This window comes from Astatotilapia calliptera, chromosome 15, assembly GCF_900246225.1.
Source record: "Astatotilapia calliptera chromosome 15, fAstCal1.2, whole genome shotgun sequence".
In the NCBI taxonomy this organism is placed as follows: Eukaryota; Metazoa; Chordata; class Actinopteri; order Cichliformes; family Cichlidae; genus Astatotilapia; species Astatotilapia calliptera.
Window position 1 is genome coordinate 3471174 of NC_039316.1, and position 70414 is coordinate 3541587.

The following is a 70414-nucleotide window of genomic DNA, read 5'->3' on the forward strand; positions in this document are numbered from 1 at the left end:
GGAGTCTCCACCATATGGCCAGTGTTACACATGTGAGCCAGAAACATTCATAACGCTGCGACATGTCATTCCATGAAACACAGCACCATAAAAACACACATAAAACACAAAGCTGATTACAGGTTTAAAGAAAATCCAGCATATGTAAAGGAATGAATTGCCATTAGAGATTTAGTGCTATACATTAAAGTAATGCCGAGCTAATGTTTCGTTCTTTCTTTCTTTTTTTTGTTTGTTTGTTTTCAAAGCATCCATGTGGCTTTAGCACACACCACCATGGATTATGTCCACCGTGGACATCCAGCCAACAAAGCACTTCTGCGCTCATGGACACAGACCATTAGCTGGAAAAAAACCTAAATCTCCTTATAAGAGGAAAAAAGAGATGTTTTAATGACAGATTATATGCATTTAATGGACAAATTTACATCCATGAGCTGCAGCTAAAAGCGTTTGATGCAAACAGATGAATGAATGAAGCTCCGTCAAGGAAGTTACTGTAGAGCACACGGAAATGCCAGTGAAGAGGAGGCCAGGTGAGTGCATACGCAAAAAGTTCGATGGAAACTGGCATCCATCCATCCATCCATCCATCCATCCATCCATCCATCCATCCATCCATCCATCCATCCATCCATCCATCCATCCATCCATCTTCCTAACTGCATTCCCAATTTGGGGTTGTGGGGAGGCTGTCATATACTGGTATACCATGATATGTTTACCAGTCCTTTGCAGTATTCTATTTATGAATGCACATCATTTTGATTATATCAGTTAACTCGAATAAATTAGTTTAAAGCAAACTTGTGACTGAAATACACCTCAAAGAGATTTCATGTTACCAGTTAAAAATACAACAGTTAAACATGAGGTGATGAATGAACCAACTTATTTAAACAAACCGTTTAAGACAAACTTCATTTGACAAATAAAAAAAAAAAGGTCCTGCTGATATCAGTAAAAGTCATCTCAACAAAGTGGCACACTATGACAGTAAAGGAGGAAGGATGCACAGTTTGCTGACAGATGCCTCACTCCCTGCCCCGCCCTGACTCGGCTCACCTGTTCAGGGCGTCAAGAGAGCTCCTGGAGATGAGCGTGTCTGTTCTCCCTACACAAGCAGGAGGTGGCCAGGGAGGGCTCGACAGGAAATGCTGGCACGTGCTTTCCCACAGAGGTCTCTCACCCCTTAAAAAACATCCAATGGGGTGTGTGTGTGTGTGTGGATGTATTTGTGGGCACTAGGTATAAGGTGACCGATGCAGGTGTGTTTCTATAGGTTTCCTCTACCCTGAGGTGATATAAAAAGCACACAGTACAGAGCGACTGTATATGTGTTACGTTTGTGGATCGTTCGTGTGTGTGTTTGTGTGTGTGAGAGAGAGCAGGAGGAGCGTGCCCCCTGCGTGCCCCCACGGCCGCCAAACGCCTGGCCACCTGCTCTGGATTTGAGAGCATTCGGATTACACGCGTCACAATGGAGATACGCAAACACAAATATGCCTCCAGCTGACAAAGGACACACACACACACACACCAGACAGTATCACTGCTAATTGCTTTCAGCAACTTCAATATTTTCATCGTTTGTGGTATGGTAATGCTGAACGTGATATGGAAGATAACATTTACAGCATGAATACGTTGACTGATGCCTACTGATTCATTTATTCTATGTGTCTGTTGGAGGCTTATGGCGCCAACTGCTGAACTTTGGTGGCTTTTAACAATGTTTTACCACATCTGTTATGACCCACAGTATATCGACTGTCCTGCTTTTCTTTGCAGGGTCAACAAGGAGAAACCATCAGACAATCCCAGCCAAGAAAAGTGCCCAAACACAACATCACTGTGAATAACAACACATAAGCACCATAAGCAGTTTATCCGTGTTGTCTGAGGACCGCATACATCAAAAAAGCCACTGAAAGTTTACTCAGAAGGCCTTTTCCCATATGAACAATGCCTTTTTAGTTGTAGCCTGATGCGTTCACTACCAGCTCTTTCACATCTTCAGTGCTTAACGAGACCAAAGGAATCTGTTGGCAGTGTGTCTCGGGTCTCTCTAAAGTTTTGTCAGCAACCTTAGAATAGCTAAACCTCTGCTGTATCAAATTTAAACGTTCTGTCAAATCTGAGTCCTGGAATACCATGCAAGTGCAACATAAAATAACCAACAACTTGCCCAGTAACGAAGACAGAATCTCAAAAAAGTTTGAGCTTTATTGCATCATGACAGACATATTATGATGGCTTATTAAAGGTGGTTGGTGTTAAGGTACTTTCAGCGTTATGATTTAGAAAAACGTGCACATGAATGAAAAACTGTCACTAGTGACGTAATAAAGAGAAACCAAACTGCAAAAATCAGCCAGAAGCCCAGAAGTGGCCATCAGTTGCTTGCATGTAAATTCAACTGCCATCACTTGCTTTTGTATGCATGATGTAATTCACTGCTTTAGTGGCATTTAAGTATATTTTAATGACATGTGTGGACTAAACCTATCACACAAATTACTGGAAGGTGATGTAAATGGATGCCAAGATCCTGACATGCAGCCAAAAAGATGAACTGCGCAAAAAATTATCGGTACCCCGAGCGCTCAAGGACATTTAACAAAATTGACCTTGTCGCTCTTTTTTTTATGGCGGTAAAAAAGAAGAGGCGGGCTATTAAAGCGCCACTGGGCTCGTGCTTGTGTGCAAATTCAATCACGGTGGGATTGAAGGGGGGGTGCTCTTCCACTGTCTTCCCTCTCTGCCTTGCCTCTTGTTTCCCCCATGGGGGTGGCTGGTTTGTTTTGCTAATGACCCCATCCTGTTATGACCTCATTCAGTTTGTGCTCAGTAATTGGTGGCACACTGACATACTGGGGTGCCGGAGGAGGGGATCTCATTGTAAACATTTCTCCCCGACAAATAAGGTATTGTTATTAATGATTAACGGCAATGAAGGGGAAGTGTGTGTGTGTGTCCGTGACAGAGAGAAAGAGAAGAAGAAAGAAGATGATGTAGATGATGAATGATTATGACTCGAGGTTTTACTACAGATTAGGGAGGTGGCAGTGATGAAGCATTTTACTTCAAACAGCGGTTTGAAAGCAGACTGCTGTTCATACAGCATAAATATGGTTTAGTCTACTTCAGCACAAGAAACCACACTCCTGGGAGAAGACTGCTGGCTTGACTGTTGTCCAAATGACGATCATCGTCAACCTTCACAAGGAGGCTAAGGCACAGAACATCATGCGCAAACAGCAGGAAGGGCCGCAGCCTTAAGTAGAAAACTAGATTCAACGAGTGGACCGAGTGCATTTAATGCACTGACAACCGAGTGCATTGTGCCACCATGCACAGGAAAGGGGTTACTAACTATCACAGTCCTAATGTGAAGCCACTCCTGAACCGAAGTGTCTTACTTAGGCTAATGAGAAAAAGAAGTGAGCTGTTGCTCAGTGGTCCGAGGTTTTTTAGATTTAAGTAAATTTGTTTATTTCTTTCAGAAATCAACATCCTGGAGTCTGGAGGGTGTGAAGTGTGACGTTTCTGCAGTCTGTGATGATTTGTGATGCTATGTTATCTGCTTGCGTACATAGTGGTTGGCCCACCATTCTTTTTTATGTTATTGTTAAGAGGAGGATGAGAAACACCCAACCCCAAAATACAGCAACCCTAACGCCTTTATCGCAGCATCCAGGGCTTCAGTAACACCTCAGCAGAGCCACAACCTGACTGGCTTCATGCCACACTGCACTGATGCAGTAATTCATTCTAAAGGATCACCAGCCAAATACTGAGCACATAAATGGCCATACTTTGAGAAGTGAAATGTTTCTGTAATGTAAATCCTTTTAAAAATTGTTCTAAAGAAATATCCTAATAATAAGAGATACTGGATTTATGATTTTCACCTATTATCATCAAAAATAAAGCAAAATTTCATTTTATGTGTAACGAACATACAACCAATGAAATTTAACTAATTTTCAACCACATTATGAAACAATTAATATTTTCAAGATATGCAATATTTTTTTGAAGGGGTCTTGTTGGCATAACTGATTCACTACTGTTTTTCTTTGGAAATGGTAAGAAGATAGGCAAAACACATGTGTTAATGTGGGGTCCTGCTGATGTTTGACAGTGACTAGTAGCTCTAGTATGCGTCTACGTTATTTTCAAGAATGGGAAAATGCACTTTGATGACACTGCAGATTGTTCTATAAAATAAAATAAAAAAATGGTTAAAAAAAAGGCCATAGCTATGCTGAAATTCAATTCAAGTTCATATTTTGCCGAGAAAAAAATCCCCCAAACTCACGAGACCTATTCTGGTGATTTCCCGAGGACCGACACTATGAACAGCAATATTCACTAGGGGTGTAACCTGATCTATTTTTACCTAAATGTTATAAAATGCTGTCATTCTCTGGAATTTCATTTATTTCAGCCAAAGCCCACAAAGAATGGAGCCAATTAATGTGAAAATTAACGATGTCTGACTAATTAAAACTATCATAAAAGCTCCATTTTTAAGAACCAACTGCAATAAAAGTTGGTTCCCCTTCACTGGTTAGATTCCATTATAATAATGTATTTTTCTACTTATAATTTTGCTTGACCGTGCTTGCAAGCATACCAGTATTTGCAAACAGGTTGTCCCATTCTTCTCAGATGATCGTTTGCATTACAGATTTTTGTTTCTCTGACTTCCTCTTTAGAAAACTGGTAAGGTGTTCCAGCAGATTAAAGACAGGAGACATAAGGCCGCTCCTAGTTTTCTTTTGTTTTTTTCTAGCCTTATTGAGCCAGGTAATATCTTTCCTCATTTACCATTCCCGGATACAAACTCAATTAATCAGGGGTATCAAACATAAAGTGCGGGGACCATAATAAGCCAAGCAAAGACTCCAATCCAGCTCACAGGGTCGTTTTGGAAACATGAAAGAGGGCGTAGTGAAAAGGTGAGGATGTTCACGTGTTTCTTTCATAACATCGTTCATGTAATTGATCTGGAAATTACAAGAAGACTTTTTTTCTACATTGAGCTACATTTTTAATTTGATCAGTTCTATTACAATCATGTCTTCATGTGCTGACTATTTGGTTAAATTGTATACAATAAGCAGACAATTGTGAATATTCCTTTACTTCTGCTACAATGATTCTGACTGGTTACTTGTGGATATTTACAGTGAGGAATCGCAGCTTCTGCCCAAATACATCACAATGCTGTTTCACCACTTCATAAAGTGAGCATCTGAATTTGCTGCAATAAAGTGGTGGATATAGTTGTTATCTGCATAAGAGGTGAAAAAGTTCCCGTCTCATCCTCCAACTCTTTCCCCAAATTCTTCATTTGACTAAGGGATGGAGGCTCGGTCGTGCACAGATGGGTGGTATACTATTCAAGTCATAATCCATCATAAAATTGTACCCTCAAGGATTATGTGTGTGCGTGTGTGTGTGTGTGTGTGTGTTACATGGTTGCATGTGTCCTGGGCCATTTGTGCATTTCTCTAATGTGGCTGTCTACATGCCATTATTGAAATGAGTTAAATGAGACGTATATCATTATAATGTGCTTGTGTATGTGTGTGTGTGTCTGTGCATGTATGAAACATCAAATGCACATCAAAAAAGTCGCATGTCTGCTTATCAGTATTACACTAATTATCATTGATGTTTAGCGTGCAATTACACCATATTATTCCCAATAATTATAGAGCACGTATTAATCAATTAACATGTACTGAGAGCGTGCCCTTGCATGCTCTGCTGGCATTACATTGTGCTTGCGAGTTCCACAGGACAACCACACACACACACACACACACACACACACACACACACACACACACACACACAAAACCCCAACAATCAAAAAGAACAACAAAAAAAAAAAAAAAAACGTAATCTCCGGCTTGAGTGTGGTTTGTATTTGGAAGAACAAAAACGCTCCACGTGTGCACGTGTCCCTGCAAATACATCCGTAAAGGCAAGAACACACTTACACAGTATTGCTTTTTACTTTCAGTGGGTGGCAGAAAAAGTAATTTCTCCAGCCCTCCCTTCCTCCTCCTCACCTCTCCTCTCCATCCTCACCCCACTATCACATCAGGCAGGGTCTACTTATAGTACCAGCCAGAGAGAAGAGAATAGGGAGAGAAAGGGTATTATGACAGTGAGGAGAGAAAAGAGAGGGAGCGAGAGAAAAGAAGGGCAGACAGGGTATTATGAGAGAGAGGGATGAGAGCAGTGAAGGCATTTGGAGTCTTTATTCGCCTTCCTAAGCCTCGGGCTCTTCTCCCAATCCGATTGGTCGATACGGCCAGCCATGTAAATGAAATGCAAAGCAGAGAGAGACCCTGACTTCCCTTTGCCAATTTGTGGGGCCCTTTCTCTCTTCCTCTGCCGATGGCTCCGTTCTTTTATCAGTCTGTCTTCCTCTCAACGTGACGCCTTTCTTCCTCAGTATCACAGTTTGCCGCCTTCAACCTCTGATTCTCCCTCTCTCGCTCTGGCAGATAATGATTTGCCTTTTTTCTCTGAGAGCTGAACTTTGCACTTCTCTAATGTTCGGCTCGAAAAGGATTTAATCCGCCAAGGCTTCTTCTTTTTTTTTTTTTATTTCCTGGGAAACGCTAGTGGTGATTAAGCATATGCTCTTTTGCATGCGTGCAACAATGCTTGTGTATGTGCAGAAGCATATATGTCCTGTTGTGCTCTTTGTGCGACTCTCTACTGGAGTCCATTAGACATTTTTAGCTTTGCAGTCGCATGAGGAAAAACTGCAAAGGTCTGAAAAGTGTTTGGCTCAAAATAATCTAAATATGCACTGGACATTTCATAGAACTGAAACGGTCTTCCATCACTGGAGAAGGAGAGTCTGCTGGCACTAAACTCTTAGGCCAGAGTTTCAGTAATGGGGGCCCTCGCTGTGTAAAGCTCTGGCTGTGAGATTTAGGTTGCTGCTTATTTATTTTACAGAGTCTAATCAGCTCCAGCAGTGTGTGTGTGAGAGTGTGTTTTTAAACTGCATGGGACTGGGTGACAGGCCAATAGATGAAGACTGGACTGATGGCAGTTTTAAGTGCAGACAAATGCTACAGTCTGTCCCAGATTAAAGATGCCCTCCACCGCTGTAATCCCTGAAATGCTGTCAAATTGGTATTTCCTTTCCTTCCCTCCCCTTCACTGAACATACCAACACTGAGAGTGAGCATCACAGCATGACGTGCATGGCCTGGACCGAATGAACTCTAACTTAATCTAATTAATTTCTTTGCCTTAATTTCAGGCCTCGCTTCAGTTGGCGCACTTCATCAGAAAAGTGAGTAATGTAACTCCAACAGAGCAGAGACGAGGGAAGAGAGCAGCACATCCGAACATCAGAAAACAAATATTTTGAAACTGGAAGCCAAAATGAACATGAGAGAGATGTTTTAGTAAATGATATGGTGAGGCAGAAAAGTGAGAAGCATCACCCGAATTGCAGCCAGAGATGAGAACTGGTCAGTGTGCACTGGACAGTTCATCAGGCAAACGCTGCCATCTGCAGGCTGTTGTTTGAAGCACATCGAGATTTCGATAATTCTTGGACATCTGTGGTATCAATCAAAATATCCATTGCTGGTGTCACGGCTAACAGATGGATCCAAGTGCAGACTGCGTGCTGGTAAGCAAAAGGTTGACAATTATTTAACACAGAAGGAAAACCACAGTGATGTGTATATTCAGTGAATGAGGCAGGGGTTCAGGGCTCCAGGGGAGGGAATCCACACTCGCTCTCCACTCAGCCCAAACTCCTCACGCTCGCTCGCTTCTCCAAGGCCACTCTCGCTCAAATTTCCACTTATGTTAACACACACACACACGGGGATCACAGGTCTGGGTCCGCCACAAGTTCCAGAGAGACCGATTAGATCAAAACACCACACAGCACCGAGAGAGTTTCTTTCAGAAAGAGAGCTGAGAGCACGAACACGGGAGGTTCAACGTTCCAGCGCCGACTACTCTGTGCCGCAGCGTTAAATAGGCCAGAGGGACGCTGCCTGATCAGCAACAGGTGTTGTAATCACTGCTGGCGCGTGGGCCAAGGGTGAGAGCCCACAATGAGCTCCACCCAGGCAAGCAGGAGAAAAAACAGAACAAACTTGTGGCCAACATGAGCAAGCCAGAGAGGCACAGGGACCATGACAGCTGGGAAATTTGTGGTCAAGAATAAAACTAATAATGAATAATTCTGTGTCATTTTTTTTCTTTTTTATAAATAAATAAATGAACAAATAATTTAAAAAAAAATCTTACTATAGATTTTTTCCCCAGGTACTATTTTTTAAAACCATGCTGCTCGTAAACATTGCCATTTTTTTTCTTATTTTCAAAGTGTGTATAATGAAGCCAACCCACACTCAGTAGCCAGTTCAAACGTATTTTCTCGCTCATCTCTCACAGTGTTTAACCATTCAGAGAGATCAGGTTTCAGTTTGGGCTGCATTTATCTGAAATTTCTGCTTCCTGCAGTGCAATGAGTGGAATTTCTTTTGAAGTGAATTTTGATCTGTATGAAAGGGGCAAGAGCTTTGGCTACAGAAGCTTTTTCATTCCTAAGAGAGGTAGAGTGGGTTGTATACTAATGGAGAGGTCACAGGTTTGATTCCATTTATCCTAGTCAAAGTGTCCTTGGGCAACATATGGAGTACAAGGGCAGAGTTTGAGTGTGTGTGTCATTGAACATTATAGTGTTTGAAGGTACCGTTTACTTCTTGATGTATTCTCAATCATCCAGGAAAGTAAATCTCCAAAAGTTGATTCTGTTCATCTGGACGTCACCAGGGAGGATATGAAAAGTGGCAGGTTAGCCTTCTTAGACTGTGAGATTTCCATCAGTATGGGGGACATCTAAAAGCTGACGTGTGCCATAAACCTACACATACGGATCAGTATTTAAGGTTTGACTCTCATCATCCACTGGAGCACAAACTGGGTGTCATCAGGACGCTACAACACAGAGCGAACACCATCCCCACTGACACAGCGGCCAGGGAGGCAGAAGAACAGCACATCAAGAAGGCCCTGAGTAAATGTGGTTATCCCAGCTGGACGTTTGTCAAAGCTGGAAAGGCACCTAAAGAAAGCTCCAGCCAATCCAGGAGAGAAGGACAACCGCTGCCCAAGCGAAAACCTCTAGTGATCCCATATGTGTCAGGAGTATCGGAGCAGTTGAGACGCATTTTTTCTAAACACCGGGTCTCTGTGGCTTTTAAACCCCAAAACACGCTGCGCCAAAAATTGGTCCACCCCAAGGATCGGGTCCCCCGACACAAACAGAGCAACATAGTGTACGCTGTGCCAGGAGGATTGCCAGGATTTATACATCGGGGAAACCAAACAACCTCTGGCGAAGCGGATGGCACAACACAGAAGAGCTACCTCGTCAGGCCAGGACTCGGCAGTCTATTTACACCTACAGGCCAGTGGACACTCTTTCAAGGATGAGGATGTATACATCCTGGACAGGGAGGAACGCTGGTTTGAGCACGGAGTCAAGGAGGCCATTTACGTGAAAAGGGAAAGACCATCTCTGAATCGAGGAGGGGGCCTAAGGGTACATCTTTCGCCATCTTACAATGCTGTGATTGCAGCCATTCCCCAACTCTCTGTGAATGGGACTCATGGCCATTGATCAGTGGTCTTTGATCAGTGGGTTTTGGTCAGCGGTTGTTGATCAGTGGTCATGAGAATTTGCATAATTACGATTAAGGAACTGACCTCCCAGCCCATTGTTCCTTCAGTGGGCTCGTTTCAGTCATTATGCAAATGTAGTGTTTATAAGATTTGGGGAAACCTGCAGTCAGCTGAGACTGAAGACGTCGCTTGGATGAGTGACAAAACGTTTCTCCCACAAAACGCTACGTCCAGATGAACAGAATCAACTTTTGGAGGTACAGTTTACTTATTACTTATTGTCTGCAGATTAGACATGCAACCGTCCTGTCTCCAGACAGCTGGCAAGAACCAACTACAACAGCGGGTTATAAGCCAACATTATGCTAGCTAATGTTGGCTTGAGTGTCTCTGATACATAGTTAGATTACATTCTCACATCATATGAGAGCTTATTCACTAAGTGTGTGTCCAACACTGTCAGATCCATTTCAAAGACACTCTTACTAATACTGGTTAACATCAGCTAATCGAGGCTAGGAGTGGCTAACGGAAGCTAACAGCAGCAAAAACGGCAAAGCTTACTGAGAGAAAAATTCAGGATATCCTCAGCAACCCACCTCACTATCAAGTCAGACTCTTTTCACAAATCTCCTCCAGAGTCAATAGATGGGGACACGTAATAACAGTGGACTGGCAGCTAGTAGTGAGATGTTATACGCTATAACTTTAAAAGGCATAGAACAAACCACTGCATGGACATGTGACTGAATTTATTTAACATGTGTATGAATTGCTGAATATGGGGGTTGTTTGTAGTCTAAAAGCACTTTGAGTGCTAAGTAAGATTAGCGTGCAAGTAACTGGTTCACATGGAAAGCAACAGAAGTGGAAAGTAATTAAGTATAAATACTTTGTTACTGTACTTAGGTAGAATTTTCAGTTTTTTCTTCTGATAACTTTTTACTTAAACAAATATCTGTACTTTCTATTCCTTACATTTTCAGACTTGCTTCTTTAAGCTGTAGGAAGGCAGACGAGACAGGAGAGAAAGAAGACAGGTTATAATTAAATTTAAGGACTGCTCAGCGACACCTGATAAACTGCAGATTTAAAGGTTACATGAAATGTCATCATATGACATATTGGATTTGTACACGATGTGTTTTGATAAATTATGTATTTCCATTTTGTGAAACATCCTGCAAAACAAACTAAGTATATCAACTTTGTGTTATTAAAGTGTTGCATGAAAGTACTGGGTAGTTTTGTCCAGGATAAACAGGTTAGTTTGCAGTACATAATCTAGTGTAATACTCTCCAAAGACGTCTCTGTGAATACTTTTCATGGGAAATACTTACAGCAAAGTAATGTCTCTAAAATTTCTCCACTTTCCCGGGATCCCATTTTTGGTGTTCCATAATGCTAGAAAAGCATTAAGTGAACACCCATTTTAGCAACTTGCAATTTAACCAAAAAACACCTAAATCACAAGACGTTAATCTGGAAATGTGTGTCTTTGTGTGTATAGGCATGCACCATAATGAGTAGCGTGGGGGAAGCTAGACAACAGCTTTTTGACAAGAAGGAAGAGGCCTACCAAAACACATGTCAGCCACACACACACACACACACACTCTCCTCATCATCCTCTCCTTCCTCATCCTCCCATCAGCCCTCTCACTTCCTTGGTTCTCCCTTCCTCCTTCCCAACATCCCCTCCTCTTCACTGTCCTGCCAAGCTGACAGCTCCAAGCTCCGTGGAAAATGAGTCTCACTCGCATTACAATCGCGCGGGACAGATTCCATTAGCACTATCTGAAATTGAGCACGGGGAGCAGGGAGCGGGCGGCAGCGGCGCACGCCCCTTATCAGAGGGAGAGGGTGAGCTCCTCTGACGTCACTAATCCACTGGGTGGGATTGAGCAGACACACACACACGCACATACACAGCATGGGGAAGACAGGATTCTCACACACACATTTTTTTATATACTAAAAGACACCAGGCACAAACAGGTAGAGGAACAAATCCACACACATGCATGCACAAACACTAAAAAACCCACACACGTGCAGGCGTGTGGCAAACAAAAGGAAAAACAGACATTAAAACATTTGTGCTGCAAATGCAACACCAGAGGAGCTTCAGTGAGTCTCTGCACTCACTTTACACGTCCCTGGAACTTATATTTAACGGGGTAATGAAAAGCTGACGTACATGATGAAACTGGAAGAAAACAAGCAACACATCAGTTCTCCGCCTCTGCGTGTGTTTGTGTGTGTGTGTGTGTGTGTGTGTGTGTGTGTGTGTGTGTGTGTGTCAGTGGTTTCCTGAGGAGTGCTGGCAGGTCTGTTTGGTGGTGCTACTGGTGGGATTTGTAGCACGTCAGTCTCTTGGTCTAAGATGAAACTGAGCCTCTCTCGCACTCACTGTGCGATCCCCACCTCTGCTGCCCGCTTCTTGTCCCGTCTCCCCTGCTCCAATAATTCATACAAATGCAGATTCCACATATAAGTGAACACACACGTGCATCTGCAGGAACGCCCCACACATACCCCCCAGTGTCCTCATCCCCGTAGTTATTAACCCTTGACACATAAATCCAAGGGTATGTGGGTGTGAGATATTAGCCCAGTGTGTGTGTGTGTGGGAGGGAGGATGGGGTTAATCTTTATGTAGTGGGGATCTTTCACACAAGATCACTCAATTTAAATAGAGTGGGAACACTTTGATGTCTCCAGCCCTCCCTTCTTCCTTCGTTCTCCAACTCTCATTCACCCCTCTAATTTGCTTCATGTTGCCCCCCTCTGTGCCCCTGCGATAAGGTGTAATGAGAAATGTTTTCGAAATGGCTCTCACCTACCATGCGACGCTAATTGAGCATGTGCTTGATACAGCCAAAAAGGAGAGCGCTCGTCTCTGACCGCTGACGTCGCTGAGGAGAAGAAAATGAGAAAAGGAGCATTTAGTTTTCCCCAGTTTCCCCAGCCATGAGGCGACTGAATAAAACAAAACTGATGCATATGTTTGCATTAACTGAACCGAACAACCCTTCCCCCTCAAAGACACAAAGCAATGAGAGTACGTACCATCTTCATTAGTTGTCATTTACAGGGAATTACGGAGATGCCTCCTCAGGGCTGTTATTGGTCACGCAGCCTGTATCAGGGAGGAAGAGAAGGAACTTTGGGAATATTTGAAAACAGAAATGTTTGGCCTATATTCATTTAGCATCAGAGGGAAGGCGCTACACATAAAAAAAAACAACATAACATAAAATACAAAAAAGATTCAACAGCAAACTGAGCAGAACAGAAACTAAAAGATGAAAAAAGCTAGTGTCACGACACATTTCGTTTAGGTTCCTTTCTCTGTCATATGTCAACACGTTCATCCACCCACATCCAGTCTGGGCCTCCCTCTCTCAAACTGGGATGTGTGAGGATTGCGTCCGTGGTGGTAGAGCGGGAGACCGCTTGGTGAGACTAAAACTGTGTGGATTACCAATCCACTGCCACAGCGTCACCTCCCTAACAGGATAACACCGCATAATAAACTCCATAAAATAATCAAACTTATTACAACTCTTAACCCCTGTTTAATACAGTCAGCTCAGCTTACGTGTGTTGGTATTCACCACTAGTCGAGCCACAAAAGAGAATAGTCTTATAAGACCAGAGAACACAGGACAGCATATTGTGATGCCTTAATATTGGCTTTAATTGGATTTGTAAATTATGTGGCTAAATTAGCACTTTTTGCTGCTTGGGGATTTAGTGAAATGTGTAGCAGGAAAGGAAAAAAAAGGGGAAAGTCTTAAAGTTAATTAATCATCTGTGGCTCCAGATTAATTAAAGTTTCCCAGTGTTTGTAGTTAATGGGGAGATTGATGGAACAATGGCTTGAACGCCCCCTGCCTCCTCGAGAGCAGAGAGCTGAGTCCACAGAGACGTACTTCAGAGCCTTTGATTATCACACATCCTCCACACACACATATGTACACATGCATGAAAACACACACACACACACACACACACACACACACACACACACACACATATATATATATAAATACACAGAGACCGGAGAGTCCCCTTCAAACTTCCTAGTCACAGATATCATTACTCCCATTGAGGGATTCACATTAATTAGCTGGGATCAAAACCTACAAATCCCCCCACTGAGAATTCCTCTGTTCGCCTAAACTATACCTCCATCATTTATGCCACATCCCCTGACACACAACCACATACAGAATACAGCCAGATATCCCTGTTAGTGGGCCAGGGGTAAAAACAAGCTGTTGGGCACCCTTTCGCTGTCCCTATCCTTCCTTGTTCAGCTGTTTTAAACTTATTCAAATCCATTACAAGTTTAACCTGTACCATACACATTACCAGCAAACAGCTTTCTCCACCTAATAGCCAGCTCAGTACGCATTTAATGTATTCAAAGGTTGTAGTTGAGCAAAAATAAGGGACAGTAGACTTAACTATGGAGAGAAAGGCATTATGGGAATTCTGCAGAGGCTTAGGAGGATGCATGTGAGTGCATTCTAGGAAGCCATCAGTGCACTGCCCAGTGATAACGATGCTATGTTTAGGATACTTGCTGGTTGAAAAGTTAGCTACATGAAAGGATCTGCAAGCTATATGTATGCATACTGACAGACTGTATGTTTGTGTATCTTTTATATAAAATCTGTAGCTGTTTCACATATTTTTGATAGTGCCCCCAAAGTGGTACTAGACAGCTAGATAACATATTAGCACCTACATGCAGAACATACATACTACCATGCAGTAGTATGCTGGGACCTTCACAGTGATCAGGTCACAAATTCAGGTCCCAACTTTCCAATATGAAATATTTTGCTTACTATTTGTTAAGCACTAAGTTATGGTTAATCAAAAAAAATTAAAAAAATGAAAGGATAAATAAATCTTGGCTACATTCATAGGATCATGTTTGGTTTAAAAGGCGCCGTTTGACAACTTGAAGCACATGTTATGTAGCTCCTTTTTACAGCTTACCACATTTACCAGTCATAGTGCAAAAGATAGATGCAGCTCCTGTGATGTCACCCATTGGTTTGTGAAGTTCTGGTCTCAGACGAGAGTTGAGCATTTTCACCATCACCATCTTGATGTTTTTGAAGCCATATATGATAGTGGCGGGTCAGAGGGCAGTTTCTATATGCGTTACAGTCTTTTTGCAACCACGTGTATCGCCCCCTGGTGGTTGCAAAAAAGAATCCAGGTTACAGGTTCTTATGCACAGATCACTTTTCAGACCCAAAGGTAACGTCCATCGTTTAATGATTTTATATGCTTTTTGTCACATGACCACCAGAGGTCTTACACATAGTTTGGCTTGTTTTCTTTTCATCGGTGGTTACTGTTTGGATAAAAACTTCCAAATGAGGCTGTAGAGTGGATTACTTACTGGTTATACAGTAATAGCAGCAACCAGCCTGCTGAATGGGTCATCTGATGTGTCTTAGGCTGGGATATCATCTAGATGCCAGATCCCTCAAGCACATCTCTTACTTTGACTATTTTTTATGTCATTACAGTGCATCTGGTGCAAGCATCGAACATTAAATGCATCACATTGATGTTCTAAAGTGAACTGCACTCAAACCAATGGACAAAGAGAACTGGTAGTGAATTTTCTCTTTCTGCAAAGTTGGCGTTTTTGAGTGTACGGAAATTTTCTTCTAAAAAATGTGCCTATGATTAAAATTAAGAACATATTGCCGCTCATGAGATGAAAATTGTAGTGCATGCACCCAAATTAAAACTGTGCATACCGTCTCTCGAGTTTTAGCAGTCTTTGGGTTTTCTCTTTTCCTGCTTTGAAAGACTTTAAATGTAGCGTGTCGGCACGACACCCGTGAAAAACGCTTATTCAAAAGCAGAAAGCCTCCTCCTCATGGTTGAAGTGACATAATTTCTGTACAAACTCCTGAATAACACCACTCCACGCAGGGCTTCGGGAGCCTTTCACCAGGCACCCTGAATTCTTTGCAAAGTCTTTTATATTTCTGCTTGAAATCAAGCCGCCTGTAATTTTGCCGGCATTTGCAGCTCGTTATCACATTTGCGCGGTGATGTACCGTACTCGACTGCCAAAAGTGCTCATAAAACAGATGATTATTTAAAACAGGTGATGCAACTCAAAGCAACCCTGCTCATGGTGTGGAAACCTCGGAGCTGGTAGAGGGCGCCCTCTGCTGGAGCCTTCTTGTTTCCCTTGTTAAACAGAAAGGACAGCACGGCAAACTTTGAACTGGTTTATTGACATGTGTATAGCGATTGTCTGTGCACCGGACGATTACAGAAGAATATGTTATAAAATAATACAAAATAGCTGTACACAACACAGATTATAGTTAAAGGAATGCATTGTTAACTGTGAGGTTTTATGCTGTATTATACATATCAGCTACTCACTCGCCTACGATGAGACGAGCTCATAAGTTGAGGAAGTTGAGGTTTGGCCATCTGGTTATGAAGGTCAATTAATAGATATGATAACAAACGAAGTTAGGGAAGAGCTGATGATGTTACTGGTGGTATCAAACAACCTGATGCTGAGCTAAAATACTTAGTCTCTAATTTTTTAACTAATACTAAAATCTAAAACTCAAAAAAAGTTACATATGGATGTCCATAACCCAAAGTGAGTCATAGAATAAAACAAAAAGAAAACTCAAACAAATATTGTACGTTAGCTCATAAACTAGAACCCAGTGGGGGTGCTGCAACTGTTCTCCATCCACATGCCAATGGTGTTACATGTTGTACTGTATATATGCATATCTCTCTCTCTATATATATTTTGTCAAAAGCAAGATTCACTGGATTTGGTGTGATTTGCGAAGGCCAGCTAATACACATGATTTCATTGCCTGTTTCATGAGACCCGTAAGTGGTTGACCTGTGGTGATCTACCCGACTGTTTGCCCTCTAGAATTTGGACATAAGATGTGGCTGCTCTCACATCGAACGCCTTAATCTGGAACTTTTTTTCACTCAAAGTGCCTTTTATCAGGCATCTTTCAGCTGTGACTCTAAAATCCTTAATCCTGAGCAACAGTAACACAACCCTCATCCACCACACTACAAATCTTATATTTAGACTTTAAAGGAGACCTATTATGCCTTTCCTCTTGTTCTGTCATACACATGCTTATACAAAAGTGGATGTTGATATTAAAAATGGTCGACCTTTCAAATAACGAGGTAAAGCTTCAAACGACCCAAAAGGCTCTGTTTTCTTCTACATCTGCGCCCATATGATTACGGTCATCTCAGGAATTCAGCTCTAACAATGAGACCAGGAGCCCCACCCACCCTCTGTTTAAACAGTCTTTGAGTGAGGGGCAGCCAATCAGAATAAAGTTAAAAGCGTGGGCGGGGAGCCAAAATGGCTTTTATTCACACAATAAATGAACTGAGTGGGCTGTCAAGGAAAATAAGGATTATTCTGAACTGTGAACCATGCAAAGCTACTGAAGAAGCATAAGAGGTCCCCTTCAAATGGAAAACATGCTGTCTTTCATTAGCTTTAAATGCTCCATGACGGGCCCAAATACAAAATGTAAACAAGTATCGATGTGAATGTCTTTCTGTGATGAATTGGTTTGGTGGAAAATATTAGCATAGTAGTACAAAGTGGGATTCAAGAGGTCTCATTCACAAAGATCGTGGATCTATCAAGTATGAGGATCTATTTAGGCGCTCGTTCTTTTTTCCTCTTGCTTTAAAGCCCACCTCCCCCAAAAAACAACAAAAACAAAACAGAAATGCTGCAGTTTTTAACCAACGAAGGACTCGGAAGACAGCTCAAACGTTCTCAGCATGAATTGCAAGTTGGCGCTCCACCGTGCAAAGTTTTCGAGTACGTGTACGTGTAGTGTACATACTGTATGTGTACGTTCAGCACATGCAAGCTAGACACAATTTTTTCACGTGAGTGTATTTCTTTCTTTTTTTTCTGTTTTTTAAATCAGTTATGTCTTTCATACTTGAGGCTATTATTGAATTTACTTGTTGAGCTAGTTCACCAAGCTACACCTAATATTCAGTTACAAAAATAGTATCACAATATAGACCATTCAATATGAGCACCAGGGAAGGCTAAATATAGCCCAAAGTATTTTGGCTACATTCATTGTCTGGGCAATGTTTTACGGTAGCAGAGTGTGTGTGAAAGTGTGTGTGTTCGTTAGACACAGTGTTGGCAATGTTTTCTCACTCACAAGCTCCCCTACATCTACCGCACGATTATATCTCGTAACATACACAACTTGCGTACGTACACTGAGTAACAACAGTTAACTAAAACCAATTGTCAGATAGAAAAATAGTTGCTGTATAATTTTTTTAAACACTGAACATCTAAAAGAATTCCTCCCACTTCCCCAAATAAAACCCTCCCCGTTTCCTAACAAAATAGTTTTCTTTGAAACAATAACCCAAAAAAAATGTTTTGAGGTTACACAAGGTCAAGCCTACTGACACTCCATCACACTACCATACACCCTGTTTAACATAATTCAGAAACCAGAAGTGTGTTCAAATTAACAAAGAACAAGCTGGATAGTTTTGCAGCATTACCAGCACAGTAAAGAAATGATAGAATTAGTAATTAAATATGGATCAGGCATTAAGTCTTTCAAATCTGCAGCTTGTGGTATCACTCATATTCTCTGGTCTATGACCCCCAATTTGGAAATAAGTCACGGGATTGAACACGCCTCTGGTTGAGCCCTTTACCTGGAAACCATTTCAGCCACATTTGAATTGGACTGCTGACCTAACACTTGGCTAAACATAGCATAACATCTAGCTTATCTATGGGAGTGCTATTATTGCTTCAGAGTTGGGAAGTGGAGTTCATACCCGGTTTTCATTCCAAGCCTTTGTTTATCCTTACCCTGCTTCATAATTAGGAAAAGATCTGCTGTAAAAGTACTGCAGTGTTCCCTCTGGCCCTTCGGAGCTAATCAAACAATCTGCAGGTTACTGTCCAAAGAATTACAACACATAGGGGTCTGTCATTAATGGGCAGTCTGTGCATAGATCTTACTCTACAGTGATATGTAAAGGACTCCAACAACATATGCTTCTAATTCCTTAACTTCAGAAACAGTTGTGAAGTTTTCCTTCATGGATCAGGAAGAGTGTTAAATGCTGTATGGAAGCACGAGCCACTGATCCCACATTATAATCATCAACCATCCGCAGTTAACAAAGCCCACTGAGAACACAGCTAGAAATATAAAACGGTTGCTAGTTCAGAAAGGAAAACCATTAATTATAATGCTGATGTCAGATAAGATATTTTTTTATGGAAGTTGATGCCAGAAGCATTAAGTTTTTTTGTGATGAAAGTCCTGCCGCAGCCAATGAACTAATAAAAAAAAAAAGTATATATATATATATATATATATATATATATATATATATATATATATATATATATATATATATATATATATATATATTCCACAGCAGCAGAAGTGATTACGCTTCATGTGAAAGGGTAGAAGATGAATAAGTGCAAAAGTTACTTGCATTTTATACAATGCATGGTGTTGAAGACTGACGAAAGTCATGTGGCTATCATTTGATAATATAGTTAAAATGCAGCATCATAGTTTAAGCTGTGAACGTGCAGCATCACTTCTGAGAGCTGTGTCTCGCTGAAAGACGAGTAATGACTGAAATCAACTGCCACTGTGTTCAGCTGGAATTAAAACCCTCTGACTCCTGCACGAGGGGGGCGGGAAATGGTTTAAAATTTAGAAAACACTTTGAATTGACAGCACTGATAATTCTGTCCTATTTTCTTGATCTTACACTAATCAGCAAGCCCTAAAGGATAAACAAAGGGAAGGATTTGTCAGCACTGAGCTACATTCAGTAACAGAGAGTGTTATTGTACAGAACACACACGCTTATCATACTGATCAACATTTGAACGCATGAACGCAGCTCAGGTAGCTTCCTGCTATTGTGGTTGTTGCTGAGAAGTGGTGATTAGTCGATGGGGCCCTGGAAGATGAGCCGTGTCCAGCCGGGGGAGCTCAGGGCAGTGGAGCAGAAGGGGCAGACAGGTCTGAAGGCATGCGTCCCATGGGGCAGAGGAGTCTCAGCCCAATACTTGGCTGTCCTCTCTGAGCAGACATGGCCACATGGCACAAAACCGTGAGTGGGGGCTCCGGCATCCACATACACCGCAGGCTCACAGCCCAGCCACAGCGGCACGTAGGGACCCACGCTCCTGCACAGGGGACATTCTCGCCGGGTGGTGGAGCCTTCACCCTCTCCTGGATCTTCCTCTCTCTCCGATCTCTGGCCCCAATCGTGGCGTCCGTGGACGTGGCCACAGGCGAGGTAGACCCAGGGTTGACGCTCTTCAAGGCTGAAGTTAAATAAAGTGTACCGATATTTTAAAGAAAATTTTTTAATGCATGCGTGTGTAACAAAATAGAAAAACCTGTGAAGAATTTTCTCCTAAAATTAGTAATTGGAAATAATCCGTTTTTAAATAAATAACAAGACCTTAATTTAACCATCAGTGTGGCCCTGACCTATGACTGCGTGGAAGGCTGGGGAACGCCAGTGTGCTGAGGCCGACGGGACACTGGGGCCGGGATGCGTTAAGCTCCTGACGAAGCGCCTCCAAGTGACGCAGAGTGGGAGAGCGCATGAGCCCCTCACCGGTGCGCCACAGCAGAGTAGCACCACAGAGATCGACGAGCGACCCGTCACGTAGTGCGCTGCTCTCCCCCTCCGCCTGAAGTGACGCACAAACAGATATTTGTGTACAATAAAAGGCAAACACAGACCCCGAAAGTTCACTGAAGAAATGTAGATATGGTAACCAAACCTGCGGCAACTCACCAGCGTCCCCCTGCTGGGTCCAGACCGTGTCTCCCGCAGCGCATAAACATCTCCACAGACGGAGATCTCCCTCCACAGGCCTTGCTTGGGATCCTCTGGGAAGCCCTGTGGGTGCATCACTAGCACCCCATTAGTGGTGAGGCCATCCATATGCCCATCAGGATTTTTCCATTTGGTTGCTTTCTCCTGTGGCAGCAAAGACATTAAAACATAATATTGATATGTTTCAGAAAGTATTTTTATTGTGTCAATCATACTGTTATTCCCAGCATGAAGAGTGCTGCTCTCGTCTTACTTTCAAATACAGGCAGTCCAAAAACACAGGGAAAAAAGACTTTGCAGTTAGATCTTCAGTGCATCACTTTCTACAACAGAAGTCCCACAGCACTGTGCAAAAGTCTTTGGCCACCGCACCATTTTGCAAGGAAAATGGGTACAGCAATTTATTGAGATGTGCAAATACACATGGAAACACATGGACAACGCACCCATCCCTTGCAGGCAGGTGCTTTTCTATGCTTGAATGATTCATAGGTCAGTGTTAAGTGGCGTAACATACAAAGCAACACTCTCAAAATGGTCAGGTACAAGGAATGGACTGAAAATGAGTGAAAGCTAGTCAAACACTGCAATTTTTATCAGATCGTTTCATGGAAAGTTAAGCTCTCTTAAATCATCAGGATGTGTACAGTAGACAAGAAACTGGGACTCAGTTAGATTTTTCAATAACTTAAAATCTAAAATATTCTGTTATTAGAAACCTGTTGCTGGAGTATGAGTCTACTCACCCCTAAGAAAATATTTTTGGAGGAGTCAAAGCCTGCAGCATAGATGCGTGCAGTGTAAGGCGGGTTGCGCTCGCACACTATTCTGCAGGCAAAACGGGAAATGGTGCTGGGAGCAATGGAAGGATCTTCGCCTTCCTTTCCTCCAGAGGTGTCTGTTACCACAAAGTCAATAGGACTCTCTGTGGAGCGTCCAATCTGCAGGGGACAGCACAGAAAAATACTATTTATTAACTGAAACAAATGTCTCATTAAAATGTTACTGGTAAGCAGAGCTATTTCTTTTAAAGCATCAGTGCTCATAATTTTATGGCTTTGAGCTATCTGGGCAAGATGGTTCATTTTTATGTTTAAAAAGATCTGTAAGAGCAATAGAAAAGCACAAGCGTGTGCATAAAAATAGACTTTCTTGGAGCTATGACGTAAATCTCTTTATTTTTAACACTTAATGGTCCCAGTTCTGAACCAAAATAATCTACCCTCCTGTAGAAATGACTTTGATGGGATTACATAACAGTTGGAAACTTGCACATGATCGCACTTCTTGGAGTACATTTTGCTGTGAATCCTCTCATCACTCAAAAGAAAATAAAAGTTGACTTTGTTTGCTTGCTGTGTTACCTGGAACATGTCTGTGTTGTTGTCATGGCAGTACTCCACCACCACGGTCTGGTTTCGGGACAGGGTGAAAGAGATGCTGTGCTGCCCCCTGCTGTGCACCGCCTGCAACAACAACAACAGCAACAACTTGTGGTACAGCAGTCATTTTCTGGAAGCTTCTTTCTTTTCATTTAACCACCCATATTCTTAAGTAAAACACACAGTTATAAGCAAATAAAGTATATCTACATTTTTGTTTTTAAAGGCGCCTTTAAATTCAAACAGTTTGTGCAAAGGGACTGGCATTTATACAACACTTTTCCAGTCTTACCACTCCAAGCATTTTAAACCAACAGTCCCCAACCCCCGGGCCACGGACCGGTACTGGCCGTGAGTCATTGGAACCGGGCCGTGAGAGTTGTGAAATTGATCGGTTTTAGGGTTTTTATCGTCAACTCGGTTTTCCTGGGTCTTTTCCCCATGTGTTATGAATAAATCTTCTTTTTTTGCTACCGGTACTGGTTTTATTTTGTTGCGGCACCTTAAAGGCCGGTCAGTGAAAATATTGTTGGACATAAACCGGTCGTGGCACAAAAAAGGTTGGGGACTGCATTTTAGACTACAAGCCACATTTACCCATATAATCATACAACCTAACTTATGTCTTTGGATTGTGGGTAAAAGTCAGAGAACTCTCGCAGACCCAGGAAGAACACGCAAACTCCACCTCACCATGATTCGGGAACCTTGTTGTGAAGCCAAAGTGCTAACCACGGTACCATCATCCAACATTAAGAGCAGCATTTAGCAATGACGTGCTGGTCTTCTACTAAGCGCCAGACAAACAGATCAGCCGGTGGATGTTGATCTAATATAGATACTGGATGACGTGTCTGCTGATATAAAAGCCTTTCTTTGTTGTGTTGGAAATTGCTGAATAAGATGCTTGGAAGAGTCTAGACATGGTGTCATCACACAGATTCTCTTACAGAGTCAGTTCTCAGCACAGCACATGTAACAACACAGCAGAACAGATGGTGGTGTGGTGTGGGTTTCATGGTAAGTTGTTAACCAGTTTGTGTAATACAATCCCACAAATCTGATCACTCTCATGTTCAGCTTCATTAAGTACACCACTGAAATCAAATATAATACGACAGCTCTGACACAAATTTGACACTGTCAAAAATTCCCAGGTTTTGAGATAGTTCTATGTTTTTTCAGATCACATTAGGTGGTGGTGATGAACATGACAGCATTACTTTTAGGTGGTCCTGAATGTTTGCCTCGCTCCATGGGGATATTATTTAGTGTGGCTCTGCGGCTTATAGCAGACTTCCAAAAAACAGCAAGGAATACTGCTTTCAGTGGCAGTCTAAGACTGCTGGGCCAGGAACTTTCTGGTGGACAGCTGAATGGTGTCAAGAAGAGCCAAAAAACCAACTCTGCCAGTGAGCCAGGTTGGCCCTGCCACATGGTTTTGGCCCCAGTATACTCGCCACATTGGTGCACTGTTGGTAACATTATCACACAGCCTCTTCCATTTATGGTCCCTGTTACAGTGCAGATACCTGCTGCAATATTCTCCTGAACAACAGGTGTCACCATTCAGACAAAACCTCATATAGGAGGAGAAGAAGTCAAAACAAGAACCAAGAACCAAAGAACAGCCAAGTTTTTCTCCACAAGGTCTCATCTTTTCGTGGCTCAAGAGTTGGGAGTTCGCCTTGTTCGAGCCCCGGCTTGGACAGTCTCGGTCGTTGTGTCTTTGGGCAAGACACTTTACCCGTTGCCTACTGGTGGTGGTCAGAGGGCCCGGTGGCGCCAGTGTCCGACAGCCTCGCCTCTGTCAGTGCGCCCCAGGGTGGCTGTGGCTACAATGTAGCTGCCATCACCAGTGTGTGAATGGATGGATGACTGGTTGTGTAAAGCGCTTTGGGGTCCTTAGGGACTAGTAAAGCACTATACAAATACAGGCCATTTACCATTTCAGATTGTTGCAACTTCTTCCTCTGTAAACTCTGTGAATCTCTGAGCTTCTGTGCTAATGTATGATAAAAATGGCGGTACAACCAACACAATCTTACACTTGTCTCTTCAATTAAGCTGCAGCAACTGCAGCTGCGAATCTGAAGTTTAATGTTAATAATTTGTCATACAGTGCTTTTTGTCAGGTACTGCACAAACGTTATAATGGGACCTTAACAGTGACTGAACTTTCAAAATAAAAGTAAGTGGCTTTTCAACTGGTATTCTGATCATAGGTGGTACTGTTATCTTAAATTAAATAAATAAATAAACAATACTGTTGGTTATTGTTCATATACTTGAAAGACCAGCCAAGCAAAGTCTCTGTGTGGGAAAAAAATATCCATCCAAAATAATATAAATGTTGGCCGATTTATTGATACCTGAATTTTGTACTAGCTAAAAACAGTATCCAAGCAGTAATCAGTATCAGTCATCTCCAGATTAAAATCTTAATTCAGCTCAAGTTTTTTACATGCAGCATCTTTCAGTACATCAAACAGCCTTATGTAGGATGACACACACACACACAGACAGACCACATAAACCTGTCTTCATGATTAGTCATCCTTCCTCTGGCACACAACAGGGGTTACAGGAAGGAAACTCATGTTACACAATGATGAAAACTATAGCACACACACACACATGCGCATGGACACGTACCTTGCTGTCCTGTGGTGTATTGAGGATGTGCACAGCACTGGGCTTGACACCGTTGGCCTTGGCCCTTCGGTACAGAGCAAAGCGGCTCTTTCTGCGCCCACGGTCTCCGTTTGGAAGGGAGCCATTGTAGCTGGAGGAAGATAAACAAACACAAGAACATGACGAAAAATATCTACTGAAACCAACAAATGATGTTTAAGTAATCTAATTTGGGCTGGAATACAGCCGACATCTAGCTTTATTGAGAAAGCCTAATTGTGTTAAAAACACAGTTATCTTGTTTGCATACTTATCATAAGTCATCACTTAAATGACACTGAAGCTGCCAAGATGTCAGGAAAATAACGGCAATTAAAGTGCAAGCTCAATTAATTATGTGCATCTTTACAGCAATACCGCTGCTCGCTCGTTTGAAATGAATTAGAGCAGCACATTCAGGCCACTCGTGATTCATGTTAAACTGCTGAACCTCAATGAGAAAGACAACCTGCACTTGATCTGACTCACTCGGCTTGTCCTTAAGGCCCACGTTCACTAAAGAAGAGCTCGCTCTTCATCTAACCTCTTACAATATAAAGCATCTTCAGCAAGACAGATTTATTTTCATCACACCATTGCCCAATTACATTAACCATAAAGAGTTGAGTAAGTGGTCTGGAGAGGATACTGAATAATACTTTGAAGCTTTGTGTTCATTAATAGCAAGCAGATATGATAGGTTCTTTCAGAGGGTGGTAAATAACATAGTCCAGCCCATTACTGTTTTATAACTCAATATAAGGCTTTTAAATGAAAATCCTTCTGACACCTTAACTAAGATATTGAATTTGTCCTCAATGTTTTCTGTAGCTGGGTCAATGTAATTTCTTTCACAGCTTGAGTTCACAAAAAAGGCAGTATGTAAGGCTTGTGACTAATGAGCAGGACATGTTTCTTATTAAAAGCATTCAGAGGAAGTCCTGCAGGCAAGACTCACAATTTTGACAATAACCATCTTCACTGCTCCCCACAGTTGATGGGATGAAAAGCCATCTGGTCTGGTTTTCTTCTGACTTTTGGTCTTGATTTGAGTACAAAAGGAAGCACTGCCTACTTTTTGAGTGTCAGTAAAGTGTAGCTCTGACACTGCGATGAATTTACAAAAGGAATGAAGAAAGATGATTTAAGTGACTTTGCAAGTGGCATGTTCTAGACGGGTGGTCTGAGCATTTCAGAAACTGTTGATCTGCTTGGATGTTCCCACACAGCCATCTCTAAGTTTAACTGAGAGTGGTCCAAAAAAGGGAAATATCTGATGAGGGGCAGTTCTCTGGGATGAACAATGCCTTATTGATACCACTCACAGGAGTATGGCATAGATGCATTCAGACTGAGTCGGTAACAGTAATTCAAATAAGCACTCAATACAACCAAGGTATGCAGAAGAGCATCTCTGAATGCACAACATATTAAACTTGAAGCAGTTGGAAAACCACATTGGGTGCCACTCATGTGAGCTAAAGCTTTATTTAGACCTCTGCTAGAAATGTATGTCCTAACTTACGTAATAATTGGAAACTCATTTCACCCCTACACCACAACCTTTCACGCCATTTAAGTCTTTTGTATCCATCAACCCAATGTGTAGGCACATTTCTCAGAGGTACACATCAGGTCGGTGCGTAGGGTTATAACAAGGTTCCAGTTATGGCGTAAGTTACAACATAAATCTGACGTATAAGTATAATTAACACGTAAGAATGGAAAACTGAGTCTATAATGTCCACAAGCTCACTGAAAGTGGAAAACAGAAGACTGGAGTCTCAATTTTACAGCGACATTTAGATGATAGGGTCAGAATCTGCCATTAACATGTTGGTAATGGATCCATCCTGCCTTGTATCGATGGTTCAGGTTGGTGGTGGTATAATGATGTGAGGGATACGTTCTTGACCGATCAGTATCCCTGTTAAAATGCCACAATATACCAGAATATTGCAGCTGACCATGTCCATCCCTTTATAATACAGTGTACCTATTTTCTGATGGCTGCTTCCAGCAGGATAACACAAACTATGCTAGAAAGGTAAAATCATCTCAAACTGCTTCCTTGAAATCGGAATGCACCGATCCAATATTAAGATCAGATATTAGTCTGACAGCCCCCCCCCCCCCCCATAAAAAAACAAAGCAAACAAACAAAAAAACTGGTCTGGTTACTGGTCTGGATATTGGTTATACTGAACTGATCTGTGGTCTGATACATTCATTTCAGTTCACTATGGTTCTGTGTTTACTTCCTCACTAGACAGCAGCAGCTAGCAGCAGAGCTAATGTAGCATGGAGCGAGCAAACACCAGAATGTCAGCAGTTTGGAGGCATTGCAACAGCTTCGGTCTCTAAATTTGCAAAGTTGTTGTTTTTTTTTTTGCTGCAAACTGGGCTCAAGGTGACATGACTGACAACACCTGACAATGAAGATGCTTTCTGTCTCTTCCTTCACTAGTTTACTTTCACTCTCATTATATTCTGTCACCGACCATATCTAAGAAGCTAGAAGGACACTGGTTTAGTGTTACACCTGTTGGTAATCTTCTATTATACTTATGGTAACGTGACCTCTCCTGACAGCTCACAGCTGTGTGTAAGGATGAAAAGGGAAAACTGTTAATAACAGCAGTTTCCAGCAACCTAATGTCGCTCACTTGAATCACTCTAATATCACTTTGACATGAGCTCTCTGAAAATAAATTAGATGAACAACTTTAGCATATTTTTCATAGTTTTTCACTGCATTTACCCCAGGCCTGTTTTTATTTATTCTTTTACTATTTAATACTAACACTTCAATAAATTTGTATTCATGAAAAAATGTAAACTGTCTTTGATGGTTCAATCTGTGAGCTTGTCTAAGAGCAAGTTGATATTGTGCATTTCAATTCCATGAATCTCAGAACATAGATTTTCTGTGGTTGACAATCCTCAGGATAGAGCGGGAAAGGAAGGTGGGATGATGATGCTGACCAGATCAAGTATGTCACCTGGAAATACTACAAACAGGGCACATTCAACTTTGATTTTTTTTTTATGTGAAATCCAATTAAAGAGCATGACTCAATGCAAACCTGTACCCTTCCTGGCCTGCTCTGACAGTTCAAACTAAACTGTGACTAACAAGGAAAAGACTGGTGCAGGAATCACGGACACACAAGCACAGAGCTTTCAGGGCTTTGGCCAAAAGTCAGAGCACATAAAATAGGGCAAAGGATAAGAGGCTGCAGGAGATAGAGAAAAGGGTAGCAGGTTGGTCGAAATGGAGGCAGAAAAACAGTCAGAAGCTATCACAAGTTTTAGAGAAATAAGTGAATAAAATGAAGGATGGGAGATGGAGAACAGGGACTGAAAGATCACGCAAAGCAGAGGATTGAGGGGGAAAGGCCAGAAGGACAGCAGCTCTTTAAGATGCGTTTGTGGGCAGTTCAGCCTGCATCACAAATGTGCACACATCATAAGGCACTATATGAAATATTCACTCCTTCTGCCCCTCAACACGAGGTTTATTTTCGTTGAGGGCAAGTCACCAAGGAGGCCTGCCTCTGTGAAAGTCAGCACTCAGCAAAACACTGAATGGTCGGCTAGAGAAAGGGCTGGGTGATAGACAGAGGAATGAGACAGAGACCATATTGAGATAAGTTATGGAGGAGAATAGAAAGGTGTGAGAAGACAAGAGGGTGTTCGCATAGCGAATAGAGGGGGTTGCTGGACGGGACATGGTGGTGGTACATGGTGTCCAGAATAACTAAGGTGACGAGAGATAGCAGGCAAGCAGCCTCTGCAAAGATCACATGGCCAGCAGTGAAGTAGACATTGACCACAAGGGGCATGGGATCATCAAAGCTGACAGATGCAAAGCCAAACCACAGTTGCATAAAACATGGCCAGAAAATTATGAAATCTGACAGGAAGCAGTAAAAGATACAACCTGTTCTTACACTGCCTGCCTCCAGGCAAAATTACCTGCTGTATGTTTGAGAGCAATAAATTCCACAAATCCAAATGTAATATACCTGTGATCACCCATATAATAAAACAATTATTCACAATATTACTGTACCGTGTACTACTACAACCAGGCTGTGGCACTGGAAGATAGTTAATCAGCTTTATCTCTTTATCCTTGTCTGTCAGCTCTTTTTCTAAACCACAGACAGGTTACCAGTCTGGCAGGGCACAATCAAAACCGACTCTCAATCACCACAGCTTTGAAAGTGAGGTTGTACAAAATGCATTTTTTTAGCCATCGAGGAGGCGCATTTCGGCACACACTGCAGAGCACACTGGTGTTCAAGTTCCACAGCCAAAAAAAGGAAAAAAATTCTCAAAATAGGCATTCAGTTCTCACATCCTTACTCTGATGTGAGCGTGTAAAGGGCTGCTGTGTTCAAACGGACGTTAATCAGTATTCTAATGCAGGCGGGCTACAGCCTCCTCACTCTGTGTTCAGCTGGAGGGGAAGAGATAGGCCATTAGGTCAGTTATCTTTGGCATACACAGGAAGCTCTGCAGGGCAAAAGGGAGGCCTGTGTAAGGCTGTGTATATGATTGTGTATGTGTATATGTGTGTTGTAATTTCCTGGTCCTTGCAAACTGTGCATAGAGTGGAGCTGCAGGGCTGGAAGTGCTGTGGAAGCTGGTGGCTGTCATCAGCACATCCTGCCCACTCCTGTACTTGTGTGCGCTGGTGATGTAGAAGGGCTTTTCTCCTCCTCCGCCTCCTCCTCCTCCTTCCTCCCTCACTCCCTCCCTCCCGCCCTGGCATGGACGGTCATCTGGCTGAGACGTTTTATTAATTAGTAATACCAAACGAGAGCGCGACTATGACTATGAATATAAGCAAAACGCATTTTTCAGACGACGCTGTTCTCCTCCCTGCTACTTTTAGCGAGCACCGATCCAGCAAAGTATGACATCATTGGGATTTTCAGGTCTGAGCAATCCAGCGCTGCCACTACAACCATTGATGAAAAACCGGCTACATCCGTAGTAGCCTTATGTACTATGGCCAAGGCAGATGTTGCACCTTTACACTTAAACATGATGGAGAAACTATGCTGGGCTGTAGTTTGAGATAAAATGCCTTAAAAACTTACTTTTTAACATTACTACACAGCTACACCGGTGAGGGAAAACGACGACAATGTAACATAAATGAGAAATAAGCTAGAATCCCTTACTACGATTGATTTAATAACCCTAAAACAACCGTAAGCGCGATATATTTTGTAAGAGCAGTGGATTAAAGCTGAACTCGAACGTCATTTGCTGGGTTATTTGTGCTGGTGAAACCGCTACATATTTAAAGGTTAATTTGCCACTGGAGCTGTTCACCAAACGATATAATTTCACTCTAGCTTAAGGTTTTAAAAGACTTACCCCAAAATGACCAATTCGCCGTATTTTACCGGGTCTTTAACGGGCACATCATCATCTCCGTCTTTTTTCGGTGAATTCATCAGACTGGACTGGTCCAGATGGGGCAAAAAACGCGTCCAATTGCAATAGTGGTGAGATAAAACAATGCTAACACACTCGAAACTGTAGGGAAGTGGTTTTGGTTGTAGTCTACCAAAGTTTGGGCACTGTTGGGCAAAGTTTTTCCAGACTTCTAGGTGTTTTTTTCATTGTTTTAATCCGGTGAAGGAGCATCTTTTCGTGGCTTTAATGCCAGTGTGTAGCTAGTTTGTATCGCGACAAATCTGTTCAGTAGCAGGGGATACAACAACGGCTAACGGTAGGGAGTGGGCTGTACCATAAATTGGGGGAAGAGGATGCCATTCACAGCATATGTCGAAAAATTTGATAAAATTTACGCCCGTTGGGAAAAACGTGCAACTTCTCGATTGAAAATGCTGATAAAAACTTCACGTGCGATTATTAGATAAATAAATGCAGTTCAGCATTTAGAACGTAAAAGCGCCATGAACGTATCCACCCGCGGAATACGAATGGATGCATCCGTCATGTGAAGCTGGCTCCCCCCGATAGAATAAAATGAGCCATTTCGAAATCCACAGGAAGTACCCGCATCCCCCTGCCATACCGAGGGATTCTACTATATTTAAAGTAAAATACTACCTCACTGGATTTATTTATTTATTTATTGGTATGGTCATAAGTGATGCTGATCTAACGGGCCATTATTCAGTCTGACGTAAGGAGGAGCTCCGGGGGGTGTGGTGGTGGAGCTAAGATGTGGGTCACCACTGCGCCCCAGACTACACCTTCCCCCCCGCTCCCTGGATTTCATGTGGGAGTCGGGAGACGGATATAGGACGGCTGGAACCCACGCGTGCATCCCTCTCTCGCTCTTTTCTCTCACACTGTAGTAAGGCATCATGTTGTGACCGCATGAGGGCAGTGCACTTGCTAAGTACAACTTTCCAGCCAGTAAAGTCTGAATGGTTTTTTTTGTGACTAATTTTCCAGTTTAAATATCACTTCTATTTACACGCACTGTCCAGTAATATAAACGAATGAACAGCTAAGCTTAGATATGACACCTCCACCCCACACCAACACATGAAAGCAAAACCTTTGCTGCAGGGGTTTTGAACAGAAGCCAGAGACACACTGATCAGCATCGTTGTCTTCATGTGGAGCAGTCCCCTTTTTCATGTTTGGCTTACTGGTGTAACATGTAGTAGCTTGCAGATAGAGTTGCAAGGCGAAACGGTATAGCACTCTGCATGACTCTGCAGTGTGTGGCAGTGTCGGGCCTCTTTTTACTGGATATATGGGACAGCAGTAAAACATTTGCATGTGCAAATTTACAGATGTTAACCTAATTGCTATGATAATAGTTTCAAAAGGTAATGACTGTGCCCTCAGTAACACATTTGCAGTGCTACAGAGCAGTGATGACACTGTATGTGGGTAATGACTCATGAATCAGCTTCAGAATTAACCAAAGCAAACAGCCACACCCTTATTTCATAATTGACAGCCCACAGCGGTCACAGAGTAACTGATCAACCAGCGTGAGCACTAAGTAATCTTTTGTATACTGGATATCAGAAGGTTAACCTCCAACATACTTTTCTTCTGAGATACAAAGTAGAAACTGGATGGACCAGATGTGCATGCTTCTCTGTGTGTTTGTGTTTGTGCATGTTTCAGTGTGAGTTTCTTCCTTTTCCACTGCGAGATTAAGGTCACACCCTCCTCAGTCTCTCCTGCCATCTCTCCCATATTCCCTGCTTTTTTCCTTCTGCTTCTTTATTTTTGTCTGCCTGTCCTTGTTCGGCTTCAGTTTCAGTATTAAACTAGAAAATATTTTTGTACTAATCCTCACTGTTCCTTTTAATTTACATAGTTTGTGGCCATAATAATCCATCAGCAGGACAAGGATCCAGTTTTCGCTGTCGGGATTATTTACCTGTCATGTCTAACCAGGAATTTAAGGAATGTTCTGAATGAATACAACCCCACTCCATGTCTGGTAATTGGCAATTGGCTGACTATGTTTAATGATCATGTAGTAATCCCCATCTGAGTGTTTTATCATTTTTACTGACGTCGCTGAACGATTGCAGCAACAGAACAGTAGGAGGGATTCATCTGCGTTTTAAAGGATACCGCAGAATAGATGTTTGTTGTCACGTAGAGAGCTGAAAAGGCACTCTATTAGTAAAGTGTCTCATTCACAGCATCATCCTGCTGCCACAAATAGAAGAGGAAACAGCAGAGGCCATGTTTCCATGACCTCATAGCCCCGTCATATTCGCCGAAGACAAACTGAACTCGTTTGACAGATTGGACGTGGCACTTTGATTGGCAGCCACTTTGCATTGTCAGTCAAACACATTGCCATGGGCTTATCACAGTATGCAGTCTTTTTTATATTCACAGCATAGAAAATGTACATTAGAAGTCAATATTACAAAATCGTTTGTGTCACCTACATTGGGGCTATTTATCTGTATCACGTGCGTAACAGGGTTAGTGGGCAAGTTATCCAGACACCATATTTGGTAAGCAAATTTCAGGTCAGCCTAATTGTGAACATGTGAAGTGCATTACTTCTGCTATCATTCTTCAGCTTTTGGCAGGCTGTATTTTCAAGTAAAGCAAAAAATAGAAATGGGGTGGTAGCTGAATATTTTAGAAGTGGATGTTTGAATAGAAGACACACCAGCATGAACCATTTTGGAATAGCTCTACGTTACTGTGTTCCAAATATCAGTGACTCTCCTGTTATACGCATATACCTCTAAAGTCAACAGAGCTCAATCCAATAGAACACCTGATACTGACACCGCTGTCGGTGTTTCGAATTAGGAGCCTAACTCTCATAGCTCAGAATGTGACTTATGTTTCCATGATTTATAGCCAGAGTCGTGTTCTGATTTCAACAATCTGCATTCAGTTTGTGCTGATCTAAAAAGTAAACATGTAAGTAGAAGAATGGTAAGTAAGAGATGGGATTCAAGACAATCAATTTGGACCACTTAGATGTGTTCCAGCCATCTGCTGCCAAGTCTTTGTCAATGTTGCCATAGTGATGTGAGCAAACAAAGAAAAGGTATTTCTGTCATTAAGCGACCCTGTCTTCGCTGTGTGTCGTAAGAACTTGTGAATTGGTGAAGCAGAGCCCTAAGCATTTGGGAATAATGCACACTAAACACAATGATCCTAATGTTTAATACAATTACAGTACATGATTTAGTTCGTAAGCTGTTAAATGCATTCATGTGTGCTGTGTGTCCTTTGGAACAGTCACCTACCTGTGATGCACAAGTGCACACATACCTGCTGGGTATGCGTGTATCTGTGTGTGTGAGAGAGAGAGACTGCACTCCCTTTACTTGATGAGGAGGCCATCTTCAGCACAGGGCTGACACGATATTGCAGATGGCTCAGCATATTCTTATTCTGTATGACAGGACAAATACACACCAGGCAGGGCTGGTGATTTTGTCCCCCCCCCCCCCCGGAGCTGGACTAATTGCACACACAAGCAGGTTTGTTGCAAAATACTAAAAACTAACGTAATTATAAAGTGTGATATACTGTGTATGAAATAGCTTTAACAAGCTGTTATATAGTCGTACAGTTTGTTTACAAATGCTTTTTTTTTAGGCCAGCTGGTTCAAAGCAAGACAAAGAAAGATTATATAGGATCATGTGATTAACAAGAGATAAGGAAGTCACTGAAGATCTCACAGAAACAAATCATAGATGGACCAAATAAACCTGCTGTGCATGTGACAGGATTAACCTTTGAAATCAGTGGGTTAGGCAATCTGCACTTCAGCATTTTAGTCTGAGAACTGTATTAAATCCCAACGTGCAAAAGGGATTAAATAAATGCAACATTTTCGAGAAAAACCATAAGGTTAACCTAAGTGAACAGAGCAGTTGTACACATGCAAATTGCACAGTCAGCCACAACAATCAAACCACTGCCTAATATTGCGTGAGACCCCGTGTCCCTCACCGATCTGTTGTTTCTGGTTCAATTTGTGTCTAAACCGTCGACAGTAAAATATTTGCATAGCTCTTTTTAACTCTGAATTGTACTTCAGTTGCAACAAAACTATTTTGGGAAACCAACTGTATCAGGTGCTAATCCGACACCTGATGTGTCCTTCCAACTTCACCGCGATTGTCTTGTTGCACTTCCTCTCATTTGAGTATGTGGTCCAGATGTTTCATTTGACTAAAAAAGCAGAGATAACATCTGGTCACGTGTTGTGCCAACAGACACAGCGGGCATGTGAACAGGAATTTTGACACAAATGGAAGCTCACCTGCCAGTGTCGGACCTAAACCTTTGGAGTTACCTTGTGTTGCCTGTCTGTAGGACATTTGCAACAGTTCTTTGCAGGTTGTACGTCATGGCCTAGTGTGCACATTGCATGCATGGTTGATCTAGAAGGTTTAGATGCAAGAAGGTATATCTAAACCTGTGTAAAGCGCTTTCAGTGCTCAGTTAGAGTAAAAAAAAGTGCTATATAAGAATCAGTCCATTTACCATTTGCAGTGATATTGCTATGTGGGGTGCGCTTTGGCCACCACCTTGTTTAGATGCATGGTCATACCCATCTGACAGTGATCAATGGCGCTCACTTACCTGTAAGCGGTTTTAATGTCGTGGCTGATCAGTGTGCACACTCAGTGTGTCAAGGATCTATGACAATGCACTTGTGCTCCAGCTTAAACACTGACAGGTGAGCTGAGACAGCAGCCTTTCGCACAGCGTCTCACCAACACCTCTCAGCAACCTGCCATACATGTACATTAGGGCTGCCACGATTTGTCGACTAGTCACGATTACGTCGACTATCAAAATCGTCGACGACTGATTTAATAGTCGAGGCGTCGTTTGAAACTTTGTACGATCACAAAAGACGCAGGAATAAGTGGCAGGATTTAAGAGTGTAATAACGGACTGAAACAGAAGATGGCAGCATTGCATGTACAAGGATGTCAGCTACCGTTAAACCCCGAAGAAGAAGAAGAAGAAGCAGCTGTGTCCCAGAATTCATAGCGCGGCCCAGCGCAGTTTCCAACAATGGCGGCAGCTAGTTAGTTTTAATGTTACTCTTATTATTCTTTCTGGGTCACAAAATAAACGTTTAACATATTTTCAGGCGAGAATGTAGCTGTGTAAACCTCAAATATCTGCTCAGTTTATCAGGACACCACATATTTTCAAAACCGCTCCGACGTTTTCGGAGACATCTGTTACCCACTAGCTCGTTAGCGAGCCGGGGGCTAGGCTCACTAGCGCCCTGAGAACACCGGACTCCCCGCAAATCGTTTTCAAACCCACCGCCGTCTTTCGCTACTCAGGTTAAATATATATGAGTCACTTAGATAACTTAAAATGTTATTGTTTGGCTTTTTTTTTTTAGTATTTTATTTGTTCCTGAGTAAATCAGTTTGTCTGAGATTAAAGTTATAGTTTTTACACAGCTGAATAAACTTCAAGCAGACAGCTGATTATCAGAAGTGTGAGATGCTCCAGAATATACTCCAGTGTCCTGTTATATTTTAGATAGCAAGGAGTTTATTAAACTTCACCGAAACAATCTGCAAATTTCATTAAAATTTAATAAACTATCATCTTGTCTTTATTTTTAGTTAGCACAGACCTTAAACACTTAAAGCTGTAAGCTAATGATAGTTATATAAGAGCAGATGCTGCTGGTGCAATAAGCTGTAGTTTTACGTCTAATGGATGATGATCTGATTAGTCGACTAATCGCAAAAATAATCGGTGACTAGTCGACTATCAAAATAATCGTTTGTGGCAGCCCTAATGTACATGACCCGAGTACACAGACTAAACACACAGCTGCTGGTGTGTGAAGCTATATGCTCTGTGTCCTACATAAAAGAAGGTGGCTCGCCAAATTGGACATTAGTAAGAGCCAGTGGGGAGGCTGTGTGTGGTGAGTTTATTTTGGGATTTAGTGCTGTGTGTTATTTAGGGATGAACATTGTATTGGTGACTCTGCTTCTGTGTTTGTGTAAGTGGGAGGTTGACAACAGTCCCCAGAGAGAGAGAGGGGGACATTTAGCTTAATTGTCTCCCCCTTCAGAGTGCGACAGTGTAAATGGCAGCCTGTAACCTATGATTATTATGTTTTATTAGCACAGTTTTTAGAGGACGTGTGAAGGCATAGTAACACTTGTTGACTGTTTTAGCAAAAAAAAAGCAGGGGAGATTTGAGTCAGAGGGAAACTAACATATGTTGGTTACGTTTCAGTGTCCAAACCCATATTCAAAACAATCAGGGTTTCACAATAGAAAACACAGCAGCAAGACAGTCAAGGTAATTACAGTGCTGTTTAGCAGACACATCATTTAGTCCATAATAACAATAATTTGACTCTGCTATTGTTATTGTCTCCACACTATTCTGCTAATCTTCTTTTGGTTATCTGAATTTGTCCATATGCTGCTGTGGTGTGCCATGTGTCACACAGGAAGGTTGCAGCATATGTCAGTTCCTGTCACAAACGAAAGCGCAACATTGCTTTTACCCATCAGTTTGTCTGTCTTAATCTATAAAGGAAACGTTTGTTCTCTCTCTCTCTCTGTAATTAGAAAATCGTCTCGCTTCCTGTTATGTATTTGATAAAGTTTCTTCTGCTGACAAAAGACAAGAGGTCATAATTCTCTTTGTGCTAATCGTTTAGTTATCAGATTTTCACTGACGTAGAAAAGACTTTGAGCACAATTCCAACAGTGACAGTTTTTTTCTTAAATTTATTTTTAAAAAAAGACCTCAGAGTTGGTTAGTTAGGCTTTGGCATTTCATAGTTTTAGTAAAAAATAGTAGTAAAATTAAATTAAAGTAATTAAAATAATTTCATTAAGTAATTAAAAGTAAAATTTGTAAAAAACAATAATTTTTCTCTCGTTTACAGGCTTCAGTTAGAAAAAAAAAAAGCCTCCATTAATTACATATTTGAGCCTGAATCTTTGCTGCAGCGTGGGGTTTGTAGCAGCTCACATCCCTCCCACTGCAAAGCTTCTTTGCCAAATGCAAACACAGGCCCTGGGCTCCCTATAATTATTAGCACATTGTCCAAGGAGGAGGGAAATGCAATGTGCAACAGACTCTGAAGAGCTTACAACTGCCTGGAAGCTGAATGTCACTCTGCATGCTGCTTTAACGGGGCTATTGAAACAGGCCCCATGACAACCAAGACGCTGTAACCTTCTGAGCTGGATCTCTGGCTGATGCAGCTTGGTGTGTCAGGAGTGTTCTGCTAAATAGAAGTGCAGGTAAGGATTCAATCAGAAGACAAAGAAGACAAGTATCCGAGCTTGATACTTATCCCTGACACGCTAACAATCACTGGGTGGTAAAGTCGAAGAGACATGGGGACATGACTGAATATAATGTCCTTGTTTAAGAGGGAAGCTTAAGGCTGAAAGCTCAAGCCTCAAAGGGTAGGACTGTTGCAGCAGTGAATTGAAAAGATGCATCATATTGTTTTTTAATGTAAAACCTGATTTTTATTTGTTTTGTTTACATACATTAAAGTATAATTACTTCCTTTACACCCTACTTTCAAATCTATTCCCACACCAGCAAAGCACCACCTAAACATATTTGTATGAACATGAGGAGAAAACGGTGGAGTTCTTTACTTGGCCTCTGACTCTTTCAGCAAAGTGAGCACACTCTGTGGAAACGGCTGTGGGAAGATTCAGACAGCAAGTGCCTGAGGTGTGAGAGGCAACGTGTCGGCTTGCGTAGCCGCTGAGTGTGTGTGTGTCACATGAAGTTAACTTAAACATAACCCCAGCCGGTGCTGCAGTTAGCAAGCAGAGCAGAGATTACAGCGGCACGTAAAACACAGAATGCCGAATCAGCGCTGAACAAGCAGGTGAATGCTTCTTAGAAAGCGCGAGACGCTTCGTTGATTGTGCAAGTTCACGAGCTACAGACCTGTTATTGATGACACGTGCACGAGAATGGTTTCCTGCCCTGCTGAATGAAGAACTGAAGACAGACTGAAATCAAAGAGGAACGCCTGAATAAACAAAACGAGGACGGAGGAACTGCCAATGAGCTCGGTTTTAAAGTATTGTTTGAAACCACCCCCTTCTCAGGCGTACAATGGTCTAAGTCAACCCCCACCCTGAGACATACAATGGCAGTGCTTCAGATGAAAAAAAAAATAAAAAAATACTGAATGCATATAAAAATGAAACAGGGTTGAGTGTAGGAAGGCTGTGTGAGTGCAGCTGTTCTCACTGACACAGGTATTTCCTAATAAAAACATGAAATTATATAATCTATTAAAATAACAGTCTTAAATCCTGCCCTTTAAGTGAGGGCCACAGGTGAGCCTGACAGCATTTGACACCAGCCAATATGTGCAGTGCATCTGCTGCCGAACGCAGTGACAGCTGTACAAAAGGCCAACGACATGTGCAGCACAATGAACTGGCTCGGCGCTGATGTAACATCAGGAACGGTTTCAAAATGCTCTCCCTTGCCACATTTCCTCTCATTGAACCCTCTTGAGAAAGGCATTCTGTGGGTTTCACTTTGATTGCATCCACAATGAGAGTCATGAATGGAAAGTCATAAGCAAACAAGATCACGCCTGAGAGTGCCGGGGCACGGCCCCTCGGACGTTCTGTTAAAGTGGTTTCAGTACGAGAGAAAAATCCAGAGCACAGCGGCGGTTTCAGGAGAGATAGCCCGTCTCATTTGTGTGTCTATCTCAGTGTCCTTCGTCACATGTGTGCTTTCCACACAGCAACAGGTCAAACTTCAAACCGACACACACTCACAGAGCAAACAGCTCGCGAGCAAACGGAGCAAATGCAGAGATAAACAGCAAGAATTCCTGCGCAGGAATTCCTGGACTGACTCCTCTGAATATTTTTACATTAACATAGCTGGGGACACTGTCATACCTTCAGCTATGTCAGCTTTTAAGGAAGCTCTTTCCTCCTTAAGTTTAGAAAGTGTCAAAAGCGCCAGGACTTCACCTGTCTGTTGATGTAGTTCAACCTGTTTTCATTCAGGCATTCACTCCTCAACCACCAATTTCCATGACAACTATCTTCTTCCTTCAAAGCATTTCCTGACTACACAGTGATGTCACTCCCCGCAATTCACACCCTCCTCTTTTTGGTACAGAGAGAGGAACCTGACCTTCCAAACGCAGCCATGTCCCTACTTTTGTTATGCAGTGGAAACACACACGAAGGTCTGTGCTGCTCTGCGCGGCGCGGAGGTGAAAGCATGGCTTTGAAACGGTGGCCTGATCTCAAATGTGTGCTTCGGGGCAGCTCGCTTACTCAGGGCAAAATGCCAGGGCGGTAAAGATCTTTTGTGATGCTGACTAACCTCAGATGTTGCGCAAAGGCAAAGAAAGGCACTGCCCAATTACTCAAAAGAGAATAAATTCATTGTACTTGTATTTTAGGCAGAATCTTCAGCAGAAAAATGTGTAATTTCCTCATTAAAGTTATGATTCAGGCTCAGTATTACTCACCATTACCAAGACAGTGAATTACGGTCCTGTTCCCTCTGGCTTTTAACCTACCATGGCTTACAGATTAGCAAAACTTGCTTTCTTTAAGAATCCGGCACTCTGATGACCAGAGTGAAACTTTAAGACTTGAGGCAAAGTAGTTTACCTGACAATCACTTCTCTGAAACTAGAGATCTCATCATTTATTCACAGCAAATGACTCAGACACACACACACACACACACTCAACAGCAGAAAGGAAACAGGCTGAGGCTCACTTCACTTCGTGTTCGTTCGAGTTTCTTTCAGTCATTATAACGCCCTGAAGCTCTCGTTTCCTCTTTTGGGAACTTTTTGTGAAATATGACTTTTGCTACGGTAGCAGCTGCTCATTGAAAAGGCATCACTTCCGTACTGATCTGGATATATAATTTTTTTTATTATTTTATCAGCAATAGCAAAAGAAAAAAAAAGAAAAAGAGAAGAAATAAAACAGCGGCATCTATAAAGCGTTAACAGAATAGCCGGTTTGGTGTTTGCAGGACCATACAGGCTGATGATTTTAAAAATAATAATAATTAAAGAAAAGAGAAGGGGGTTGAAGTCACTGGAGCACCTGCATTGGAGGTGGAGGAGGTGGTGGTGGTGAATGGGGAGGGTTGGGTATTTGGTTAACATTTGCTGGGGTCCAAAAGTCAGTCACAGAGAGTAAAAATGTGCACAGCCACCTTGTTGCTAACCAACCCCTCTCCCTCCCTCCCTCGCTCTGTCCTGCAGTGCAAACTCAGCGACTAAGAATACCTTCTGCTGTCTTGATTTTGGGGAGGGGGGTGTGGGGACACCTGTAACTCAGGTCCCTCTTAAGGCAGCCGAAACTACAAACACTCAACAGTAATGGAAGCTCGAGAGGAAACGATAAGACTGGTTGTAACAGATTCAAACCCTGAAACAACAAAATGTATAGATATATCCATATCACAGTGTGTACGTGTGTGTGTCAGAATATCAAGCGTCCACATAGTGTCTTTCGAACAAACCGCCACAGTAGACATTATGGATGGAATCACTGCACATGAAATAACTAACACGTCCTCATTCATCCCAGTACAATCGAATACAAAAGGAAGGTCCTAACATATTCATAAACACGCATTCTAACAAATTACAGCGGCAACTTCGACCAGTGAAGGTGATATGCGGTTGTGCTAGGCAATGGGCTTTTTTTTTTTTCATTTGTTTTTTGTCTTTTTGGACTTTCCCCATCCTTTGGATATGTAGCTGGGTGATGACTGAGAATACTGAATGAGGGTTAAGCATGGGGTGGAAATATAAACGTGTCCCCCATAGTCCCCTGAAAAAAAAAATTACACAAAAAAACAAAAAACAGGGAGTTAAAAAAATAAAGAATTTGCTGTAAAAGAAAGCGTACTGTATATTTAAACAGTGCTGGTTATACAGAGTGTGAACCAAAGCAAGCTACAAAGAAAAAAAAAAGCCAAGAAATATGTTGGTTTTTTGCTTAAATGAAATCTGTGATTATAGTGATGTCAACATTATCCAAAAAAAGAGAAAGAAAGAAAACTAGAAGTAAATGCTACCCTCTTTGATACACACTCAGCAGAGGGGTCGTGGTATTAATTGCTTCAGATTGCATCTTTTTTTCTTTTTACTTATTATTTTTCATTCTCAGCTACTTCTTTTGCCTCCAAGTGTCCAGGCTGGTGAGAAAGGAGGAGGGAGGGAGGGAAACATTAAGACTTATAATTTGAGGTAAGCCAGGTCAGGCCCTCGTAGAGTCCGTCCCCTGTCGTCGCACACGAAGGCTGAACGTACCAATTCCTATCTCTGATCCGCGTCAGGCCCAGCTTCTCCTGGATCTCGTGTGGTTTCATGGCATCTGGGAGGTCCTGCTTGTTGGCGAAGATGAGGATGATGGCGTCCCGCATCTCCCGGTCGTTGATGATGCGGTGGAGCTCCTGCCTCGCCTCGTCGATCCTATCCCTGTCGGCACAGTCCACCACAAAAATGAGCCCCTGGGTGCCCGTGTAGTAATGTCTCCAGAGCGGCCTGATCTTATCTTGTCCCCCCACGTCCCACACATTGAACTTCACATTCTTATAGGTGACAGTCTCCACATTGAAACCAACAGTGGGGATGGTGGTGACTGACTGTCCCAGCTTCAGCTTGTACAGGATGGTAGTTTTCCCAGCAGCATCAAGTCCAAGCATCAATATTCTCATCTCCTTGTTGCCAAAGATCTTTGAAAGCATTTTCCCCATCTTGTTTTCTGTTCATAAATACTTCTTTAGAAGATATAATGAAGCTTCTCCAATGAGAAGAAAATAGGGGGAGATATATCACTGAGAAGTTACAGTTTCACTGTGTTGCTACTGAAAGTCCTCCACGTGATGGCAGCGGTGGGCTGACACAAGTGTCAATGTTCAAAAGGTGGTGGCTTGCAAGTTTGTACAGTACAGTTAGCTGGTCTGTGGTGATCTGACCTGAGCATTCAGTAGAAGCAGTGTGTATGGAGCCCTCACAGACTTGAGTGGGGGTCTGTTTTCATGATCCAATGGATTCCGAAGTAAGAAGAAGAAAAAAGCCCGATATGTTTCAAAGTCGCCTATGAGCACTGACTTCCGTCAAAAGCCACATTTCAAGTTTTTTTTCCGTTCGAAATCCTGTTGCTCTCAGCGGAGCTGGAAACTGACACAAAGTAGTGCCTTCTCACCAGAAGCGGACTATACAAAAATCAGGCCCAGTTCAAGCCCGGGGGTTCCCACTTCCTCCTTGGCTGCCGGGTATCCACAATTGGCCTTAGCTAATTCCAGTCGGTGAATTTTCAAAGCTCGGTAATTTTCTTGTTAAAAAGCCTAAATTAAACCTCTCCGGTCCGTTTCTGCGCCGGGACATCCAGAGGAAGAGCGCTCAAAAGGTCATTGATTCATCCGACTTTCTTCTCTTCCCCCTGTGACACAGGAGCGGTCCAGAGAAGGGAGGGGTGTTAGTACAGAGGACAACTTTGGATCCGAAAAAAATACTCTTTTCACACACAGAAAAGCAACACGGTACAGATAAAACGAAGACCGCGGTAAATACTTACGTCTGCGGCAATCATCCCCCTGTCCCCGGACCGTTTCTCCCCGCTCTTGCCGCTCTCTGTCTCTCTTCCTCCCTCTCTCTCTCTCTCCAGCCGTTCAGTCACAGCGGTGGCGGTGCTGTGTTACCGGAAAAGGTGCGGACCCAGATCAGCCGCCACTTCCTCTATACCGCTCACACACACTACTGATACATTCAGGGGCTACCTCGGAGCTCAGAAATTTGGCTACATTGAAAACAAAAGACTAGAAGGATGGTGCACAGAAACTCTCTACAAATCAATCTTCATGTCCGTATTCCTCCTTAAACATAACAGCTAGAGAATTAGTAAATTAGGTAATTAACACTCAAATAATCTTTAATTCGATTTATTAGACAGCCCAAAATCAAATCGTTCAACGAAATAAACAATCGTTTAAATCTGCACCAGATTATTGATTTAATAAAGTTATGCACTGACGTTGTAATTGTTTCAAAATCCACGCTCCGTAGAAACTACCGTGGACGTTGGGAAAACACACCCTTCATTTAGATATTAAAAAACGCGACTGCCCCTAAACGCACTGCACGCCATTTCGCATGCGCGCCCAGAAAAAAAGAACTGCAGACCGGTCCATTAGGCACTATTGCTGACGCCATTTGGGCGTTCATTATGGATGTAATCGCCTCTGGTTTAACGTACCGCAATGAAAACACACAAGACCGCACACATGAAACACATGCCATGATTTAGTTGGCCCGGTGGTCTCAGGAGACGGTTTACTTTCGGGTCTTTCTGGCATGTCTTATCATCCATTCAAACAGTTCCTGTATTATTAGTCTGTGACGTGGAGAATGTGAGTGAATAGGGCGGGAGGAACTACAGTATTTCATTGGTGAAAGCATTACCTGACACCAGCTTATTAATTTAGGCTGCCTAAAGAAAGACACGGTCAGTATAAATATAAGTGAACTCGTGTTTATTGCCATAATAAATTATGAGAGGTGATTCTAATATCATAAAACAGTCATGCACTCATAAGCCTTATTCAAAAATAAGGCTATGAGAATAACCGTCCCAACTTTACTTTTGAAATGGGTTTAAATGTGAGATTTTACAAAGGGGCCTCACCCTGTTTTTCATTCTGTTGTGCCTGCCAGTTTAACATCTAACTATTATTACTGTTCTTAGAAGTTTCTTAAAATAAAAAAAGTTGTCAATGACTTTATAAAAGCAAAAAGACATAATTTTCATAGATTTAGTCAAATCTAGGATCTCAAATACCGCTCCACATTTTCAGGCACAAACATTCATGATAAGGATCTCTGAAATTGTTGTCTACTTGCAACTGAGGCGAGGCAGCTGAATAACAAACATGCCAGTGTGGTGCATAAACTTGCAACACATGTTGATCTGCCACAGTAATATAACCACTGAGATATTAAATTGGTAATATTGTATTGTAACAGTAGCACTCAACAAAGTGTGGAATATATTAGGAAGCAAGTAAACAAGTTCTTGAAGTCTATATGGTGGAGAAATGTCAGGATTGTGACGAAGTGATGCTGACTAGGGACAAAGTCTAAATGAAAATATAGTAATAAAACTAATAACACCTTTACTGGCACATAGCTGGGTTAGGTTAACTAGAAAGCTCCCACACAACAGTACCAGACCTACCTGACTTTACCTGCTTGCTGCAGCTTGCTGAGTCCCAAGTGATTAATTAGATCAATAGTGGTTTGTTTAATAAAACGAAATGCTTTAATAAATATAATAAAAGTGAAATACAAAATGTAATTCTATACCTAGAGAAGTTGTTTGGGGGATTTATTGTATGGAAGTATAAAGTGGTATAAAGCTTGGTTGATTGTAAATGTTTGTTTTTTTATTAATAAAAGTAAAGAGTGTTACTTTCAAAAAAATTCAATGCAGTGTAACGTATTGTACAAAAGCCACAGAAGATTTAGAGCTCACGTTTAATATTGCGTCATGCGGTTTAAAAGCGGTTGAATTCTTGTGTCAGTGTGTGTACACTAAAATATGTAGGGTTTATATGCAGCACTTTTAACAAACACTGCAACTGCAGGAAATGTATTTATTTATTTCATTACTTCTGGAGGAATTCACAAAAGCTATGGGCTAACTTCAAAATATTGTTTCTGCATTTTAATTTCATCATAAAATGTAAATTGGCAAGACATCAAGAACAACGAATAGCGCGCCGTCGCTGGTGGGTGGTAGTTCGACTGGGCATGCGTACACTGTCCCTCTCATCTTCCTCCAACTTAAGAATGGTATGCGAAACGCGGCCGGTCGCAATAGTGTAGATAAAGTGAATTCAAAAGCTGCACTCAAGTCCACGGGGGTAAGTAAATTGACGCAACAGATACGGATAAGATTCTTAAACGTATTTTTATTTGTTGATTTGGTTTTATCTGGTTAGTAACGAATTTAACAATCGCTAGTGGCGAAATGGGTAACATTAGCCTGTTAGCTAACAGCAGCACGTTAGCTAACTGCTACCGACTATTTCCTGGAGGCCTAAGCAAAGGCTGTACATGTAAATGTCCTAGTTACGATGTATGTAACAGTTTCCTATTCGCTATTCTGTAAACGTTGCTATCAACGTAAAGAATCGATGAAAAATGTAGATACTTAATTAAAGACGAATAGTTTGTGTTGGACCGTACTAAGCAAGCGCGTACACGAAACATGCCTCGACCTCTACTATTATACTTATTTGAGATAGACGGGCGCCAGGCCTAACTTCTGATTGAACTTTGATCATGGAAAAGACCTCCCGGCAACAACAAGGCCTCGAGGAGCAAACAAAGCTAAAGCTACTCGTTTTTTAAAGGAAATATTGCATTTAAAAAACAAAACAAAAAAAATCCCCAAAGTAAAATTAAAAAAGAAAACAACTTTAGTATTAAGGTAGCTAAGCGAGAAGCTAAGAGTAAGCAACCGAGTACGCGGAATTATTTTTAGTAGTTAAATTAGGGCTGAAGCTTAAACTGGCACTGGTTTAATGTTAGAACAAGGAAGTATCCTGTTGCTTTAGCGGCTGTTTTTACTAGGGTTGACCCCTTTAGGCGTAAAGGAAGTAAAATAAAAAAAAAAAAAAGTTTGAAACGAAAAACATGCGTCGTGTTGCGTCAGATTTATAAGTATCATTTTAAGTAGTGAAGGTTCATGGCAAGTTTAAAATACAGCACGTTGTCAATAGTTGTGGAAAATTCTTTGTCAGAACTAAACTGGCTTAAATTGTGAGTTGAAAGTAATTTCTTGTTTGTAGATATTTTACCTATAACTGCAGTTCACACTTGGATATTTCTTACTTGTTTATTTTAGGCACCAAGTTCCTTATTATAATTGTACTTGACATTGTTTTTGTGCTGTCCTGACTAGTATCATTAAGTGCGTATTTTTAAAGAAATTATTGGAAACTCAGTGGATGTTTTTATTTATTGATTTATTTAAATGGTGGGAATACTTTAGCTTATTTCAGAGCTAGTTTTCTTAGTTTTTTTTTTTTGTTAAGTTGTACAAACCATTAATATTTCAGTAAACTGTAATAGTATTCGGTGTGTGGAAAAATCTATTTTCTTTTTCCTGAGTTTGTCTTTACTTTTTTTCTGTCCCAACAGACCTGAAAATCTCAGAGGGTACATTTCCTGGAATGCTGGATACTGAGTCCCCTGCCATGGAGAGCAATGGGGATGCCTTTCTTCCAGACCTTCCTGTCGTAGGCCAAGCGACTGACTGGTCAGTAGACCAGGTTGCTCCAGAGCCTCTCTCCAATGTCTTGCCTGAGGATTCAGATGTGTCTCAGGATGCCATGGGACAAGAGCAACAACCGGGTCAGCAAATGAATTCCACAGATCTGGGATCTGTGGAGAAGGCTGTGGAACAATTTCAACTTGCCAATGCTCAGCTCTTCCAAGAACACCCACCTCCACCACCGCCACCTCCTCCCCCTCCACAGCCCACAGAAGATGCACAGCAAGCAACAGAACCTGTAGGGTCTGAGCCTTGCAGCCAGGACATGAATATTGAGTCTGAATCCATTGGACAGACTGACAGTCAAGGTAACTTAAAACTTGTTTTTCAGTTGGCTCAATTGATTTAATAATAAATGCTTAGTCATGAAGTTGACTCTGGTCCAATTGTTAGTGTAACGTCGTAAGATTTAGCTAGTTTTCAACAAGCAACCAAGAAAGGTACTGTGTAGAATCAGCATAGTGTCTCTCTCTATTTTTTTCTGTCGGTGCTTACAGTAACTAATTTATTGAAAAGAAAACTGTCAACAAATGACACATTATGCACAAATCATAAACTGTAATTTTGTAGTTAAACTCACTTGATGATTCCTTGTCAACTTCTCTAGATGGGACAGAGGCTACACAGGTGGCAGAGGATGGCATGGAGCTAGAAGACCCATCCAAAGAAACAACAGAAGAAGCAGCTGTTCCTACAGATCCTGAACTGCCCTCAGAGTTTGAAAAGCTTTTTAAGGGAGTTGAGGAAAACCCAGAAGATTTCAATGCGTGGGTCTATCTGCTGCAGTATGTAGAACAAGAGGTAAACAGAAGGCACACACATTTACAAAACTGAGTGAAAATATATTCTTGTCCAATAAATTTGAACCGAAATTACTTGTAATGCTAAAAAGAGGTGGTTAAATTGTTGCAATTTGGTCTTTCTGCTTCTTTACAGAATGTCCTTACAGCAGTGAGGAAGGCATTTGATGTGTTTTTCCTACGTTACCCCTACTGCTATGGCTACTGGAAGAAGTATGCAGATATTGAGAAAAAGCATGGCAATGTACAAGTTGCAGAAGAAGTAAGTATGCCTCTTGTACTTTTGTACACGTGTTGCTTTTTTTTTTTTTTTTTTTTTTTTAACTTGGTGTGCCTGCTTTTCTGTGTCATCAATAACTGACCAGCTAGAATAATCTGTTAAGAACCAAAATTTGGGGCATAAAAACTCAGACTTTTATGAACAAACTCATTTTATTTATTTTTTTCCAAGGTGTACAGAAGAGGTTTGCAGGTCATCCCTCTCAGTGTCGACCTGTGGATCCACTATTTGACCTTCATCAAAGAGAATTCTGATCCTAATGACCCAGAGACTGAGGGGCGCATTCGAGCGTGAGTAAAGTCTTTATTTATATATATATAGACACACACACACACACACTCTACTGTTTTACTTTCTTCTCAAATGTTAATGAGTTAATGAGACATTTCATGAATCTTTTTTCCTTTTTTGTTTTCCTATTAGCTCCTATGAGCATGCAGTGCTTGCAGCAGGCACTGACTTTCGCTCAGACCGTTTGTGGGAATCCTTCATAAACTGGGAGACAGAGCAGCAGAAGTTGGGTAACGTCACCGCCATCTATGACCGCATCTTGGGCATTCCAACCCAGCTGTATTCCCAGCACTTCCAGAGGTACAGTAAAAGAACAGTTTCCAGATTTGTTTGAAAGTTTGCATTCACTTGAGGAGTGTGTTATTAAAATCATCATAAAAGGCAAATATAAAGTTTTTAAAATTATAAAGTTTTTAAAATTACAAAGCCCCAAACCCAGTGATGGACATATCCTGTTCTGCAGTCTTGAAATGTTTGTTTTGGAACTGCACAAATAATAGTTTCTACCTCTGCCCATGGTCTGCTTGGTTGGTTTTGCTTAATCTTCCATCTTGAACAGCTTAACTGAAAGTTGATTTCATGCTTTGGTAAAGGAATAAATAGTCATGGTGCAAATCATTTTGAAAATTATAACGTCACTGTGCACTGACATTTTCTTTTCTCTCTGCAGGTTCAAAGACCATGTGCAGACTAATCACCCCAGGCACTTCTTGTCAGAAGAGGAGTTTGTCCAGCTAAGGCTCGAGCTCTCTAAAGCCAGCCTGTCGGGAATGGTTGGTGACAGTGGAGAGTCACAAGTTGCTCAGGAGGAGCTTCCACCTGGTACAGAGGATCTTGCGGATCCTGCTAAGGTAAAACCTTCTCTGCCAATCCCGTAGGGGAAAAAAATTTATAAAATTGCTGCTGGCAGGGTTAGCAGGAGCTTGGATGTTATCCATGATGAAAGGGAAAAGATAATTTGCCTAGGTTTGAAGAGGTGTCTTTATGTCAGCAGCCAGGCCAATCAATGCCAGGTGGGATTCACGTTGGTATCCAGTCAGGGACTCGCCCTAAAACTTACAGGATCACCCGGGGCCCGTTGATCCCAGCACCTATACCCAGTGGCTGATATGCAGGGTGCATAAATACTTCTCCCCTCTGCAGGCTTCTTATCTCTGGTGATGTAAATCGTTGGCTGCAGGAATAGAAGTTTTTACATCAAGTGGAGAATGTGATACGGAGAAGCACAAATAAGGGTGCTAACCTTGTTTTTGTCTGTGTGTTTGTATGTAGAGAGTGACGGAGATTGAGAACATGCGCCACAAGGTGATTGAGGTGCGGCAGGAAGTTTTCAACCACAATGAACACGAAGTCAGCAAGCGCTGGGCCTTTGAAGAAGGGGTGGGTCTTGTTTTTTTTTTCCCTTACTGATGTTTTATTCTTTCAGTCCCCCCCTCATTACTATCAAACTAATCAATTTGTGTTTCTTTAGATTAAGAGACCGTACTTCCACGTCAAAGCCTTGGAGAAGACTCAACTGAACAACTGGAAGGAGTACTTGGAGTTCGAAATTGAGAATGGGACTCCGGAGCGTGTGGTGGTTCTCTTCGAAAGATGCCTCATCGCCTGCGCTCTCTATGAGGAGTTTTGGATCAAGGTAAAGTGACCTTGAGCCTTTCCGACACTCCTGCTACCTCCCTGCACTTCCCCCATCAACGATGATATCACATCGACACAGTCCTGCACTCTTTGCGTGTAACGTTGATATGTGACTGTATCTGTTGTATTAGGGGATGGCCAGCTTGCCACACAAGATTTGACTGCAGCATATGCCAACTACTACGTTGCATCTTCTTCGTCTCCCACTACCTTACAGAAACTTATCTAATTGGTTCCATGAAGGTGCTGATGGGTTTACACAGAAAATTTCTAAAAACGATCTTGTCAATGAAGAAATTGCCTGTCTGTGAACTCAAAATGTAGTTTAAAAATGTCTTGTCTCTTTTGCCTTTCTTTCTTTTCTTTCTTTCTTTCTTTCTTTCTTTCTTTTTTTTTTTTTTTTTTCCTCTGTCCTCTCCTGGCTTTCTTCCAACTTGCTTTCTCTTTTTCACTCTGAAGTATGCAAAATATCTAGAGGGATACAGCACTGAGGGTGTGAGACATGTCTACAAGAAGGCGTGTACCGTCCATCTGCCCAAGAAACCAGCCATCCACCTGCTGTGGGCAGCCTTTGAGGAGCAGCAGGGTGAGTACCTTAGTCAGTCAAAGCAGCATGCAAATTAAATGCAAAAGCAACATAAAGCATGGAGATCATGAATAAGAAACAAATGTGGAAAACTGCTCAGCTGACATTCCTCTTTCTTTTTTCTTCTTTTTTAACCCAGGCAGCATAGAGGAGGCTCAGAGCATCCTGAAGTCCCTGGAGGCATCGATCCCAGGTCTCGCCATGGTGCGCCTTCGGAGGGTCAGCCTGGAGCGTCGCCACGGAAACTTGGAGGAAGCTGAGGCGCTGTTGAGGGAGGCGATGGAGTCTGCGAAGAATGCTACTGAGACATCGTTCTATGCTGTGAAGCTGGCCAGGCAGCTGATGAAGGTGCAGAGGAGTCTGGGCAAGGCGAGGAAGGTGCTTCTGGATGCTATTGAAAAAGACCAGGTGAGAGAGGGTTGACTATATCAGATGGTCAACACACTATAGCATTGGTTGTGTTTCTCTTGCAATGAATTCTGTTCACATGATAAATATAACTGTGTTGCACTAGTTGTCAACTAAATTGTGTGTTTTGTGGTTTTTGTAGACGAGTCCAAAACTGTATCTAAACCTGCTTGAGCTGGAATACAATCGAGATGTGACCCAGAATGAGGCAGAGATCTTGGCTTGTTTTGACCGAGCCCTGAATAGCCCAATGCCTCTTGAATCACGACTCCTCTTTGCCCAGCGCAAAGTCGAGTTTCTTGAAGACTTTGGCAGCGATATTAATGCGTAAGTTGTTTTTAGTGGTAAAGGGAGAAATGAATACATTCATTCTTTGTTTTGTTTTTGTTTTTTTGTAAAGAGTCATGTTTATTCTTTTACATCTTTCAGCCTTGTTGCTGCCTATGAAGAACAACAGAAACTACAAAAAGAAAATGAATCGACAAAGAGGAAGGCCGAGAACGGGTATGACAGGTGGTTAATGAAACGCAGCGTCCATCACATCCCCACAAACACTTTCAGAAAATTTTCACACCCCCTTCTAACAAGGTGTTAGACACATGTGACGACTACTACTAGTCTATTTTCTAGAGTGTCTTGTATTTCTTGATATCTCAGTGAAGGGCAGATGCATATTCTACATATTGAAAATCTACAAATTGGTTAGAACAACAGTAAAAACAACAAACTTGGCTGTAACTGCTGTTTCATTTGTCAGCTATAAGCTGGATCTTACTAATTTAAACTTTACCTCTCCAGCTCTCAGGAACCTGATGCTAAGAGGCAGCGTGTGGATGACGGCTCTGGTGCTGTAGCAAACATGACTGACATGCAGGCAAATGCCTCTGCCTACAACTATAACTGGTACCAGGTGGGTTACAGATCAGTTACATTTACAGCACTTAGAAATTAGTTTGTCACAAGAAGTATGTGTGGTCAATTACAGCCCTTCTAACCCCCTCCCCCCCACTTTTCTCTTCAGCAACAGTACGGTGGTTGGGGACAAAACTCCTGGGGGCAATACAACCAGTATGCCCAGTATAACCAGTACTACCCCCCTCCTTCTACATGATGGACAACATAGTGGCCTGACCATCCATTTGACCTTCTTACATCTTGGGACGGGGCTTCTTACCAAGACGTCATGGAGATTTCAAAAAGCTTTGTTCTTTTGTTTTATTTCTTCCCCTTTTCTCTGGTTCACAGTGTGCTAATCAACTTTACCACATATTGTAGCTCTTGATAGAAGTATATTTGGCCCTGTTTAGCAGTTATCAGTTCTTTAATTGCTACAGTCATTCTCTCCAGCACTGGCTTCTTTTTGGGGTTCTTGAATGCATGTTATTTGTTAAGGCAGATTTATTTTTTCCCTGTGTGACAAAGGCTTTTTCTTTTTGAAATTTCTAGGCCAGATGACTTAGTTTGCTCTCTGTCTTTGTGTTAAAGAACTTGTAAGGGGAAGCTTTCATTAATGTATCTGTCATCATTCTTCCCCCCCAATCACAAAGATTTGTAATAACTCATGGTTATGTTTCCCTAAAGAGCAACAAAGAGTTCCTTGTTTTTTATTTTGACTTGATTTCATAATAAAGAGATTGATATCCTTAAATGTTTTTTGTTTTGTTTTAAATAATTCACAAAGGGCTAGAATGAATATTGTCATTAGCTGTTTAGTTTACACTTTTACTGTCATTCAAAGTAAAACAACTTTTCCTTTCCAATATTCAATAGGCAGGAATGTAATTAAAATATGAAATATATTTGAATAATGGGTTTCCACAAAAGCTGAAATCCCTGACAAGCATTTCTAGATGCTGCACTGAGCCACGGTAACTGAATATAACAGTATACACGGTAACTGCCTTTAAAAACAACAAAAAAACCTTAATTTACATTTTGTTGTTCATTGGCAACTCATTCAATAATTACACTTTACGACAATAATTATGAGTACATTTTATATGAAAACATTTTCACCCACAACATACCCCAATAATGTGCAAAAAGCATTGCTAGTCAAGCTGAAGCTCGAGTGGTTTTTGAAGGATTGAAATTAAACTTTTTTTCCAGCTGTGTTTCAGGCAAAAACTGTCATAGAAGACAAAAATAAAGTTCAGGGGTTTTGAGGTTTGATATGAACATACAAAGTAAGCATAATAGATTTTCTCAAAGATAAATACACATTACATCTAGATATATGACAAAGTTAACATGTAGAACAGTTACAATGTAGTAGGATGAAGAATCTTTTGTGGTAAATATGAGCTCAAAGATAAATGAGATGTTCTCATGCCACTTTTGTGTTTCTGTAAAAATGAAGCTCTAATCTCAGCATCACATGAGCTCTGTACTGGTGCTGCTTCACAGCAAAAAACAAAACCCAAAACCTTCTCAAAAAGTATATCACTGTTTAGCAGTTGGCTGAAATTATACAAATGAACTATCGTTTTGATCCTTATGTGAAAATGAGCCACACTTAAACCACTGAAATCATTGCTGAAGGTAACAGAATATTGTTATTGCCATGGGAGTCACATGCTGACATGCCACCCCAGGACTATTATCCACTCATATTCAAACAAACTTTTTAGTATTTTTTGTAAAGAAATAAACACAAGAATATGACGAGTATATAACCCTCTCCATGTGCAGTCAGTAATACTGAAGTGTAGGAGAAAAAAATAATTAAATGAAACATAATACATAAGACATAATTTGATGTTGGTTGTGGGACATTGGTATAAACCACAAGGACCAGGATTTCGTGAATAATTTAGTGTATATTAATTATATTAATGAGTCAAACAGTTTTAAAAACTTACCCCCCCCCCTCTCCCCCATATTTGTTAATGTTAATTTCAAGAACAAAACTTAACAAAACCTTAACAAACAGGACACCGTGAGAATAAACAAACAAAATTTAATAAAATAAAATACAAATATCAGTAGAGCAGGCATTTCTGCAAAACATCAAAGAAAATAGATAAATACAACCTATGAAGATCACATGAACCCGTAAATATAACTGCTATACTAGAACAGATAAATCTGCGACACTACCAAAGTACAAGAGGCGTGGCCACCGCGTCCGACGAGCGTTACGTAAAATCCGCACATGCGCTGTGTAGACCCTTAAACAGTCCTTTTTATGCCTAGCGTTGCACGACTAGCATCAAACGAGGTGAGAGCTGTGCACTTTTAATAAAAATTTCCCAGTTTGGCTTTGTCGTCACATGTTTTATCTTGCGATTGATGCACATATGTCATCCGTAACCATAAGTTTGGCTTTTTATTGACGAGTGAAGGTGTATTTCATATGTTTTTACTGGACTTTTACCATACGCGTGCCCCATGTGGCTAGCTAAGTTAGCATAGCTTTGGCTAGGACCCGGGAGAAGCTTCAGTTCAGCTCCCGGCGGCTGGTAGTGCATTATTTCTCCACAGTTTTAATAAGTTTCAGGTTACCACCGGAGATATTTACTTTGAGGATCATATGTGGGTTTCATATTCTATGAGTATGAAGTATGAAGGCAAAGTGAAGGTTTGGTAGTCGGGATTTGTTATAATAAATTTTAATGCCGCAAGTATGTTTCCGCGATGATCGTCACGGTAGACATTTTTACTTGTCACACCAAGTAAAGCACACAGCATTTTCAAGGGATGCCAGCGTTTTATCAGATGTCCTAATTAGCAGTTATTGTAATTGATGTCAAAGTCCTTGTTATATAGTCAAGTCCAGTAAACATAAAATAGCTATGTTGGTAGTTGGACGTTACAGTTATGCTTTTATATGAAAACTAATAAAAGTTTTATCCATGACTAAAGATGCTTGGCTCTACCTTTTTTTTCTTTTTTTCCCCCAGCATCAAGATGCAGCTTTTCTTACGTGGCCAGAACACTCACACCCTTGAGGTGACTGGAGAGGAGACTGTCGGCCAGATCAAGGTAAAACTTGTACCAGTGTAAAAATTGTACCTTATTAATGGCAATATTGAATAAAGGATTATTATGAGAAAACCTGTTTGTGTCCCAGGCTCATGTCCAGGCTCTGGAAGGTCTCCTGGTTGAGGATCAGGTGCTGCTGCTTGCTGGGTGCCCTCTGGAGAATGATGCCTCTCTGGTGTCTTGCGGTGTCTCCGAGCACTGCACCCTGGAGGTAGCTGGCAGACTTCTGGGAGGTATGTGTGCATGACATGTAGCTATTCACATATTTGAATGTTTGTTTTCTTCGGGACTTCAAAACTTGGCACACCGAGGATGGCACTAATATAGTTTGTCTTAACAAAACCACCTTGATAGCATGATCTTTGTTTCTCTCTTTCACTTTACCAGGTAAGGTTCACGGCTCTCTGGCCCGTGCTGGAAAAGTGCGGGGACAGACTCCCAAAGTAAGTGTAACCTCACCTCTTCTTCTTCAAAAAAAAAAATTCTGGAGGGACTCTGCCTTCAGCTATACTACAGACTACATCTGCTTTTACTTCACTTTTACAATGATGCCAATCCACTTATTTTTCTTCAGGTTGATAAGCAGGAGAAGAAGAAGAAGAAGACTGGCCGTGCTAAGCGCCGCATCCAGTACAACAGGCGCTTTGTGAATGTCGTTCCCACCTTCGGAAAGAAGAAGGGACCCAATGCCAACTCTTAAGTGGTTCACTGCCCCAAAGGAGAAACCGCATCATCACCTGTCAGTTTTTACCAAGTTAAATGTCATCCTGTACAAAATAAAAACAATTTTGACTTGGTCTAGATGAGTGATTTGTCCTGCAATGTAAATCTAGATCTTTAGCAAATAATCTTTGCGGTTTCTTAATAAAGACAATTGTCCTGTATTTGAGCCAAAGTTCATCTGTCTCTAGGAATTAATGCTAGCTAAAATTGGCAAATTTAGCTTTGAAGCTAAACTTCAGACACTGGATGCTTAGACCCTAAAGACGTGCATCACTGTACATGGAATGCCTTAGTTTACATATTTAGAATGGTCTCGCACCTTATGGGTGCGACACAAAGTCTTGTATTTACAACTTATTAAAATCTTCCAGGAACAACAATTAGTAGTTGGCATAAAACTACTGGGAGGTTTTAGTACTTCGTACACCACACAAACTAGTTCTCTTAATACAGTTGACTTCAGGCTAAAGAACACGATGTAGACAGGTGCAATCTGTACAGTGACCGGTTAACTGAAATGAACAAATTTGGGGAAAATGATTTATTTCTGACATTGTACATGCAAAAGAACAAAAAGATAACATTTCACAGTCTCTTATATGTACATTATTAACAAGCCATTCCATGTTGTCCAAATCAAACTTTTTTTTTTAAAATCCAATTGGTATATGTGTAATGCTATGCTAAAGCACAGGCATCCCAGGAATATTGCAATCCAAGACGCATGCTGATATCCCCCTCTACCTCAAGGCCTTTAATTAGGTGGGAATTCTCGAAATGTAGTGCATGCTTTGGGCTAATCCACAGACACCAGCTCGACCTCGAAAATCAGCTTTGCGTTGGGTGGAATTCTGGGAGAGGTAGAGTTAAGGAAAATTGGCTTTCATTTAATTATGTTAGTGTAAAACAATAAAGGAGGACAGTTATAAGCAAGAATCAAGCCACATTACAAGCTGAGCTCTGACCTTACGTGCAGACAGCTCGTGTAGTTTCATCACATCCCTTTAGAAATATTTCGATATTTATGAAACATGCACGCAGGGTACAAAATACCAAAGAGGGGAGGGAAAAAAGGATACTTGGACTCAGGGACGCCCTTCTTTCCATAAGCCCATTCAGGGTCAATCTCCAATCGAGCAGTTTCACCCTTGCTCATTGTCAGTAGGGCCTCATCCCACTGTGATGATTACAGACATTAGACATAGAAATAAAAGTTAAGAAAACTAAATGACAACAGCAGAGCAACTTACTCCTCTGATGACTTTGCCCAAGCCGACTTTGAAGCTGAGTGGTTTGGCCTGTTTCTTCTTTTTCGCCCCTGCAGATCGAAGACAACAAGGACAGATTCTTCATCGCTACATAGAGATTTGATCTACATAACTAAAAAGTACAAATTACTTAGTTTAACATTTTCAATAATGCAAAAGCACGACTAGCGACAGAGCATCACCTTACGAGTGCGATGCGGTCATACCTGTGGGAACATTGGTGTCAAAGACAGTCCCATCCTCTAAGGTTCCGGTGTACCAGCAGCTCACAGTGTCGCCCTTCTTTGGGAAGTTTGTCTTGTCGCCTTTTTTCAGCACTGATTTGGTGTACTTTGGAGGACCCTGAGAGAAGTAATGAAGCAGTAGTCAATAAATGTGAATAATCGCTGAGTGCTCACCAGAATCGGCCTTTTGTACTTTAGCATACAATGAAAAAATATTTCCCAATTCACATTATTATTACAGCATTTTTGAGTCTTCGTGAGTACACCTGAATTTTTCACTCCAGTAACCATAATCTACAGAACCAAAATCTGCACGCCCCCCCATTAACCAACATTGAGCATCAGTATCATGCACGTGGTTATAATACACTTATCCCCATGTGGGATATGCGAATGGACAAAAGAAATTACAACATATTATAGGTCTCCTTCTTTATATAAATGATGATATTAAAAAGTTGATATTTGATGGTGTGGATCAGTACCTCATCCACAACTTCTGTCTTGACATCTTTGGGTTTTTCTTCGACTTTCACAGCTTTAACCTTCTCCGTCACTTCTTCCACTGCTTCTGTGCCTTTAAACCTCTGCAAATCACACGTTTACACATTTTATGTTCGTTATCAAGGTTCATCATCGAGGCGGATGACAATCGTGACTTACTTTGCTCTCGAAGAGCTGATCGTAGGCGATAATGAGTTGCTCTTTCTTTGCAGTTTTGGCAACATTTTTGATGTTTCCGAGCAGCTTGTGCTCGTTGAGGAACTGAAATAACAACAAACGAACAGAAGGAGAAAGTTTAACTCGTTTGCGCTCAAGCCACGAGGAGCTGCGCAGGTCAAAGCCTAAGAGAAGCTGTTTGCATTCGTATTAATGTGCAGATAGTGCTGAACATTGTGCTCTGCTGTGCTGAAGCAAAGCATCCCATCGGAGCTAGCCGTGCTGCATGCTGCACTTCACAGTGAGAATTCAAACCGGTAACCTGCAGATATCCCAACCGGAATCCCGAGGAGACTAAAGGGAGAAACATACCGAGTGGGCCGCATTGTCCTGCAGGAACTTTATTATGTCTTTTTTGGACAAATCATCACTTTTGAGCTGCTCATCGCTCCATTCCCGTGTGGGCTCAGCCGCCATTTTGAGAGGCGAACTAGTGAACTTTGACCTCCGTGCGCAATATAAAACCGCGTTTTAACGTTTTCACACCAAATTACAATGAAAAAATTTTAATTCTATTTTTAAATGTATTTTTATTTTTTCCCGGATGACCTTTATTGCGAGTGCACGATAAGAAATGCGTTTCTGCACATTTTGCCGTGAAACGCGGAATAAAAGTTTAATGAAGAAATATAAGATACATTTGTATTGCTTATATTATCATCATATATATTAATATATATATTATATAGCCTCTCGCCCTGTGACAGCTGGGATAGGCTCCAGCGCCCCCCGCGACCCTGAAAAGGAGAAGCGGAAGCGAATGGATGGATGGATGGATATATTATATAGCGCAATATTGAAATAACTGCCTGATGTGTATACCGCCGTCTAGTGGACAACTAACTGTCCAATAGATATGACAGCAGTTACACACGTGACTTCTATCAAGATAACTAAAGCACTTATCTAATATATCCAGTTACACCGAGAACAAACTGTGTCTCCTCCACACAATAACATTAACAAGAGAATGCACACAGATCACTTCCTGCATGCATAGTTCATTTGGGCGTGTTAAGCATTTCTTTTTTAAATCTTTTGACCGTCTGCAGTGGAAGAGATGCAACACAGTCTACAGAGCAACACATCTATTGAATACCCCACTTAAACTTCCTGTGCATTGGGACTCTTCTTCCTCCGTATTTTTCAGGGGGATTGATGTCATTTGCTTCCATTTTCAAAGTAGCTCCCCCCGAATAGCCGGAGCCACTAAATGTAGGCTTGTGGGAAACAGGTTTCCTTTATCTGTTTATCTGTCTCCATATTGGCTACTTTAAAGACAACAACTGCTCTTCCTGCTGTCTCATTACAGTGTTATGCTCCTGGGAGCATTTTACCGGCATGGTTCAGGTCACCTGTCCCTGTAGAGAGAATGGCCACTACAAGTCAATGTAAAGTTGTTCTGAATGGTCCCTGTTATCCTCTAATGATGGAAGTGTTCTTTCATTTCAGGATGACCAGTTTGATAAGTATGAAAATGATGTATATTTCATACTGTGGTCATCCATGGTTGGACAGCACTCTGCTTCGCCATGAAAACATCAAAAGAGGAGTGTTCTGTTTTTTGGAAGACTGGTGCTCCTTATCTTATGTGTTCACGTTTCACAGGTTAAACCAATGTAATTAAGACGAGTGCAGCAATATAGACAAGTAGCCACAAGTAAAGAACATTTGATATGTTCTGGTTATGGTCTTTATCTTGTAGGTGCTCTCAGTCTAACTACACACTTCCCAACCAGGCACAGGGTTATCCCACATAAGGACTTAGATGTGGATGACTTACAGCAAAGACCCCCCTCTCGCGTTTGTGATGTCTCTCTCAGAGCGAACACGCCGACCTCATCTATTACACCCTGTCCGTACGCCTCGAAATCACCTTCACCGACAGTGAGAGCGCAGCTTCAAAAGGCCTCACACGTGTCCCGTGACTGTCCTCGCTATCTCCTATTTATCAACAGCCTCGAAAAGCAGCGAGATGATAACGATTTTCCACCGCTACATTCAGCTGGAGAGCAGGGTTGCGAAGAGTCTTTACCCTGGTTGGTTTCCTGGCAACAAGAGGGACACTGGATGAAAAGCTCACAAGGAAGAGGAGAGGGATAATTATCTCTTTAGAGGAAATCTCTCAGGTCTCATTCCTTCTCCTTTATTGCCCGGGAGGGAAGGATTGTTACAATAGTGCAAACTGCAGAGATAAGTTGGCATAAAGAAAAAGAAAGGAAATCTGTAAAAAAGGGGGAAAATCCAGAATAAATTGAGCTTACTTGCCTCCTGATACTGTGTGTTTAAAAAATAAATACATTTTTATTTCATTTTACAGGTGACATCCTGAATCTGTCATGTGCACGTCTCACTTGGCCACTCTCGGTTTTTCATCTTCAGATACGGTTTATTTTTTATTCAGTAATCTTTTCTCTAAGAGTTCAGAAGTGTGTGGATGAAACTTTTATCGCAGGAAGTTTGGGGAGAAAAAAAGAAAGAAAAAACACCTGAGGTTCACGTCTGGCGCGTTGCTTTGCGATAAAGTTTTTTAAATTATTTATTTATTTCATTTTTTTTGCACAAGCAAAGCCGAGAAGCTTAAATGAGCTCACATATCAAGTGAGGGAGGAATTTAATTTGATGCAGCTCCTGAGAGCTCTTCACATCTACAGGTTATAGAGACAAGCGATACACATTCTCTTAGATGTGCCCCTCAGCACGGAGATTACAAACAATATAATCCTGCAGTAATATTTGCAGAAGTGTGTCCTTAGTTAAACTCCCTCTAACACTTGTTCTGTCAGATTTGGAACAGCTTTATCTTTGAATGTCGCCTCTTTTCTTTTCTATTTTCTTTTGTCTATTATGACATGAAATTGATTAGAAATGCTGCCAACAATGATTGATTAATTAATTATTTTCATGATTTTGAATGTAAGAGCTACATAAGCTTAAAGGCCCATTTTCAGGATCCACTACCATCCTGTAATGGCTACACAGCAGTGGCATGGTGTGCAATGCCAGTTAGTCACGTTACAAGGTGCACTACTCAGTGAAGCCTTTGTGAGCTCAGTTATATCCTAAAAAAACATGCTTTTTTTCTGAACTTGTCAAGTGTTCTTGTTTTAAGAAATAAAAGCTTTTCGATGCTGGAAATTGCTGAAAAATGGAAGATGTCATTCAACTGTGCGTTATATTCCCTTACAGAACAGCGCGAACCGGCTCGTACAGGTGTTATTTAATAAAGGTGACAGCTGGGGACCTGTGAGATGTCTGTTTCCTAAGCTAGAGATTAATATATGCTTGTCCTCCTGCTCAGGTTTCGTTCCAGGGTCTAACATTTTCCGTTTGAGTCTGAACTGGAGCAAGTTTACACTTGTTCTCCTAGAGGGAGTAGAACACACTATTGCGTGAATTTCTTTCCCTTTTTTGACAGTTTCCTACAGAGAAAAGCCTTTGTTTCTGGGAACAAGTACATTCTGACGAGTTTTAGAAGGAAGTTCCTTTTTTGTTGGTTTTATTGAGAGTACAACCCAAACCATAAAGACTGCAGCAGAATTTTTGCTTCTTTCATCAGACCAGTTTTCAGCTCTCGTAATTTTTTTAAAAGGATGTCACATGGGATGCTTTCTTTCACATTAGTTAACACAAAAAATCTATTATGCCAACAGAGCGCTTCACTCTAAGACTGCAGGCTTACTTGGAGTTGCAAGAGTTTCCAAAAGTGGAATGAGAGCCAGAGTGTTGAGTTATTAGTCAAACAATCCAAAACTGTACCTTTATTTTGCAAATAAAGGTACAGTTTTGGATTGTTTTGGGGGCAGCTGTGGGTCAGGAGGTGGAGCAGCCTGTCCGTCCATTATCTTCCACTCATATAATTCAGGGTCACTTGAGGGCTGGAGCCTGTCCTAGCTACTATAGGGGAAGAGAGAGGTACAGCGGGTCATCTGCTAATTAAAAGTTTGGTGGTTTGATCACTGGCTGCTCTAGTATGCACTCCCAAAACATCTTTGGTCATGGTGGTGAACCCTGAGTCGCTCCCTAAGCATTCACTGGAGTGTGAATGTTAGATAGAAAGCTTGTATAAAGTGCTTAGAGTGCTTGTTAGTTATTACTAATCCCTGGCTCTCTTTCACAGTGTATCCTCTGTCCTTCCCTCACCCCCAACTGCTTGTGGCAGATGGCCACCATTCCTTGAGCCTGGTTCTGCTGCAGGTTTCTTCCTATTAAAAAAGGGAGTTTTTCCTTCCCACTGTTGCCAAGTGCTTGCTTGAGGGTACTATTGATGTAATTTGGGACTATATGAATAAAACTGAACTAAATTGATTGAATTGCTCAAGCAGAGTAGTAAAGCTATATAAGAACCAGCCCATTTACCAAAATTATTACATATGACAGAGAGCCCAGGAGTTTGAAGGCATTTTAAAAAGTAAAGAGATTCAGACATATTGTAGGTTCAAATTTTAAATACAATTATAGCAGAGTTACGTTAACTCTTTGGCCACAGAGACACTTAAATGGATGGGTGACACATGTATCTTATCTGCTAGGACAAGATGCAAAACACCAAATCTGTCTAACGGTTCAGTCTGACTGTAGTTCCAGCATTGAACCTCAAGGGGTCACTATGGGCATAGTGTTGATATGGCGAGGCAGATTTATCTCCACATTTACAAAAAATAAATAAATAAAAAGGTAGTTTCTGGATATAAGGTTTATAATGAGTCTTGGCAGGAGGGAAAACGATTCAGCCAGTTGAAAAGCACAACAATAATAAGTGCCATAAAAAAGTGTAAATAAGTAACATAGTGAGGGGAAAACAGTGCAACAGAGTCAACAAATCACTGTCTGGCTGGATGGTGTTCATTCTCTGTTTGTGTTATAAATGCCTGATGTTGATGTTTTGCTTGTTTTTGTTTTATCACGGGGTCAGTTTAATATGTGGAATTTCTTTCAGTAATAATGCGATGAGAGAGAGACGAGAGGAGTTAGGTCGAGCAGGGAGTCGTTTGTATCTACAGTGTAATAACTTACATAAGTGCGCTCAGATAATTAATCACACTTCACCTTCGCTGCCAGTCATCCATCCCTGCACGAGCCAAGCGGCCAGAGTGCAGCTCCTCTGCTAAAGTATTACTTTTCTCTCCCCCCCTTTTCTCCTACTTATACCAACAGAATTAAAGGCTTTCGTAATGGAAATCATCCCTAGGTGGCCTTGGTCCACTGTGGATAATGTGTTTTTTGCCTCAGAGCCTAATAAGCTCCCTCTAAGCCATATGGCGAGCTGAGTTCACCTGCCTCACTCAGGACTGCGAGAGCATGTCTTTAAGCTTCATATAGAACATGATTCATATGCTGCTCCTGCTGCTGCAGCTCGCAGTGCTTGTGAGGTCGGCGGTGCTCCTCTGGGGTGCTCTAGGTTAGCAGTCAAAACTTCCACCAACATCTGGTGGCGAGAAAGTTGAACCAGTAAAACAAACAAACAGAAAAAACCCCTCTAAAAACAATAACTGCATCTCTTGGGAGATGAGTAAAAAAGTATAAGGGCTTTCTCCTAGTCATGCTCCTGGTATCATCATGCAACAGAGAGCTCTCCATTCAACTGGCTGCTCCATGCTTTGGAACATTTCCAATCCAGAGCTTAGGCTGCAGATCTGTGGTCTCAGGACTAACCCACGCCTGCCCTGTCAGATCTAATCTCTTGGCCGCATGCCGTGAAATGGGTCTTATTAAGAGTTTAACTGAGATTAGCCCAACCCTGATCTGAGCCATGCAAAAAGAAAGGGAGGGGGTGGGGGGTGAGGGGGAGGATCACTCACCTAAAAACAATCCCCCCAAATCACAAGAACCGGGTGGCATAAGAGGTTGATAGCAGTCACCAGAAGCTTTGGTGCACGCCACAGCGCGTGCTCTCCCTTCTGTCTCCGGGATGCATCATCTGTTCTTCCGCTAATTAGAAACCAAAGAGAAAAGATGGATTTGAAGTTTTAGTTGGAACCCATCCCGGTATGATATCACACCGGGCTTAAAGGGACAGACTTCTGAGCCACATGGTCTCCTGACAACTCTTGTCTCCTCACATTACTCTCACGCTGTGCGTTTGCATCGAAACAAAGAGATTCATGACTGCATGCTCGGTGCAAATTCTGCCATTAAAAACACTGCGTTTCTGGGACAACACGAGGCTCATACTTTCCCTTTTTGCATCTCAAGAAATGGGGTTTATTATAACTGCTGTGTAAGTGGAAGGTTGGCCGTGACATTTTTTCCCCCCTCTTTTTGTCCAGCTTTAGACGAACACTTGCACGATGGAGCTATTAAACTCTACCCTCTACAAAATCACACTTTTATAGTTTTAGTTTGCAAAAAGGCAGCACAGGGGTTCTGTGGTTGGCAGTGTGGTCTCACAACCAGGAGGTTCTGGTTATTTGTGGCCTTTCTGTGTGGATTTCCGGAGTTGGTTTCCTCTGGGTACTCTGGCTGATATTCCAACAGCCCAAAGACATGCAGGTGGGGTTATTGACAATTCGAATCAGTTTTGTTGTTATTTCCAGAATCCCATCTTGCGTTGTTGGTACCTACAGCACTGATAAATGTTGTGTGGGCCAGATGTGGCCCACGACTGACTGATTAGGTGGACCTGTGGCCGAGCTGGAGCGGCAGGACTCACTTGGAGATGTAGTCGAGGAGAACTGCAGATGTGCACCAAACATTCGTTGCTCTGTGGGTCCACCGTTCCTGCTTTCAAAATGCCTGCAGTAAAAATGCCTGCTGTGAAACAGGTCTGTGTTGTGCTCTTTGTGTATTTCCAGTCATTTTGCCAGTGTAGATAAACACTCGCTTGACAAAAGGAAAAGAAAAATACAGGGAATACCTGTACCTGCACATCCCAACATAATATAAGCGCACAAACTTACATTTGAAACTATGTTTCCATCCAATTCAAACAAGCCCCCTGCTCTCATGATAACAAATACAATGCTCGAAAAATTAAAGGAACACTTTGGAAATGCATCAGATCTTAATGGGGAAAAATTAGGCTGGATATTTATACTGATGTGGACTGGGTAATGTGTTAGGAAGGAAATGATGCCACAACGTTTAGGGGCTGAATCTTTGCCAACATTTCATGGCAGCAACTGAAAATGATTTTAGGCCAGGTGAGTGTCTTCAATCTTCATCTTCTATCCTGCCTGCAGACATTCATCACATGCAGCCGAGCTTTGTTGTACACTTGCAGGGTCTGAGAATCCAAGGATTTCATCCAGATTCCTAATGGCAGACAGAGTGCAGTTGCCTAAGCTGCAGAGGCCTCTGTGTCCTGTGGTTTGATCCCTGGCTGCTCCAGTCTGCATGCCAAATACCCTTGGGTAAGATACTAACCCCAAGTTGTGGTCGGGTGCAGCTATTGGAGTATGAATGTGTGTGATCAGTAGACAGAAAGCACTTAAGCATAGAAGAAAGCACTTGTGTGAAAGGGTGAATGTGGGATGTTGTATAAAGCGCTTTGAGTGCTCTGGGGAAGGAGAAAAGCACTATATAAGAATCAGTCTATTTATCATCTAGTAGCATTCATTCTGCTCATCCTTGCACAAAGGAGGAGATACCGGTCCTGCTGATGCGCTAAGGACCTTCTATGACCCTGTCCAGCTCTCCTAGCACAACTGTCTCCTGGATCTCCTCCATGCTTTTGAGACTGTGCTGGAAGAAACAGCCAACCTTCTGGCAATGGCATGTACTGCTGTGCCGTCCTGAAGTGCTACCGGTAGTGATTTTGACCCTATCCTAACCCTTCCTGTTTTGGGGCTTGCCTCATACTGCACCTGTTGTTAATTTCATTAACACCAAAGCAGCTAAAACGGATTAACAACCCCCTCTGATACTTAACTGACCAGATCAATATCTCAGAAGTAATACTCCATATATACTCTGATTAAAAAGTATCCTTTTAAGTTTTTTTGAGCAGTGTACATTAAACACACCATCATGTTTATCACGGGGTTTTGCTTTTTCACTCAGCTGGGTGAAAAAGCCTGACATCAAGGACCTGTCTTATCCAGACACACATCATCCAGTCTCTCCGCCTTTGCCCTAAACACCCATCAATAAACAGAGCTTTAATATCTATTTACCAACCTTGAGATGAGGTACGTAGCCTGTGTGTGCGTTTCATGCTGAAATTCTCAATACAAATCCACACAGTGGAGACGTTCGATGGATCGTGATGGTGAAGGGAATGCTGATTGCAGAAGGATTTTGAGTCAGAAGCAGAACTAAGTGACAGTGAAAGGCATATGTCAAGACCGTGGGGTTTGCATGATAAGCTTTATTTTCCACAGCTTAATTCAATTTCAGTGTGACGTGTGCGCATCATGAAAGCGGCTGGTTTTTGTTTTGTTTTGTTTTTTCTGGCTTTTAATTTCAGGAAACATGAAATGAGGAGCACCATTCATCACAGTGAGTCACAACACTGAAATCATTGCCTGATTTTCAATAACAGTTATGTGGCTAACTATATTTTTAAAGATAGAGACCGACTCATTGGCAACACCCGGTTTGTTCTAGAGGTGTTTGTCCAAAAGTGATTCACTGCCTGTATCAGCCTCTATTAAATCCATGCGCGGGTACTCAGCTTGGCCTGGCGCTAACCTCCTGTTGCACTCATAAAACATTCAAACCTTGAGATAACGTTCGAACAAAATATATATTTTCCCACTCTCTGTTTTAAAAACAGATGGTATACCTTTCCTTATCACGACGTCGAGTAAAACACACAGCGATTTTACTCGACTTACTAAGTGGATTGTGCTCCCAAACTTGGGATGCAGCAACTTCTTTTTCTCATTTGTTCAAAGATTGGATTGCATTTTAGAACAATCCCTTTCTTTTAATGCGAACACACTTACAGACACACACAGACACACACTGAGGGTTTTTTTTTGTGTAATTGAAAATGGGTTTGCGTTCAGTAGATGGAATTCCATCTTCCTCCTTTCAGCTCCATCACCAGGACGAAGCAGGTCTCACTGCGCCTGCCATGTAAAATGCATCATGCCTGTGGAGACGAGACGACTTACTGATAGAGAACACGTTTCCAGCGCTTAGTATGTATGAAACACCTCCTATGGGTTATTTTCCGAGGCTGATCTTTTCTCTTTTAGGACCGAGCATAAATAGGAAAGATGGGTGAACATGAGACAAAAGCTATTACAGTGTTTGCAAATAAAATCACTACCCTCCACGGGCGGCTCGGTCCTTCGAACATCACCTCTTCTTTCTGTTTTTTTTTTTTAACCTCACGCTTCCATCCACGGGCTCCAGCACACTTGGAGCTTCCTCCAAGTGTGTATGTTATAAGACGATGTGGGGCAGAAAGGGCATGTGACATATGAAGTGCTGTATGCCAAATCCACCGCATGGTCAGGGTTTGCACCTGCAGCAGAAAAAAAAAGGACATTAAAGCACAAAAGCAATAAAAGCGGTGACCAGTCTTTTTTTTATGTGCAGCTTTCCTGCTCTGTCCCTGCAGCCAGCTGAGCCACTCAGGCTCAGAGTTTGATCAGTATGTGGAGCCTGACATGGACAAGGCACCACGCAGTGAACATGAAAGGCTATGCAAACACCCAGGCACTCTCTCTGTCTCTCTCTCACACACGCACTCATTCACAATGCACTTGTTCTTTTATGTCTGTCTCTCATGTACGCTCCATTTTGTCCAAAAAAAGGGCTCGAAACACAAAAACTAACAATCCGCACGCCGCAGCTCCCTCCCACTCCGCACTCCTTCTCTGCTCTAAGAATTCAATTCATCTCAATAATGGAGAAGAGGAAAAGTGCCAGCACTAGGATTGTCTGTGGTACCTCTACCAACTCCCCCCCCCCCTTCTTTTTTTTTTTTTTTTTGCTGAAGGTGCCAACCAGACTGCCTGTCTGACAAAATTCATGCAGGTACCACTTTTGAAGAGGAAGAGGAAGAAGAAAGGTCATGTTTGAATAATGAATCTGTGCTGGGAATGAACTTCAGTCTCGGTGTCTCTCTCGATCTTTTTTTTTTTTTTTTAAAGTAAGATTATTCTTTTTGCAGGCAGTGACCATGGGATCAGCGCCTGTCAGGGATAGCTTAAAATGTCCATCTTAGAAAATACTTTGCTGAAACAAGGACGAGGTAGAGTCCGAATCAAAAAACGAAACACAGCACAAACCTAAAAAACACACTATTTATGTCCTCCCGATGCTGATGTGATGCTAAATAAAGAGATGGGAGTAATGATAATGATGATGACGATGATGACTGTGATATTACAGCATTGTTCTCCTGCATGAGCAGAAGGTCAGATTCTGTTCTGACAAAAAAAAAGCCATTATCGGGAAGGGTGAGGTGGTCCACTGGGGTTTTGGGCTCATAATTGTAAAGGACAGAGGGAGGCTGCAGACAGCAGATACAGTAGGCACAGCAAGGCAGCCAAGGATGGTAATAATAACCCATACAGGTGGAAATAAATGTCATTAGGAGCCGGGAGTGCTATCTGGCATCCTGTTTTCCGACACTGAGTGGGACCATACTATTAAATAAGTCCTGTCAGACGTTGGCCCTTAAAATCTTTGACTGAAGCAACAGCGAAGTGTGTTTAATGGTATATAACCCATTTGCAAACTTTAAGTAACTTTAAAAGTACTGAATTATACTTGTGCTTAGGAAAAATTCAGCCATTTTTTCTTCTTTGGTGTTTTCTTTCTTTCCAGAAAACACTACTGGGTAGTTACAAAATAAATAAATATAATAGTGACTCAGCAGAGCTCCTTTAAACCAGCTTCGCCCCTTTAAGTTTTCTTTCGGCGCTCTGTGCCTCTTGTTCGTGAGCCACACAGGTATGTTGGACTTTAATAAACAGCGAACGCTTGAGGGATATAAGTATGGAAATGGATTTAATCAGCAATCTGCAGAATTGAGTGCTGGCCTCCAGTGGACAAGAGCATCTGCCGATGAGTGAGCGATTCTCCGCAAAATGAATGAAAGAGGGAAGCGGAGGGAAGGTGAAAATGTGTATGTTATGACGCCTTCGGGCTTAAAACTGAACACGGTGACAGGTGTTATATATTGTGTGGATTTTCTGTGGTGTTGTGTTTGATCAAGATAATGGCTGAACGCCAATTTAGCTGGAAATGACTGCTTAATACAGTTTCCGTGAAGCAGAAGCAGGTTAAAAGCAGGTTTTTGACTTGAACTGCTTGTCTTCGCCTGCGCAGAGGTATCAGAGAAATAAAGTAGAGTGACACAATTGAATGCACGTACCCCCCACCACCACCACCACACTTAGGAATATAAAGTAAAAGCTGGTTGGAGTTCTGCTTTTAAGGCTTGACCCTGCTCGCTTGTAATACTGCATTCAGCAAGACAAGACTACAGCTCATCCTAATTATTTCTAACTGATGGGCTAATCCATCAAGAGAGACAGCCTGAAAGAGTGGAGGAGGAGGTGGAGAGAAAAAGGGAAGGACGGTAAGTACTCATGCTGAGTACTATTCCCATGTAGGATGTCTCCTTTGTGTGTGTGTGTGTGTGTGTGTGTGTGTGCGTGCATGCATAATTGTGTGTTTTTCCCTCTCGTTCTTCCGTTTTAAACCTTTCACATCTCTCATGTCACTCCTTGCTCTTTCCTGCTTTGGCACAAGCAAAAAGCGCCCTTCCTTTATTTGGCAGACTTGGGTGCAGGGTAAGTCAATAACACAAGTACACGGGGCTGTCATAGTCATAGTTTATAATGCACAAGCAAACAATCTCCTGTCAGAATGAGTCAATGCGAATTCAGGGAACCTATTTAGCTTGATTCCTCATATGAGGAATGCATGACAAATGTCTGCAGTCCAGGCACATCAGGTCATTAAATTCAGATTTATAAGATTGATATCAATACTTATCAAAACACTAACCCCCCCTTCCCCCCCCCCCCCTGACGCCATCAAAGGCCCCAGGCACCTATTCTGCACTCATGAAGAGAGGGAGATGGATAGGCAGAGAGAATGGGGCAAGAGAGCAAGAAACCGAGAGGGGAGAGATAGAGAGAAACATTTCCTCAGCCACAGCAGCAGCAGCAGCGGCGGCGCGATTCACCATCACAGCATTAGCTGACACCTCCTGATAACAATAGTAAGGGATTAATCAGTATTCTGTGCATAGCTTAGGGCTGCACTAGTCCTTTATCACAGCGGTAACTGCGGCCTTCCTCTAAAGGTAAGGTTAAAATGGAGATTACGCTTTGTTCCCGCGCACCTCCTCTAATGAACCTTATCTCCCTTCACTACCCATCTCTTCATTCTGTCTCACTCACACAGAATAACACACCTTCTGCCCTCTTTTCTCCTCTCTGGAGGAAATTGGTGGGAGAAAAAAAAAGAAGAAAAAGACGCTCTCTGTTTTCTGTCTCTTTTCAAGTGCAATGGGCCAGTCACCCTGTTGTCTACTTCATTTCTGCACCGAGTCATTCACGAGGTGGTGTTTATCCTCCCTGACTGCATGTCCACGGAAATAAGTCTGAATTCTGTTTAAGTACTCAATGGGGAAAAATGCAATGAAATGTGCATGTGCACAGCAATAAAAAAAGTATTTTAAAAAAGTTTTTTTTTAAGCCCAACATACTTATGCAATGTAGCAGTCATACCGCACGATATGAAAAATCACACAGGAACGCTTGAAGGTGAGGATGTATTAAACTCAGGTCTAAAAGAAGAAATCTGATATTCCTCTGAGCTGATGTGGTTTTGACAAATATTGAGTGTGCACGTTTTACACATTAAAATGTACATATATTATTTTATTAGCGGCAGCTGAGCTGAAAGATGCATGAAAACTTATGTGAACTTCAGATGCTTGTGAGGTTTGAGGTCTGTTTTTGGTGTGCACCTCTACTGTTTTTCCTTTGTAGCTACATTTCCCAGTTAGCAGACGGCAGACGAGGAAGAAGACAGATTATTTTTAAGTGTAAAT

General features: G+C 41.8%; 5 protein-coding genes and 1 long non-coding RNA gene across 7 annotated transcripts; 2 read left to right on the forward strand and 4 right to left on the reverse strand.

Moving 5' to 3' along the window:
- Positions 1 to 12245: 12245 nt before the first annotated feature.
- Positions 12246 to 14853, reverse strand: LOC113006936 (uncharacterized). Its single transcript, XR_003269828.1, has 3 exons — positions 14711 to 14853; positions 12767 to 12836; positions 12246 to 12612 (listed from the first exon to the last, which is right to left on the reverse strand). It is a non-coding gene; the product is annotated as an uncharacterized LOC113006936 (long non-coding RNA).
- A 4346-nt stretch (positions 14854 to 19199) lies between these two features.
- Positions 19200 to 30449, reverse strand: LOC113006826 (E3 ubiquitin-protein ligase pellino homolog 2). The gene is made up of 7 exons (XM_026143020.1): positions 30085 to 30449; positions 24673 to 24802; positions 22000 to 22101; positions 21382 to 21576; positions 20594 to 20779; positions 20281 to 20486; positions 19200 to 20111 (listed from the first exon to the last, which is right to left on the reverse strand). Exons 1-7 carry the CDS (start codon positions 30162 to 30164, stop codon positions 19727 to 19729), a joined length of 1284 nt encoding a protein of 427 aa, XP_025998805.1. The 5' UTR covers positions 30165 to 30449; the 3' UTR covers positions 19200 to 19726.
- Positions 30450 to 39851: 9402 nt separating this feature from the next.
- arf6a (ADP-ribosylation factor 6a) lies at positions 39852 to 42917 on the reverse strand. Its single transcript, XM_026142719.1, has 2 exons — positions 42767 to 42917; positions 39852 to 42631 (listed from the first exon to the last, which is right to left on the reverse strand). The coding sequence occupies exon 2, from the start codon at positions 41940 to 41942 to the stop codon at positions 41415 to 41417; it is 528 nt and encodes a 175-aa protein (XP_025998504.1). The 5' UTR covers positions 41943 to 42631; positions 42767 to 42917; the 3' UTR covers positions 39852 to 41414.
- A 2061-nt stretch (positions 42918 to 44978) lies between these two features.
- prpf39 (PRP39 pre-mRNA processing factor 39 homolog (yeast)) lies at positions 44979 to 52176 on the forward strand. 2 transcript variants are annotated; one of them, XM_026142666.1, is made up of 15 exons: positions 44979 to 45110; positions 46393 to 46833; positions 47133 to 47326; positions 47462 to 47587; positions 47777 to 47895; positions 48029 to 48196; positions 48567 to 48747; positions 49169 to 49276; positions 49368 to 49532; positions 49994 to 50120; positions 50260 to 50528; positions 50671 to 50855; positions 50958 to 51032; positions 51327 to 51438; positions 51550 to 52176. In XM_026142666.1, exons 2-15 carry the CDS (start codon positions 46425 to 46427, stop codon positions 51637 to 51639), a joined length of 2328 nt encoding a protein of 775 aa, XP_025998451.1. In that variant the 5' UTR covers positions 44979 to 45110; positions 46393 to 46424; the 3' UTR covers positions 51640 to 52176. The 2 variants fall into 2 exon arrangements, with proteins under 2 accessions (XP_025998451.1, XP_025998450.1); XM_026142665.1 differs by having other exon boundaries at positions 44980 to 45110; positions 50958 to 51041.
- A 1491-nt stretch (positions 52177 to 53667) lies between these two features.
- faua (FAU ubiquitin like and ribosomal protein S30 fusion a) lies at positions 53668 to 55309 on the forward strand. The gene is made up of 5 exons (XM_026142983.1): positions 53668 to 53748; positions 54431 to 54512; positions 54601 to 54745; positions 54900 to 54955; positions 55087 to 55309. The coding sequence occupies exons 2-5, from the start codon at positions 54438 to 54440 to the stop codon at positions 55210 to 55212; spliced, it is 402 nt and encodes a 133-aa protein (XP_025998768.1). The 5' UTR covers positions 53668 to 53748; positions 54431 to 54437; the 3' UTR covers positions 55213 to 55309.
- Positions 55310 to 55456: 147 nt separating this feature from the next.
- fkbp3 (FKBP prolyl isomerase 3) lies at positions 55457 to 57889 on the reverse strand. Its single transcript, XM_026142982.1, has 7 exons — positions 57760 to 57889; positions 57391 to 57492; positions 57213 to 57314; positions 56710 to 56845; positions 56486 to 56553; positions 56315 to 56412; positions 55457 to 56086 (listed from the first exon to the last, which is right to left on the reverse strand). Exons 1-7 carry the CDS (start codon positions 57862 to 57864, stop codon positions 56032 to 56034), a joined length of 666 nt encoding a protein of 221 aa, XP_025998767.1. The 5' UTR covers positions 57865 to 57889; the 3' UTR covers positions 55457 to 56031.
- Positions 57890 to 70414: the final 12525 nt, after the last annotated feature.

Excerpts from the sequence above, each read along its gene's own strand:
- fkbp3 (XM_026142982.1), bottom strand. The coding sequence starts at position 57,864 with ATGGCGGCTGAGCCCACACGGGAATGGAGCGATGAGCAGCTCAAAAGT. Across the intron at positions 57,493-57,759 it reads AGGACAATGCGGCCCACTCG|TTCCTCAACGAGCACAAGCT; the intron begins GTATGTTTCTCC and ends TTGTTATTTCAG. Across the intron at positions 56,087-56,314 it reads AAGGGCGTCCCTGAGTCCAA|AATTCCACCCAACGCAAAGC; the intron begins GTATCCTTTTTT and ends TACCTCTCCCAG.
- arf6a (XM_026142719.1), bottom strand. The coding sequence starts at position 41,942 with ATGGGGAAAATGCTTTCAAAGATCTTTGGCAACAAGGAGATGAGAATA.
- faua (XM_026142983.1), top strand. The coding sequence starts at position 54,438 with ATGCAGCTTTTCTTACGTGGCCAGAACACTCACACCCTTGAGGTGACT. Across the intron at positions 54,513-54,600 it reads AGACTGTCGGCCAGATCAAG|GCTCATGTCCAGGCTCTGGA; the intron begins GTAAAACTTGTA and ends TTTGTGTCCCAG. Across the intron at positions 54,956-55,086 it reads TGCGGGGACAGACTCCCAAA|GTTGATAAGCAGGAGAAGAA; the intron begins GTAAGTGTAACC and ends ATTTTTCTTCAG.
- LOC113006826 (XM_026143020.1), bottom strand. The coding sequence starts at position 30,164 with ATGAATTCACCGAAAAAAGACGGAGATGATGATGTGCCCGTTAAAGAC. Across the intron at positions 21,577-21,999 it reads ACAACACAGACATGTTCCAG|ATTGGACGCTCCACAGAGAG; the intron begins GTAACACAGCAA and ends TGTCCCCTGCAG. Across the intron at positions 20,112-20,280 it reads AGCCTTCCACGCAGTCATAG|CCTTGAAGAGCGTCAACCCT; the intron begins GTCAGGGCCACA and ends ATTTAACTTCAG.
- prpf39 (XM_026142665.1), top strand. The coding sequence starts at position 46,425 with ATGCTGGATACTGAGTCCCCTGCCATGGAGAGCAATGGGGATGCCTTT. Across the intron at positions 46,834-47,132 it reads TGGACAGACTGACAGTCAAG|ATGGGACAGAGGCTACACAG; the intron begins GTAACTTAAAAC and ends CAACTTCTCTAG. Across the intron at positions 51,042-51,326 it reads GCCGAGAACGGGTATGACAG|CTCTCAGGAACCTGATGCTA; the intron begins GTGGTTAATGAA and ends TTACCTCTCCAG.